General features: G+C 45.1%; 4 protein-coding genes across 4 annotated transcripts; all 4 read right to left on the bottom strand.

Moving 5' to 3' along the window:
• Nucleotides 1-32,816: 32,816 nt before the first annotated feature.
• LOC104576905 (E3 ubiquitin-protein ligase PHF7) lies at nt 32,817-36,196 on the bottom strand. Its single transcript, XM_088522133.1, has 9 exons — nt 36,163-36,196; nt 35,602-35,693; nt 35,164-35,265; nt 34,910-35,034; nt 34,178-34,340; nt 33,983-34,089; nt 33,714-33,827; nt 33,187-33,305; nt 32,817-32,992 (listed from the first exon to the last, which is right to left on the bottom strand). Exons 1-9 carry the CDS (start codon nt 36,194-36,196, stop codon nt 32,817-32,819), a joined length of 1,032 nt encoding a protein of 343 aa, XP_088378259.1.
• A 503-nt stretch (nt 36,197-36,699) lies between these two features.
• LOC148595151 (syncytin-A-like) lies at nt 36,700-37,869 on the bottom strand. Its single transcript, XM_088522152.1, has one exon. It carries the CDS (start codon nt 37,867-37,869, stop codon nt 36,700-36,702), a length of 1,170 nt encoding a protein of 389 aa, XP_088378278.1.
• A 3,444-nt stretch (nt 37,870-41,313) lies between these two features.
• On the bottom strand, nt 41,314-43,041 carry LOC148595150 (endogenous retrovirus group K member 24 Gag polyprotein-like). The gene has a single exon (XM_088522151.1). The coding sequence runs from the start codon at nt 43,039-43,041 to the stop codon at nt 41,314-41,316; it is 1,728 nt and encodes a 575-aa protein (XP_088378277.1).
• An 18,716-nt stretch (nt 43,042-61,757) lies between these two features.
• Nucleotides 61,758-64,657, bottom strand: MSANTD4 (Myb/SANT DNA binding domain containing 4 with coiled-coils). The gene is made up of 2 exons (XM_010222240.2): nt 63,786-64,657; nt 61,758-62,629 (listed from the first exon to the last, which is right to left on the bottom strand). Exons 1-2 carry the CDS (start codon nt 64,236-64,238, stop codon nt 62,054-62,056), a joined length of 1,029 nt encoding a protein of 342 aa, XP_010220542.1. The 5' UTR covers nt 64,239-64,657; the 3' UTR covers nt 61,758-62,053.
• Between the last annotated feature and the right edge of the window lie 308 nt (nt 64,658-64,965).

Raw genomic sequence — 64,965 nt, 5'->3', positions numbered from 1 at the left:
CTCAGCCACTAGATGGGAATTGCTCAAAAGTGCTGAGAAGCAGTGGTGCAGCTCCTCATGGCTGTGGGGTCCTCAAACTGGTGTGCTGAAAACTGCCCTCCTGGCACAATGGTATCAGCGTATTGTCGCTCCTTCCTCAGTCATCTCCTTCCATCAGCTTCATGGCTACCATTGGCTCAAAGTGTCAAAAGCAGCTACTGAATCTCAGAATCACAGAATGCTTAAGGTTGGAAGGGACCTGTGGAAGTCATCTATTTCAACCCCCCTGCACACGCAGGGTCACCTAGAGCACGTGGCACAGGACTGCATCCAGGCGGGTTTTGAAGATCTCCAGAGAAGGAGACTCCACCTCTCTCGACAACCTGTTCCAGTGCTCTGTCACCCCCACTGTTAAGAAATTTTTCCTTAAGTTCCTGTGGAACTTTTGATGCTTTAGTTTCTGGCCATTTCCTCTAGTTCTGCCAGTGGCCACCAGTGAAAAGAGGCCAGCACCATTCTCCTCACTGCCTCCCTTGAGGTACTTATAGACACTGATTAGATCCCCTCTCAGCCTTCTCTTCTCCAGGCTGAACAGGCCCAGCTCCCTCAGCCTCTCCTCATAGGGCAGATGTTCCAGGCCTCTGATCATCCTTGTGGCCCTGCGCTGGACTCTCTCCAGCAGCTCCACATCCCTCTTGTACTGTGGAGCCCAGAACTGGACACAATACTCCAGATGTGGCCTCAGCAGGGCTGAGTAGAGGGGCAGGATCACCTCCCTCCACCTGATAGCAACGCTCTTCGTAACGCACCCCAGGATCCCATTGGCCTTGTTGGCCACGAGGGCACACTGCTGCCTCATGGTCAACTTGTCGTCCATCATGACACCCAGGTCCTTCTCTGCAGAGCTGCTCTTTAGAAGGTCAGTCCCCAGCCCGTACTGGTGTCTAGGGTTATTCGTCCCCAGGTGCAGGACCTTGCACCTGGCCTTGTTGAATTGCATGAGGTTTTTCACCGCCCAGTTGTCCAGTCTGTCCAGGTCCCTCTGGATGGCAGCACAGCCCTCTGGGGTATCAGCTACTCCTCCCAGTTTCGTGTCATCAGCAAACTTGCTGAGGGAGCACTCTGTGCCTTCATCCAGGTCATTGATGAATAAATTGAACAGGACTGGACCGAGGACTGACCCCTGGGGGACCCCGCTAGCTACAGGCCTCCAACTAAACTCTGCACTGCTGATCACCACCCTCTGAGCTCTGCCATCCAGACAATTCCTAATCCACCTCACTGTCCACTCATCTATCCCACACTTCCAGAGCTTGCCTAGGGGAGTGTTGTGAGGGACGGTGTCAAAAGCCTTGGTGAAGTCGAGATAGATGAAATCCACTGCTCTCCCCTTATCTATCCAGCTGGTCATTCCATCATAGAAGGCTATCAGGTTAGTCAAGCAGCATTTCCCCTTGGTCCATCCATGCTGACTACTCTTGAGCACCTTCTTGTCCTCCATGTGCCTGGAGACAACGGCCAGTATGAGCTGTTCCATCACTTTACTTTTACGGGGACGGAGGTGAGGCTCACTGGCCTGTAGTTGCCTGGGTCCTCCTTCTTGCCTTTTTTGAAGACTGGCGTGACATTGGCCTTCTTCCAGTCTTCCAGCACCTCCCCTGTTCTCCAGGATCTTTCAAAGATAATGGAGAGTGGCTTAGCTATGACCTCTGCCAGCTCCCGCAGCACTCTGGGGTGCATCCCATCAGGGCCCATGGATTTGTGGGTATTGAGTTTCCTTAGGTGCTCTCTGACCCAATCTTCCTCTACCCAGGGCAACTCTTCCTCTCTCCAGGCTTCTTCTCTTGTCCCTGGGGCATGGGACTCTAAAGGGCTGCCCTTGGTAAACACCGAAGCAAAGAAGGCATTCAGCAGCTCTACTTTTAATGTGTTATTCGTAACCAGGGTACCCACCCCATTGACCAGTGGACCCACATTTTCCCTGATCTTCCTTTTGCTGTTAATATATTCAAATAAGTTTTTCTTGGTATTTTTAACATCCCTTGCCAGATTGCATTCCAAACGTGCCTTAGCTCTCCTTGCTGTATCTCTGCATTCCCTGACTACTTTCCTGTATCTCTCCCAGGGGCACTGTCCTTTTTTCCACATTCTGTACACCGCCTTCTTCTGCTTGAGCATTGCCACAAGCTCATTTCTCATCCACGCAGGTCTCCTGCCCCCTCTGCCTGACTTCTTACACACAGGGATGCACTGTTGCTGGACGTGGAGGAAGGGCTGCTTGAAAACTAACCAGCTCTCTTGGGTCCTCCTTCCTTCCTTCTAGAGCTCTAGCCCATGGGATTCTTCTGAGGAGGTCTCTGAAGAGGTAAAAGTTGGCCCTCCTAAAGTCCATGGTTGCAAGGCTACTTACAGCCCTGCCTCCTCCTCATTGGATCCTGAACTCCACCAACTCATGGTCACTGCAGCCGAGGCTACCCCCCACCTTCACATCTCCTACAAGTCCCTCTCTATTTGTTAGCACGAAGTCCAGTAGCCCACCTCTCCTCATTGGCTCCTCTACGGCTCCTGTGTCAAAAAGTTATCGTTGACGCTCTGCAGGAACCTCCTGGACTGTTTGTGCCTGGCTGTGTCGTCCTTCCAGTTGATGTCAGGGTAGTTGAAGTCCCCCATGAGAACCAGGGCCTGTGACTGTCAGGTAACATCCAGCTGACTATAGAAGGCCTCATCAACTTCCTCATCCTGATCAGGTGGCCTGTAGCAGACACCCACCACAGCGTGTGCCACATTAGCCTGCCCTTTAACCCTTACCCACAAGCTCTCAATTCTCTCCTCATCCACCCCCAGACTTAGCTCCATGCATTCCAGTTGCTTTCTCACATAAAGAGCAACTCCACCACCTCGTCTTCCCAGCCTGTCCTTCCTAAAGAGCATATAGCCTTCCATGACAGCTGTATTGGAGATGAAAATTTCTGTGTTCTGTAGAGTCATAACAATCTCCTATGGGAAGCAGAGGGCAGACCTTGAGAAAAAAAGGATGTTTGCCTGCCTAGGCTGAGCAATAAGGCAGCTGCTCAGCCTGGTCCACAGGCAGCCCCCCCAGAAACCTGTTGAAGCCATCCGCTTGGCTGGGCTTGTAGCCAGCTTAACCGCAGACGTCCTCCAAACTAGCTTTGGAGACCAAAACACCCGGAAATGAGGAAGAAGAGGAGGAAGGCAGGACCCTCGAATTGAGGGCTGGGACCCCTGACTGGTGTGCGCGTCTGCGCTCCTCAGCAGGGAGGGGGGGGGGTGTTGCGCAACTCAAGGTGGAGTTTGTCGGCCCCCGCTAGCCTGCCTCCTGGGTTGTACTGACCCTACGTGCCAGGATGCACCAGGCATAGAGAGGACAGTGAGGAGAGAGCTGTTGGGGGGGGAGAAGAAACTCCTGACTTTAAGGGCTACGCTGTCTCCATGGGAACCGGTCAGCAACTCTCTCTCTCTCTGATCTGCCAGCTCGAGAGGATGTTCGGGCCCAGATCGGCAGGTATCACCTCGTGAGTGAGGTGATACCATACTTTGCTTCTTTTATGTGCTTTCACCTGAATAAATGCTCGATGTAGTCACCTCGTTCTGCATGATTATTGCCGAATCCCGAGCCCATCTGGAACAGCAGTGCTCCAGTCATATGAGCTATCCCATCATGTCTCTGTGATTCCAATAAGATCATGACGCTGGGACCGCACCCAGAGCTCCAGTTCCTTCTACTTATTCACACATTGGTGTACAGGCATTTCAGGGAAGTAATTGAGCCTGCAGGTTTCCCAGGAGGGGTGAAAGAGGACCCTCTATAATCATATCCTATCCTCACTTCCCCACTGCCATACTCCCGCTAGAGGCCATCTGACTTTGGCTGTGTGGTACTGATTGCCCTGTCTGTGTGACACTCCCCTTCCCCTTCTTGCTTAGTTTAAAGCCCTCCTAACCAGGTTGGCCAGCGTTTTGGCAAAGAGATATGTGTCCATCTTGCTGAGGTGGTTCCCATCATTCCCCAGTAGCTGGTGGTCATCAAAAAGAGTCCCATGGTCATAGAAGCCAAAACCCTGTTGCCAAGCCCAGCGGCACAGCCAGTTGTTAATCTGCGGTATCTGCCTTCTCCTCCTTGAATCCATTCCCTTCATTGGTAGGATAGAGGAGAACACTACCTGGGCTTCCATATCTTTGATGGCCATCCCTAGGGCTCTGCAATCTCGCTTGATATCCCTCAGTTTCCCCATGACATCATTTGTGCCCATGTGAAACCCGGTGGGTAATAGTCAGACTCTCAGACAAGCCTTGGGAGCCTTTCTGTAACATCCTTTATTCGAGCCCCTGGCAAGCAGCAGACCTCTCTGGATAAGGGGTCTGGTCTACATATTGGTGCCTCCGTGCCCTTCAGCAGGGAGTCACCCATGATGATCACCCACCAATTCTTCCGGGTGCTCCTTTTCTCCTTAGGGGGAGCAGCCTAGTTGTGGACCTACAGAGACTGCCTCTCTGTAGACAGCCTCCTAGATGGGCCTTGGTTCATGACCTCATCTATCCGATCCCCAAGCTCCAGGGCCTCGTACCTCTTGGACGCGGTCACAGGTGGAGGTGAGGTGGGCGGTGGAAGGGTTCTCCTGCCACCTTGAATAGGGACCTGTTTCCATTGTTATTCATCTCTTGATACTGTTAATTCTGCCCCCTCTACCCTACGGAAAGAGGGTACTGGATTTACAGACTGAACTGGGGGGTTCTCTGAGTGGCTCAATGCAGCTCCACCAGTCTATTTCTCTTTCACATTCCATGATGGCCCTCAGCCTTCCTACCTCCTCCTTCAGCTCCACCACCAGGCTGAGCAGGTCATCCACTTGCTCACACCTAAGGCAGGCAATGTTTACGCTACTCCCTGGCAACATGGAGAGGCTCAGACATTCCCCTCAGCTAGAAACCTGGACCGCTACATGTTTCTGTGATGGTACAATCTGTGTCGCCACAGTCTTCCTGCTGGAAGCTCTCTGCCGAGTAGAGGCCGTGGCTTCACCTGATCTCCGGATGCTGGAAGAGTCTGTGGAGAGGATTCTTTTCCACACCTGGGAGGAGACTCCCTGCCCCTTGCCTGCGCTAACTGCCATGCCGCGCCCTGTCTGATGCGCTGCGCTCCTGGTTGCTCGCGCTCCCTGCGGGCAGCTTTTGAATTCCCGCCTGCCCGGCCGGCTCCAACCCCGCTGAATCAGAGCCACCTCCCTCCGGCCCGGAGCTCAGCGCTGCCCACACAGGGGTCAGCACTGGGGCTGCCTCTCGCTGTGTACGCTCTCTCGTTCGGTGGCTTTTGCCTCAGTTGCTCGCCTCTAGACAAGGTGCTCCGGCATGAGCGTCTGCTCCAGAGCCCTTCCCTTCAAGAATAAAAGACACTCTTAATACTAAGGCATTTGCTCAAATAGTATCCTATTTTTTTCCAAGATTTTGCCGTTATAAAGAAGACCAATATAAGTCTTTAACCCGTTTCCCCTCAGATAGGCATCTAGTGCCACTTGGGATGCCCTAGGGTGTGCTGTGTGACCGCCAGCTAAAGGTCCAGAAAATGAGATGTCTCCTATCATACCCTTAGAAATATATCCTATTAGTTATCAGAGTCACTACAGATCATCAGAAATAGCACCTATATGTTCTCAAATTTCATATGAAAAATCCAGTGTTTTACTGCTATCTCAATCTGCAAGTAAACCTTTACCCAGGACCAGATAATTACCACGGAAAGAAGGTCCTGAAGATCTCACCTGGAAAAATGTACCCACAGGACTAATTCAAAAAAGCAAAACCAAAAAAGAACCATAGCCTGAAAGGAGCTGCAGATTCTTGTGATAGGCATGGGCTAACTGTCACCTGTTACAAAAACTCTCAACAGCATGTAAGAGCCTGACAAGCTTGAACTGAAAATGTCTTAAAGGTAAGAAGTCATCGGTGGAATCATAAATAGAAACTTAGGGTCACTTCCTCTTTTTAAGTGTGATGAGTGTCACAGATTCCAAGTATGCTATTGATTTCATAATGATTGCATTGAATGCAAGGTCAGGAAAGTTGAAACTTGTAAATAAGAATCACAGATTAATTGAGATTGGAAGGGGCCTCTGGAGATCATCTGATTCAAACTACTGCTTAAAGTAGGTCCAATTTTGAAGTTAGATCCAGCTTCAAAATTAGATGAGGTTGTTCAAGGCCATGTCTGGTCAAGTGTTTCAATATCTCTAATGTGGAAGTTATGTAACCTCTCTGGGTCAAAGAAACCAGAAACTCTTCCAGGTTTTCAACACTCCCTATATGAAAACGTTTTTGTAAGTTCAATATTTTTCTAATACATACTTTTCGCTCTGCACTATGAGAGTGGGTTCAAATGCAGCAATATATATTCCAAATTGTTTACATGAATATAGATGTGTAACATTCTTTGTGTAGCTGAGCTCAGAATATGGACTGACCTGTTAGATTAGAGTGAAGGTACATTGCCATCACGCTTCAGAGGACTGTGCACTGCTGTCAGCCTCTTTTATGACTAAAAAGACAATTCACGCTCCATCATCTCTCATTAGCACCAAACATTAAAAAGTTATGAAGACCATACCCTGAATGTCTTTTTAAAGTGATTTATATCTTAATAAGTTTAAAGACCTTTGACAAGGCCAAACTGTTAAAGTAGACTTTAAAGTGCTTTAAAGATGATCAATCTCTTCCTAAGACTGTGAAATACATATGAAAAAATACATATGATCTTTTCATTTATTGTAAATGTTATCTATACACATAAGTATTTGAGTACTAAGAACATTGATTCTACCCATCATTATACCTCACATTAATTGTTTCAGTCTATGCAAAAGGTTGTAAAATGCAATCCCTGATGCAGAGGGGAAGTTCTGATCTAGTGAGATATTTACACCAGCTTTGGTTTAATTGTTTTGATCTGTGACATTGGAACTTTTCCAGGGGTTACACCCAAGATAGATAGTAACAAAATGGTTGAAAGTATTTGAGTACTTGAAAATACTAAAATACTTGAAAGTTAGACTCGAGATTAGGTACAGGAGTTCAGTTTATTTCTTAAATAAAGAGGCCACATATCCCAAAAAGTATTTTATTAAACATTGAATTACATCCTTCCCAAATAAAATGGGTAAAAAAAATCATTTAAAAATAAGCAATTAGCACTCTGAAGAATCCTAATAAAGAATGTCTGCTGTTTCTATAGAAACCTTGCTAAGTACGGGGGAGCTGTCTTGCAGCTATAACAACTGGTAGAATGAAGGGTGTTTTTCTGTCACACAGGTTGAGTTATACTGATAACTGTGTCAAGCCAAATTACTTTTGATATTTTCCAAGTGTGAGATCAGTTGCTGAAGGCTCTGAAATGACAAATATGATGCAATAAGCTCTGAAATTTTCCCAGAACTTTCCTTAAATTTATGGGCACAATTTTTAGTTTGTCTCCTTTTAATCTAATCATATGCAATCAGGCTCAGGAAAATAACCTTTTTCGGCATGAAAAGTATATTAGGGTGACTGCTTTCAGACAGGTTTGTCAATGCTCAGAAGACTAGAGCTGATGTTCAAATGCTGATGCTTCCTTCTCCTATTGTTTTATTTGGCCATAGTGGAAATAATGATGCAAAGATTGAAACAAAGCTGTAAGACTTCTGATGTTAGCAGCTAGAACTGGTACAATTTTTTTTTCCATCATGTTCACCTACTTTCCCCTCTATTCAGGCTTATTACCCGATCATCACTTTTCCTGCTAAGAACTGAGAAACATGAGACACTATGACAGTAAATTAAACTAGAAAAAAGAATATATTAGTATAGATGAGCACTAACCTTTCTCTTCTTTTTTTTTTTTCTTTTTTCTTTCTTTGAGAGGAGCGGGGCACAAATTCTATTGCATGTTTCCACCGCTAAAGCATCCAAGTCCTAGCCCAAAGAGGAAACAGACTGACATTTTCACTTGGCATAATTATTATGAGGCATTTTTCTGAAGGTCTGTATTGGAGATGGAAATTTCTATGATCTGTAGAGACATAAATAAGCATTGTGTGAAACAAAATCCAGACCTTGGAGGGAAAACACTGAACCTTGATAATGCTCAGCAGAGGCCACTAACAAAGGAAGGTTGTAATACCCGGATCCCTGAAGAACGAAAAGCAACATGTTATCTAAACCAACAAAGAACTAGTTAGTTCAGAAGAAGGAAGAATTGCTGTTCAGGCTGGTTTGCAGCCAGCCTGACTACAAACTGCTGTCCAAGGAAGTTTGAAGGTCAAAGTCACTGTGAGAACAAGAAGGATAAGGGAAGCGAGACCACCAATTTGAAGGATGAGACCCCCTTCTGGAATTTGCGCAGGTGCAGTCCTAGAAGGATGATATAATGGAAAGGCGGAGATTTACCTGCCCCTGGGTGGCCTCCTGGCACGTACTGGCCCTACGTGACCGGACGCACCAGGGGATAAAATATGAAGGGCAGATTTGGGGGACGGAGACTCCCAATACCGAGGCCAATGTCATCTCCTGCGGGGACGTCCTCTATGATTGAGAGCCTGCTGGCCCCCCAGCCTGCTACTTTGGAGAGATGCGTGGTCTCGTAAGTCTGCTGGCAAGTATTATTCAGTAAGTAATCTTTTCATATTCACATGTACTAACCAATTTGTATCCATATGTACTTGTATTATGGCGTGTTAATTAAAGGCATCATTGTTATTAAGTCTATTTTGTGCCCTTGGATTGCTGAATCCCGAGCCCATCTGGCACAAGGTCGCAGAAGTTCTTCTGTGTGAGGTAGTCCATTTTCAGCAATTTGTGGTACACATGAAAAAGTTGTTTAACATTCACACAAGCTTTTGACAGTAAGTCAGAATGGTGAAAGCAAAGTGCAGCCAACCTGAGCAATATTACCTCCTCGTCTTACAAGTCTCAGTAATGGTCACAGAATTCATATACAAGTCTCTCTGTGTGGTTTCGCTTGACTATACATAGATCAGTAAGTCACAGGAGCAAAAAGCCCCTTTTCTCATGCATTGTTCTGGCTCCCCTTCTCAGGTTCATCCTTTGTCTTCTCTCTCTCCCATTGGCCTAGACTTAGCTTTTTCTGTGGCTTTTAACATAAGTGTAGAGGCCTGCCCTATAGAACAATAGTAGGCTACACATAGAGATGGAATGAGTTGAAAAGAAATATTAGAAAGGGCCTTTTGTGTATCAAACTAGAGATTTAATCCTATATTCCCCAAAATAGTTTCAAAAGGGAAACTCACAGGAGGAGAAGGAAAAAGCTTTTGCTTTGCAAATCTCTCCTAGGCTTTGCTACTCAAAGCTTTCCTGTTATCCCTCACACCTTTTCAGATCTCTTTTCTTACCTTAAGTCCCAGACATTCTGGTCCTTTGGATATTCCTGTCAGAACTCCTCCACCAAAGCCCAGCTGTCCCCTCTATCCTAAATCTCATTCTCTGCTCTGAGTTCTTGAAAAACTTGTTTTTCCTTCCTAGTCCTTCACTTGTGCTCACCTACTTGCACCCCAAAAATCTTCTCCCTGCCTTTCTCCTATTCAGCTGAATTTCTTCCATTGTTGCTGCAACCTAAATTTTTTATCTGTTTTAAGAAGCTGTAATTTATCTCTGCTGAAGATTGTTCATCTGTCACCACAGAGCCTGCTCTTTCTAGTCTTAAAATATCTTCAGTCTTCCATGATGGGAAACTTAAAACTAACTTCTAAACCTCAGACTTTTACATGGTCGCTCTCAAGACTCTTTCCAGCTGAACCACATCCTTCATGAATTCTCATGCCCAAAGACCGGTTCTGTCTCAGACCTAATGAGTAAGGACAAGTAAGGCATAATGAATGCTTTTATTATTCAAGACAATATTCTTAAATTTGATATTTACCTTATTTGCAGAAGTATGATGCTGTTGATTCATTTCTTGCTATTTACTACAACTTTTAAGTCTTTTATTGTATCAACGCTGCAAGGACAATCCATTCTGTATTTATGTAGCAGATTACTCCTATTTAGATATACATTTTTTATATTTGTCCCTGTTAACTTGCATTCATTTTTTTTCTATTCTATTTCTCTAATATGTTAAGATTATTTAAATTCTAATTTCTTCCTTTGTAATACTTGAAAACTTCCCAACATAAGGAAAATTCACATAATAGTAAGCTCATTAGGCATGACTTCATACACCCATTACTGAAAATGTGATAGGTCAGATCTCTGGGGAACTACACTTGCTCCATCTTTCCAGCTTAACTGTGCATGATTAATTATTATTGACTTTCTGAATGATTATGTACTACCTAGCAGTGGATAATTCTTTGTTTTGATTATAGGAAGACTGTATCAGACTCATAATTATAAAACTAAAAATTATGATGTCATTTGACCTCTCCAATACTCATAATATTTATTACCCTGTCTTAGAAGGAAACTTAACTGGTTCAAAATTACTTTCTCTTGATAAATTCTTGTTGACTATTGTTTATTTCCTCCCCTCCCCCCCCCCCGCTTTTTTTTCTGGAAAGAAATCACAGTGCTCTCTGAATAATTACAGTTTGATATTTCCAGAAAAATAAGTCATTCAGAGTGCTGTTTCAGCATTAATTCCTTTCTCAGATCTTTTACAAAATTGTCCTTTCTCACCTTTCCTTTCTCAAAGACAACAGCAAATAGTTGTCAGATTTCTTAAGCAGTTGTCTCTCATCTTCCAGTAACAATTTTATGAAGATGAGAAAAATGAAAATATTAAATTGCCCAGGAATGCTCTATGCTCTTTCCCCCTTTCGGAACTAGCATTCTTAACCTTTTCATTAACTTCTCAAACTGAACATGAATGTAAAAAAAGGATTAAGCACCTTCAGCCTTGCTGGAGTTAGTGGTACCAGCTGTCCTACTCCTTGACCAGTAGACTCACTCTTTCCTGTTTCATGTCACTTTCTTAAGAGTTGTATCTCTACTTGTAACCTGTACTTTCTTTAATACTAGTTTATGGCAATCCCCAATAGCTTCCATTTTCTAAGCTTTTCCTTCTTGTATTTGAGACCATTGAAAAGTTCAGGATCTAGACCAGATTATATTCTGTCCTAGTTCAAAAAGTACTCACAATCCTCAGATACTTTTTTTCTTAAACTTGTTTTCCATGTTATTTTTTTCCAACCTGTTTGCTAAATTTCCTGAAGTTAACTTCAGTAAAATCTCTGGCCTTCATTTTGCTGCTTACCTTCCTCCCCTTCCTGGAAATTAGAAGCTGTAGCATTTGTAGAAAAGGACAGTACTTTTGCAGGTACTCACAGGCAGCATGAATATACCTGTCCTATTTCTATGAGCTGATGCTCAGAGAAACCTCCTTTCCGCTGGGAGGGAGGGAAGGAGGGAACAAGGGAGGGAAGGAAGGAACAAGGGAGGGAGGGAAGGAGGGAACAAGGGAGGGAAGGAGGGAGGGAAGGAGGGAAGGAAGGAAGGAAGGAAGGAAGGAAGGAAGGAAGGAAGGAAGGAAGGAAGGAAGGAAGGAAGGAAGGAAGGAAGGAAGGAAGGAAGGAAGGAAGGAAGGAAGGAAGGAAGGAAGGAAGGAAGGAAGGAAGGAAGGAAGGAAGGAAGGAAGGAAGGAAGGAAGGAAGGAAGGAAGGAAGGAAGGAAGGAAGGAAGGAAGGAAGGAAGGAAGGAAGGAAGGAAGGAAGGAAGGAAGGAAGGAAGGAAGGAAGGAAGGAAGGAAGGAAGGAAGGAAGGAAGGAAGGAAGGAAGGAAGGAAGGAAGGAAGGAAGGAAGGAAGGAAGGAAGGAAGGAAGGAAGGAAGGAAGGAAGGAAGGAAGGAAGGAAGGAAGGAAGGAAGGAAGGAAGGAAGGAAGGAAGGAAGGAAGGAAGGAAGGAAGGAAGGAAGGAAGGAAGGAAGGAAGGAAGGAAGGAAGGAAGGAAGGAAGGAAGGAAGGAAGGAAGGAAGGAAGGAAGGAAGGAAGGAAGGAAGGAAGGAAGGAAGGAAGGAAGGAAATAAGCTTAGGACATTAAAACACCTGCTCTCCCACACATTCCTCCTATTACGTTTTTAAGAGTAATTTTGTTTTCAAGCTTTTGGTCTCTTGCATGGTTCTTAGTATTAGAAATACCACCTGAGGCAGCTTTGCTTCTGTTTCCCTCAGAATTTTTTTAAAAAAGGCATGGGGGGAAATGTACTAATTGTAGCATTATCTTCATATTAAACTTCCCAACAGTTAATATAAAATGGAAAAGAATAAGGGAATAAGGAAGAAATGCTCATGCTTTAATAGTGAGAATTATTATTTCCTTATAATTAGTTACCAGCTGCAGTGTAATTAATATTTAATACAATTAATTCATCTTCAAAGGTTTTCTTTCTAAAAGGATAATTTTCTGAAAAATGTATTGCAGTAGGGCTGCATTTAGGATGATCACTTCAAAGTTATTTTCAAAATGATGTTAATTTGATGTTTTTGTGACATTAGCAACAGACCTTGTTAGATTGTTATAGCAACAGAAGTGATGTGGTGACTTCATGGAACTGAGTGACATTAGAGTGACAGTTTGGGAACATTTGCTTCAGTTATAAGTTTGATATTGAAGAAAAAAATGGCAGATGAAGATTTGTAAATTTAAAACTTCTCTGTGTATGGTGTGTCAAAAAGCTTAGTATTCTTTTAATTATATCTGCAGCTGAAAGAGGTTAAAATACTTTAACCGTAGTTCCTCAGACCCTATATTATTAATATCCATTAGGAAAATAAGGTTTATACCCCTACCTTAGGTTTATAATATGGGATACATACTTCAGCCCTGTAATGGTGATACTGCTGAAGGATTTCGCCATAGGTAGAAATTAAGGGAAATAATTCTGAGGCAGAACAATACACTTTTTTGTTTAGGTATGAAGTCCTCAATTACAAAACATTCTCTTCTTGAATCAAAGCTCTTGGCAAAATTCTAAAAATATTTTATTTAGGAAATGATGCTAAGACAAAAAATACGTCCTCTTCTAGAACATCCTTTCATATGGTCTTTTGTCAGAAGAAAGAAGAAGAAAGAAAAAACTGTGTACTTTTTCTAGCTGTGGCATTGAAAATTTACAAAGGGCATCAGTGCATGAATAAGTACTACTGAACAACATTTCAGTCAATGATGTGAAGACTGGTGTCAGCCTACAATAAAAATAATGAAAAAATGCCAAATTCCACAGTTCTAACTACCAATAATGTCAACCAGAAAAATGCCTGCATGAAATGGCAACAAAGAAACAACTATAGCAGTACTCACAAAAATGAACAGTACTTGGAATAAGTCCTTAGAATGAGGTCTGAAATAGCCAGACCTTTTGTACCAAGCTGTTATTAGTAGTCAATCAAAAATCCAAACATCTTATTAGAATTACTTCAACAGAATATTGTTCCAGTATAGAGCATCTCCGGAAACATCAAGTCAAGAACTGTGCACAAAGATCTGAAGAGGACATACCGACAGTGAAAGGACAAGAAGAAATGGGCAGATAAAATAATAGAAATTCCAGTTAGACATTTGTAAACAGTTTTTTTACAAAGAGATTGGTCAAACATTGAAACAGGCTCCCCAGAGGACTTTTGGAGCCTCCATCCTTGGAGATATTTAGAACTTGGCTCAGGGTTAGTACAGCAGTACCCCCCAACCTAAATTATTCTATAATGCTATGTCACAAAGCAACTTTCTTACATTCATACTTTTCACTACACAGCTAAATTAAAGATTCAGCATCTGAGTCCCCTGCCATTTCTGCTGCACCAGTCATATACCAACACCAGGGTCTGAGGAGTGAGCAAACTTGCATTTGGTGTCGGGCAAGGGTTATGCAGTATTTCTTCTCCACATATAATGCAAAAGACATGCAGTAGTACCTACATTTCTCAGTTCTTCCTGTGAAGACCCAGAATTTCTGAAAAGGGGGAAAAATACTTTGGCTATGTGATAGCATGTCACCAACAAAGTCCATATGTGGGCCTGTGCAACTGCGGAGGTTATGTAAAGGTTGTTGGCAAAGCACGGAATACTCAGTAACTGGATTCAGGCATGCCCTAAATCTTCAACTGAAATGCAAAATACATTTTGCCTTTGAATATTCCTTTTCTTCAGGATCACTAGCCTTGCTTTTTTTTTTCTTTATTTTTTCTTTATTTTTTTTTCTTTTTAACTCCCTTCTGTTTTAAAAATGCCAATCTGCTCATTTCCCAATAAGCATGAAAATACAAACAGTAGCTGGGGGAGTTTATACTAGTCCCTAAAAGTTCCTGACACCTCATCCAAGGCAATAGCACTTTCTTCTGGCTGATGTGCTCAGTGCTAAAAAAAAAATGCATTTTCCTTTCCTAATCTGCACAGCAAAATTGTTTTTATGCTTTCTTCTTTTGTACTTGCTGTCATATGTATGCGGAAAGGCTGATCTCCCACCTTCTGTTCTGGTAAATTTATCAAATAAGTAAGATCTATATGGTTAGTAACTTTTCACATTTTCATTTGTTTGTTCATTTAATTGCTTGCTTTTATTTTAACTTTCATATATGTGCTGTGGCTCAAACAGTATTTTTCAGAACCTCATTCAAATTATGGTCCCTTTTCATATCACACAGCTCCACTTCTATCTAATAGTATTCATAATTGGAGGTACAAAATTTAAACTCTTGAAATGTGAAAAAGCAGCAAGGTCTCTACTGAATTTACTAGCCATGCAGAATCTGGCATAGTGTCCAATATTTAAATTCCCTTCATATGAGATTAGGCATGTTGATTATATGTAATCAATTACGGATAATCAATGACAATAGTTTTAGTGCCTTCAACTACTACTTCAATTTTTGGCCTTATAATCTACTAGGCTGATCCTCAAGATGTTTACCATGAGCAAACACATTACTGTTGAGGCCATTTCTCATGCAAAAATCTTAAGTGGTGACAATATGTTGGGATGTGAAATCAACAATACTTTGTGTAAGTCTGGTTCAGCACATAAGTAACTGAAATCATGATTTGGTGAGGAAACTGCAAACAAGTGAGAACTGATTTAGCGATGGATGATGTCAGACTAAAATGGAGGGAGCATGCACATCATCAGTCCTCACTGATCAAACTAGGCTCAGTGGTCTCCATCTTCTTACAAACTCAGCTATTCCATCAACAGACATAAATGCAGTCCTAACCTCCTTGTCTGTCTGTGAACCCCTGGATTTATTAAGAGAAGGGATAATTGCACTAGGACTATTTGAACTACCCCTATTGTAATCATTTAATATGCAGTGTTCACTGGAAGTGCTGATATTGGTAAGAGTGAGTAATGAAGTATCAACATAATGCAGACTCATGCAGACTGCCATAAAATGCTAAGCTAGTAGATAGAGACAGCCTTCAGTAAATTTTTGTCACTGTAAAGAGTTGCTCATCCTAAATGAGGTACCTTAAAAATTGACCACTTATTTTCCTAGCAATTAAAGTTCCTACAGAGCCATCTTCCTGAAGTCAAATTCAAGTATTAAATAAATCAACATTTCCTGAAATATCCATACTTTAATGAGTAACTTGGATGTCAACTGTTACATATAATGGGTATCAGTGTTTGCTAGAAGCCCAGCTACAAATCTAGCACAGTTTCACCACCTAAAAATCTGTTAACTAATGGAAAATTCAATGAACAAATGAGGAAAATAGTGATGGTCTTAAGCTTCTTGCAAGAAGCTTAAATATTATTACTTGTTTATATTAAATATTATTACTCTTATTACTTGCTTAAATATTATCTAGTGGAAGAGTGTTCCCTTCCTGATACTTTCTTTGCAATATGAAAATGTGTCAATTGGACAACCTAGAAAAAGATAGACAGAAGCAGCTGTTTGATGGTCAAAGAGCTTCCATGAAGCAAACTAAGAGAAGAAAGCGAAAGCATAAATGCCCAATATAAAATGTTGAGGCCGCACTAAAAGCACACTTGATTAGAGAAATTTTCCATCTTTTGAAAGTTTGGCCATCATGATGGCAGCAATGAATCAGAAAAATAAGGGAAAAAATAAGTTTCCTAATAGAGAAAGAAAAGTCCCTGAGCAAGAGATTTGTGCTGCGAGGTGCTATGAAGAGGGTGATTTAAGGTGTTGATTATGTACAGAACTTAACAGCCACTTGCACACATACTGATCCTGACTCACTCATCTCAGTGGAAAACTGGCCTCCTCACCAAGGATTCATATCTGGTAAAAGACTAGTATTAAAAAAAAAAAAAAAAAAGAAATCTCTATATTAACTATTGCATCCCATGACCCCCTGCTCCCTCAAAACCTCCTTGCTCCCTTCTGCTTCTTTCATTATGAGGCATCACACTTTTCCCAAGTTCCTACTATTTGGAAACTCCTAATTTTGTAAGATTCCTGCATAGTTGCCTGACTTTCCATTGTTTATCAGCACATAGTTCCATAGATAGAGGAAAGAGGAATACTTGTACCACTAAGAAAGAGATTTTAGGAAAAAGGTAGAACTAGAAGGATGAAGAGAGCAGCTATAGCAAAGCTCCTGCAGAGAAAAGGAGATATGGACAGAGGCAGTGCTGGGAGAGTTGTTCCTGCTGGTGAGAGTAAATAATTGTAGTAGATTAAATGCTAACTGCTGCAATTGGACCCCAAGGGGACTGTTGATTTATGAGATATAAAAGAGACATAAAATGGAAAGATTGCAAGGATACAAGGAGCAGCTCTCAGTATATGATATTTTTATATAACAATGACAGGGAAAACATGGTAATGGGTACTCCCACACTGGAATGTGCGTTGGTCATTCATAATCTAATCTTTGCCCAGTGTATGTTGATTCCCATTTCATGATGTCCACCTACCACCTGTGGTGTACATCTCACTGGAGGGCTCAAATTGTGATCATTTATTAGCACAGACAATTCTGACAATCCATCGCTCTTTTCAGACATTCACATATATCTGCAGTCCAGAAGGGGACATAACAAACATCTAATCTGACCACATGCACAACACAGACCACAGAATTTTGCATGCTGGTGTCTGGCTTTCAAATGTCATTCAGAATTGACTTACAAACTTTGAGCAAAAGAAAATCTACATCTTTAGATGTTTTGTTGCAAGCCCTCAGAAGTAGGAAGCACATACCTTCAAATTTAAATGTGTTTAGTTTTTGCATCAAGGAATTTAATTCTATTGTTTTGCCTTTTTCTTTTCTTTCTACCATCAGAAATCTCCCCATTAAGATATTCCTAGACTTTAATCAAGCTACCTCTTAGCCAGCTCGCTCAGATAAATTAGATTCCTTTACTTAATATCATAGCACAGCAGATTTTCCCAATTAAGAGTCATTCTTGAGCATGTATCCTTGGGCTCTGTCAAAACAAAGTTTTAGTCAATCATATATCATATTCCCAAAAGTTTTCTCAAACAAACAACACTTTGATGTGAAGGAGAGAAACTTCTCTATAGCTGTGTGAGGTCCATTCAGATGTGTGCAGGTGAAGACAGATTTGCTTGTTTTCTCTTCTGAGCCAGGTTACACATGCAGTGCCTGCTGTAATGGAAATGCAGAGAGGCTCCTGCCTGCCACTACCTTTCCTCTAGTTACCAGCTGAGAGAACACAAGTCCGTGGTCCTGCTACAGCCAGCAGCCCTAGCTGGACGTCAGGGGAAGAAGAGGATGATGATAAGTTCACACCCGGAATGTCTAGAAGTTTTTCTCCCCAGAGCTGACTTTAGAACAGCTCAGCTCTGCAGCAGCTCAAATCCATGGCAGCTGCAGACTGTTGGAGGGAGGATAAGGTGGGATGAGAGCCTGACTACACTCTGCTGTGAGTTATTATCACATGCTGCAGATAATATATGGTGTTTTTTTTCCCCTGCCTACTCCTAGTGGGCCTAAGACCTTATTCTGTTAATTCAGGTGGGAAATGTGATGAGTAGGTGAATATGGCCTTTGAATTGGCATTTCAGGCAGAAAAGATTAATATCTCTATATTGTTGATACATTTCTTGATTTGATTTCTTTTGGATAATTTCCTACATACCCACACACACACAAAAAGGCCAAAAAACATCTTTTTGATTCTGTACTTATATTTATCATTATTATGGTACAAGGGTTTTTTATTACTGTTTTTTGGTTTGTTTTCTTTTTTGAGAACTGTTAAAAGCTATCTGAAGGTTCCTTGTAAGTCTGGGAAAGTAAGGCACAGGCAATAGCAGTACTAGGTATTCCCGGTTCACACCATTAAGTTGTGGCATCGGCCTTTATTTATAGAGAAAATAACATTTCAGTTATCATTGTCCTTTAGTATTCCTCTCCTCAGTTCTCACTTTGAAAAGATGAAAGCCCTGGAATTTTTGGTATTTTTGTGATGAGGTTGTCTGTCCATTTGTAACTCTGTTGAATCATCTTGCAATTTTGTAAAATTTCATTGTAGATATGTAAGAAGTCACTGAAAGGTAGTACACTGAGAACTGACTCGAGCTCTTCTTTCTGTTTTTGAACTAAATATACTCAGCTCTTGCAAAGGTACTTCCTGAAAATTCCCACCAGTAATGGTATTGGTATTCCCACTAGGAATGGTATTTCAAATGACTGCAGAGGTTCACATTAGAGTCACAGGAGGTCGGATTTAGATAATCAATAAGCCATAAAATATAAATTTAGGTATCTAGACTTTGGGAGGATTTCAGGATTTCGCTGTAATCACTTAGTTTAATCCTTGTCTCAAATTAGCTCCTTTCGATTTTCTTCCTTCTGCTCGGTCACTATTATTTGGCAGGAGTTCCAGACATTGTATATGATGTTTGGTAAATGGGTAAATGTGCAAAGGGCAATTTTTTACCTCCTGTCTCGCTACACTAATAAAAGGAAAAAAAAAAAAAAAGAAAAAAGAAAGAAAGAAAAAAAGACCTAGATCTTCAGTTTGAACTCCAAGTTGATTTTTTTTTATGGCAATGACAAAAGAATAGCTATAAGACAAATATTTCCAAAGCAGATCGGAAGGACAGAGCAAATATTTTCAAAGATCAGCAAGGAATTTGAATTACCAAAAAACAAAGGCAATATTAGAAAACAAGCTTAATGGCAAGATTTCAATTGTCCTGAAAATATAGTCAAAACTCCATATTTATATATGTTGTACTAAATCAACTTTCTGGTATCTACTGTTAACTATCAAATTAAAATTAAAAAGATAATAGTTGTGCCCTACAAACTCACTGCATTCTGCTAAAATTCAGGACCTGCTCATTTGCCCCAAGGCACTCAACCAGGACTGATCTCAAGCTTTTGACATTAAATATACTGATAGGAGAATGTGCTACACAACTAAACCGCAGTGCTCCATCACACACTTCGTATTGTATGATTTCGTTCTCCTTGGGTACATTCCTAATTTTCAGAGTCTCACTAGACAAGTCTATCATTAAGTTTGGAGACGTGACTTCAATCTGTTTAGTTCAGTCTTATCCAGTCACTAGAATGAACGCTTTCTACAATTATCACATATATAATTAGTTACTTTTGGAGAATGTTAATAAAATGTGTTCCAAATAGCCTCTTACCTAGTGCAAGTACACATTCTAGTGGTGAGCTTCTGTTTGTGCCACCAGTAAGCACTGCATCTTAGAAATGGCCTTGTAATTCTTTCTTTTTTCTGCCTCTGAAAGGCTTCTTTTCTCTTGGGTCCTTTTTTTTGGCTTTTTTTCCTTTCTCTCTGTCCTTTCACAATATTATGAAATGACAGTAATGACAGGAAGATTATGAAACAGATGGGAGACCCCACCATATGACTCTGACCACCTGTGCCCCACTGGGCAAAGCTAACAAAGTTAAATGACAGCCTCCACTCTCATAAGTGAATTTCATCTCCCCCCACCCCCCCCCAAAAAAAAAGTCATGTTTGCCAAATTTGTGTCATGCACCTAGATAAGGGGTCCACACACTTGAGAAATGCTCATCTGTATCGTCTATGATCTCATAGGCAAATCTCACCTTGGGAATTCTGGATTAATCTCTATCAGAATTAATGTTGTTCTCTTAAACATCTGTTGTGTTGTATGTGTACAATGTACAACCCTTTCTATTCAGACCCCCATCATCTAAAAAGCAGTAAAGACATAGATGACTACTCTGAGCTTTCTTTGGTGCAAGGAAAGGTGAAAGATGTCAGCACAGTTTTGGCCAGGACCAAGAATCACTTTCTGATCAGTGAGAGCAATATCATTGCCACTGTATGTGCCATGTAAAGGTTCCTGCATCTAATCCCAAGGGACAGTAACAGATAAAATCTGTTCAGAGGCTATTCCCTCTCATTTGGCAGTAATAGAGTGGGTTTGGAAGGAGGTGTTTAAAATTCTACTCTGTTTTCACTGCTTTTGCATTTCTCTCACCCTCTTTCTGAACTCCTAGATAAAAAGCTGTGAAGTGAGGCACACAGAGCTCAATTTCTGTCTTTCTCACAAAGATTTTTACTCTACAGGAAGTAACTTTTCTACAAAGAGAATAAACATATGAACTACTCAGACCTAACAATGGTCATATATCAAAAGGGACAGTGTGAAGAGGGCAAAAGGGACTTATTATCTGAATGGGCTTGTTCATCCTGAATAAAAGCTGGCATCTTCTAATAGACCAAATTTTCCAGAACACAATCCAACTAAACTGACAAGCTTTTGAGCACAACCTCCTAAACAAACAGCTTTGCTTCTTCCTTCCAGAAAAGTTGCAATTATTGTAACTACTGTAGATGGGAAAATTACTTGAAGGAAAGGAAGCTGGCAAGTGCCAGGAAGCAGCAGAAGCTAGGTGTGTGTACTTTGATTCATAGGAAGGTTGCCTTTATGATAAAAATGAAGTAGGTAAGTCCTTATGTTCACTTCTGCCTCTGAAAGAACTGCTATAAAATACATCTTATATTTTGTTCTCAAGATTATCTAGGGCTAAATGTTTAGATAATATAGATTTTATACAAATCGGTTTTTAGGAAAGTATGCAATAATGCATATTTGACTCATCAAACATAATGTTTTTTCAGACTCAGATAATTCAAAAGAATATAATAATTATACAGTCTATAAAGAGCAAGAGCTTTCCTGGATGCCATGCTGCATTAGTCCACAGTTTGTCCTCCATATTTCTGTGGCAAGACCTTTTGAGTCCTACCAAGTAAAAGAAAGTGTGCTAGTTCCTTGAGGCATAATTTTGTCTTAGTGACTTAAGAAGCCATCAGTACAACAGCAAGCTAGTCTTAGAATGGAGACTTCTTCTCTGCTAAATTCAATGTTTGTACTGTTTTGTTAGAATAATACTTCTTATTTTCTCTCTCTGCCGTTTGTGCATATCTTTAAAGCTTCACAAACTTGGAAAAGTCGCAAAAGTGGGAAAGACTGTGCTAGAGACTATTTTGTCTAATTTTGTATGACTCAGTTTAGCCAGAGGCAGCTCCTCTCTCTCCTTCCCATTGCTCAAATTCATGGGCTGCTGTCTTGTGATCCCTGTGAGGGAAAACAAGTCTCGTTCTTCTCAGATCTCTCTGCTTCCACTTCCCAGTGGCCTGTCCCATGCTTTCAGGCCCTCTCCATAAATCCATTGGCATGTTCCTTGGGCAGCATGGAGGGAGAACTCACCATCCTCAACTTTAAGATAGAAGACCTCTGTGTTAATGAAATCTATATTAATGAAATACTAGTAATGTATAATTTCAAAGTTAACTGAAAACATGAACAAATAAGCAGGTGGTGCTGCATAAGAGGTAATCCTGAATAAGAGGATGTCATGGGGCAGGGCAGCAAGTCGACTTGAGATTCTCTTGCTTGTTGTGCAGTTTCCGTATTTTCATCACACTCTACTTTTTAGGTATCATAGCTACTGCTTTCAGCTTTTTATTATGACTGTTGTCAAGGTAGAGCACTATAGCCTTCATTCACTGGTATTCTCTTAGTATGATTGTCCAGGATACCCATGTGATTACTTGGACACTCTTTGAACCCTACATTCATAATTTCCCCTATTATGAAAAGGCACTGCCTATATCCTTTCTTGAAAAGTATTTTCTTTCAAGAAAGAAATCCTTTTCTTGAAAGAAAAGGATTTCTTGAAAAGTAGTTATTTCTGAAAACTGCTTGATTCACGAAGTCTCCTGTAACAGCGTATATATATATACATATATATAAAAGGCCTATATATAAAAGGCCTACATATATTTAAAAGGCCTATTACAGTAGGAAGATTGCCAGCTTGTTTCACATAACCCTTTAAACAGCTATGAGAAGCAAGTAATAGTTTGTCTTTCTGAGTGGAGACCTGATCAGTGTATATAAGTACCTCAAGGGAGGCAGTGAGGAGGATGCTGCTGGCCTCTTTTCAGTGGTGGCCACCGACAGAACTAGAGGAATCATAGAATCATAGAATGCTTAAGGTTGGAAGGGATCTCTAGAGGTCTTCTAGTCCAACCCCCCTGTACACACAGGGTCACCTAAAGCACGTGGCACAGGACTGCATCCAAGCGGGTTTTGAAGATCTCCAGAGAAGGAGACTCCACAATCTCTCCCGACAACCTGTTCCAGTGCTCTGTCACCCTTACTGTTAAGAAATTTTTCCTTAAGTTCCTGTGGAACTTTTGATGCTTTAGTTTCCAGCCGTTTCCTCTAGTTCTGTCGGTGACCACCACTGAAAAGAGGCCAGGACCATTCTCCTCACTGCCTCCCTTGAGGTATTTATAGACACTGATTAGATCCCCTCTCAGCCTTCTCTTCTCCAGGCTGAACAGGCCCAGCTCCCTCAGTCTTTCCTCATAGGGCAGATGTTCCAGGCCTCTGATCATCCTTGTAGCCCTGCACTGGAATCTCTCCAGCAGCTCCACATCCCTCTTGTACTGTGGAGCCCAGAACTGGACACAATACTCCAGATGTGGCCTCACCAGGGCTGAGTAGAGGGGCAGGATCACCTCCCTCCACCTGATAGAAACGCTCTTCGTAACGCACCCCAGGATCCCATTGGCCTCTTGGCCATGAGGTCACACTGCTGCCTCATGGTCAACTTGTCGTCCACCATGATGCTCAGGTTTTTCTCTGAAATAGATGCACAGTAGTCTGGTAATCTCAAAATGCTCTGGTAATCTCAAAATGCTCTTTTGAGATATCAATATATCAGAAATGGCCAGAAACTAAAGCATCATAAGTTCCACAGGAACTTAAGGAAAAATTTCTTAACAGTGAGGATGACAGAGCACTCAAACAGGTTGCCAAGAGAGATTGTGGAGTCTCCTTCTCTGGAGATCTTCCAAACCCGCTTGGACCCTGTGCCACGTGCTCTAGGTGACCCTGCGTGTGCAGGGGGGTTGGACTAGGTGACCTCTAGAGGTCCCTTCCAACCTTAAGCATTTTATGATTCTATGATTCATGCATTAAATTGATGACTTAAACTATCTGCATTCCATTAACACAGCAAGAAACAATTGGCTTCCATGGAACAATATCTAATTTACATCCTTGCTGTTTTATAAGCCAAAACTTTAGAAAATACTTTTCAATCTTCAGATTTTATCTTTTTAAATCTTTAAATCCTATCTCATTGAGATAGGAAGATGTTATAGAAATAGAGATAAATATCAAGTCTTCTGGGAAGCAGTGTTCGGGTAGCTAAATAGAGGAGCCAAATTAAAAAGTTGCTTCTTCCTTTAATTCATACACTCCATGATGAGGCCATCCATCAAGAGTGAACTGTCTCAGGATTGATCACTACTCTTGTACAATGTAATTACTGAAACAAAAGCATTATAGAGCATAAAATGAAACAGCAATTCTGCTTTCCATATTATGAACCAGTTGACTAATGAGTGCGACAATTAGAAAATATGGACATAACAAGTCAGGGTGTTATACCTGTAGTAGTTTGTAGAATAAAACTACTGATCGTGTGAAACAGGGAAATTAAAAGCATTAAAGCCATAAACAGAAAATAACAATGGTATTCTTAAAAAAACTGTGAAAGGAGGTGCCAGGAGTGTCCTCTAGAGTAGGACACGTTTATGGGTAGTGCATGAAAAGGGCTTCTTCTAGTCTTGTATCAGTATCTGTATTTTTTTCTAATGTGTTTTATGATATCTGAGAATTGATGCATTAATAGGCTTAGTAACTGTGACCTAGAATCAGGACATTTTCCTTTAAGGGTCCAGAACTGAGAACTGCTACAGGCACAGGGACAGGATCTCTGTTACCTTTTATTTATTTATTTATTTATTTTTGGCTCAGGGTTCTAAGGATTCTAACAATCTAAGGGTTCTTGGTCAAGTATGCAGGCTGACCACACATGGGTGTTATAGGCCATGTAAACATGCAGATATGTACACTTGACCCTACGATTTGTGTACATAACACCAACAGTGGTAAAAAGAGTGATTTCTACATAAACAACATTGTCTCAAAATGTCACGGAGAGGAGGATAGATGCACAGTAGTCTGGTAATCTCAAAATGCTCTTTTCTTTAAGGGTGGGTGTACATTTTACACATGATTTTCTACAATTAAATGCCCACATAAGGGGCACCTTGTGATGTCAGAAGTACAAACGAGAGAATACTGGTCTCCCAGGTAGGAAGATAGTTTTTAAGAGTAAGGTGTGTTCTAACGAGTGATCATCCCTAGGGAGAGGGAGAGAGGGAGCTCCTGCTCTGTTTTCTCGGCATTATTTAAGTGTCCCAGATGAGTGCTTCTCTCACATAGAATGTTTGCACCTTTGTGTAAATATATCAGTTTCATTATAATTACAGGACACTAATGCTTGTCATCATTGTTAAAAGTAGTAATGTGACCCTTATTCCAGAACCTTCTCAGATTGCCAGGTGTATCCAGGGGAATTATGTAAACTGGTATTGAGTGTCCTACCAAATGTGAAGCAGATGGGCATATGCTGTGACCAAAGTGATAATCTAGCAATATCAACCATTAACTTAGCAATTAGATTTTTGTCCAGGAGATGCTCAGGACTGTTAGCTGTCAATGCATCTACCATTGAGATCCAAACGAGGAGGCAGAGGAGCTGTATGTCCTCGGGCCTGCAAGAAAGCACACAATACCCTTCCCTGAGAGCCAGAAAACTTCAGCAGAATTAAAAAGGCAGGAATTACGCACCAGGAACTGATTCAATGAGTTTTCCCCTTTATATCAGGGGTGTCGCAGGTGAATGGACAATATTAATGATATTGTGCCTATCTGTGGAAGTTTCAGAAGTTTCGCCATTATAGGGTGACCTGTTTTTCCTCAAATTGGGTTAATTGGGGAAGGCTTATTGTCTTGATGACCTTCTTCTTTTAGATTAGAACTTGTGCCAAAAGATTGTATTTGGGGGCTACCAAAAGAACCCCAAGGATTCTTTAGGGTGTGCACAGCTTGACTGATTTGAAGAATCCAGTCTGACATTAATTTGCAAGTACTTCTTTAACAACTCATTTGTCCTTTCCACATCTCATTTGCCTGAGGGTAATAGGGAGTGTGGAAAGTTCAAGGAATTCCTTCTGAAATTTACTGCCCTTGCAGTAAAGTGACTGCCATTATCCGAGGGCAATCAAAAAGGAATTCAAGGAATTGGGATGGATGGTCAGGAACTCAGGTGTGCAAGTCATCTTCTCTTCCATTCTCTGGTGCTGACAGCCACATGGAAAAGAACGGGAGGATACAGCCTACTAACATGGAGAGAACGTGGCTCCATGACTGCAGTCATCACGAAAACTTTCAGTTTTTAGCAACAGGAAGTCTTAAATGGCATCAGGCATGCTGGCATCGGATAGGATTAATCTTTTCCAAATGGGAAAGAGTGTCCTTGGTTATGAGCTAGTGGGGCTCATTGACAGTCAATAAACTAGACTTGACAGGGGAAGCGGATATCATCAGGCATGCTGATGATAAGGTATGGGATGACCTGCCATACCATAGACGCCAGCTTAACACCAGAGCCAGCAAAGGATGCCCAGAACCTGGAGAGGGAGCGCAGCTTAACAGGAGAGCTACTGAAAGCCCATATAGAGGAGTAACAGCTGCCCCAGCACATTGGGGGCAAAGAGAGGCACATTGGGAGCCTGGCTCAAATGCCTCTATGCAAGCACATGCAGCATGGGGAATAAAGAAGGGAAAATGGAGATGTGTGTGCAGTTGCAGGGCCATGATCTCACTGCAATTACTGAGACATGGTGGGACAGCTCTCATGACTGGAACGTGGCCATGGATGGCTCTATGCTTTTTAGGAAGGACAGACCAGGAAGGTGAGGTGGTGGAGTTGCCCTTTACATGAGAGAGCAACTGCTGCAACTGAGCAACAGAGCTCAGCATAGGGGAGGATGAAGGGAGAATCAAGAGCCTGTGGGTGAGGATTTAAGGGCAGGCCAACAGGGGTGACACTGTGATGGGTGTTTACTACAGGCCTTCTGGCCAGGGAGAGGAAGTGGATAAGGCCTTCTAAAGACAGCTGCAATAAGCCTCACAACCCCAGGCCCTGGTCCTTACGGGGGACTTCAACCACCCTGATGTCTGCTGGGATAATCACACAACTAGGAACAGACAGTCCAGGAGGTTCCTGTAGAACACTGCAGATGATAGCTTCTTGATGCAGGTGGTAAATGAGCCGATGAGGACAGGGGCACCACTGGTCCTCATACTAACAAATAGAGATGTTCTGCTTGGAAATGTGAGGGTTGGGGGCAATCTTTGTTGTAGTGACCATGAAATGTTGGAGTTCACGATCCTGCCAGGAGGAAGCTGGGCAAGAAATAGGATTGCAACCCTTGGCTTCAAGGGAACTAACTTTGACTTCTTCAGGAACCTACTTGGAGGAATCCCCTGAGCCAGGGCCCTAGAAGAAAAGGGGGTCCAGGAGAGCTGGCTAATGTTCAAGCACCACCTCCTGAAAGCTCAGGATCAGTGCATTCCTTCAAGAGAGAAGCCAAGCAAGGAGGGCAGGCGACCTCTGTGGATGGGCAAGGAGCTCCTGGTAACACTGAAAAAGAGAGCATCCATAGCATGGAAGAAGGGTCAGACCATGTGAGAAGAATACAGGAATGTTTTCTGAGAATGCAGAGATGAGTCAGTAATGTGCCCTCGTAGCCAAGAAGCCAATGGGATCCTGGCCTGTATCAGAAGTGTTACCACTAGGTTGAGGGAGGGGATCCCCCCACCCTACTCAGCTGTGGTGAGGCCCCACCTGGAGCACTGGGTGCAGGTCTGGCCTCCCCAGTACAAGAGGGATGTGGAGCTGCTAGACAGGGTCCAGCATAGAGCAACAAAGATGATTAAGGGACTGATGCATCTATCGTATAGGAAAGACTAAGCGAGCTGCGCCTGTTTAGCCTAGAGAAGATTGAGAGGAGATCTGGTCAACATGTACAAGTACCTTAGGGGAGAATGCAGGGGAGGATGGGGCCAAACTCCTCTCCGTGGTGGCCAGTGACAGGACAAGGAGTAGTTGGTACAAATTGAAACATGAGAAGTTCCATCTGCATGTGAGGAAGAACTTCTTTCCTGTGACGGTGACAGAGCCTTGGAACAGGCTGCCCAGAGAGGTTGTAGAGTCTCCTTCCCCGGAGATCTTCCAAACCCGCCTGGATGTGACCCTGTGCCACATACAGATGTCCCTGCTTCAGCAGGGGGTTGGACTAGATAATCTTTAGAGGTCTCTTCCAAACTTAACAATTCTGTGATTCCGTGATTCTGTGATGCAATGAGGAAGACCAAGACCCTTTTGGAATTAAAGTTAGCAAGAGATGTCAGGGAGCTTCCCACCAAATTTAGATATCTCCTGCCCTTGAGAACTACTCCCAACCCAGACAAGACAGGGCTTAATCCCTTATGTTAAAGACAAGGACCCCTTATGTTAAAGAGGACTAGAAAAACCATTTCGTTTAATTGTTTTGTATTCATATTTCAACTGTAATTATTCATTTCATTGACTCGTATTAAAGAACGTTCTATACATTTTATATCTACACTTTTGAATAGGATGTGGATAAAGGGGCTAGATACATTTAGGTCTTATATATATTTCTTTCTGCAAATATTTGCTATATATACACCTGTATTTGTCTATGCATGAAGAAAAAAAAACAAAATATCCCTTGCATCTGCCAGCAGAAGGGGCCTAGACAAGTTTCACCCGTAACATAAAATGGTGGCTGAAGCAAAATGGTGTCCCAGTGTTTGCTGGGGATGAGACACCTGTCCTGACAGGCTCAGGGGTTGCGAGAAGAGGTGGCTGCTGATGCCCAGTGTAGCCTGTGAGTACTTGGGGGTGGTAACTGTCGTCCTTGTACCACCAACATCCCGTGCTGAAGCCACTGGCCAGGCTGCCTCCAGCTCCTCCGATCCAAGCAGAAATGGAGACAGGCTTGCCTGGGCCTAGTTTCAAAGCACTTTGCTGGTGAGAGCAACAGGAGGATGCTGAATAGTGCCTAGGGATGGGAGGCATCCTGAGTATTACTCATTCCTCTAGAGGAAAGATGTAGGATCTTTGTCCTAAGTTGGGAAAAGAGAAATGGTAACCTGAGAAATGAGAACCTGTTCCAGGCCTTAAGCAGTCACTTGTGTTAAAAGTCTATATTTGGCCTTTTATCCCAAGTTTGAAGGTTATTACCTTCAGTGTGGGCACTGGGGACAAGCAGTGAAAGACATTGCATTTGCTGGCCATTGTCTGACACTCTCTGCCTTAAACTCGCCATTTGATTTTATCAGAAATAGAGAAGAATCATAGTATTTCCTCCTCCCTCTTCTCCCACCCTTAACGCTGTCAAGCACCTGACTGACATCAAGTAGTATTCTCAAGGGTATTTTATGTTTGTAAAATATCAACCCTGGATCTGGTAACATCTCCTTGGAGTGCTCTGCCTTTCTGAGAGGGACTTCTCAGGGGGTGTGAGTTGGAAAGGCAGGTCACATTGATAATGCTCATTTGAGGCAAACGAGCCTGAAAAGTTATATGAAATGGCAAAGAAATGTGAGTTGTCAGCCTGTGTTCCTACCTGCAGAGAGAGATTTTGTCTGATAGATTTTAAAATCCCTCCTTTGGGAGGGCAGCCTCTGGGCAGCCTGTTCCAGGGCTCTGTCACCCTCACAGACAATAAGCTCTTCCTTACATGGAGATGGAACTTCCCATCTTTCAACTTGTCCGATCACTAGCCACCGCGGAGAAGAGTTTGGCCCCATCCTCCCTTCATTCTCCCCTCAGGTACTTGTACATATTGATCAGATCTCTTCCAAGCCTTCTCTGGGCTTCTATAGGCACGTTTAGTCTATTCTCATAAGGTAGATACTCCAGTCATTTAATCACCTTTAGAGCTCTATGCTGGACCCTCTCTAGAAGCTGCATGCCCCTCTTGTATTGGGGAGCCCAGAAATGCAGCATATAAAAGAAACCCTGATTCCGGTGTAGCAAAACCAAAAACGTTGGTTTAAGAGTTAAACACAATTTATATAGCTTCTGACTCTGGAGACAGCCCCCACCCTGCCCAGCAGCATGCAAAGCCCAGCAACCCAATCAACCAATCAACTAGATGATCACATGTTGATCACGCATGAAGTTGCCCAATGAGCTTCTCGGTCATGCTCTGGCCATCTGGCTGCAGCTCCCTGCCTCTCCGGCTCAGCAACACCCTCCCCCCCCCCCCCATCTGCTGAGAGAAATTCTTTGTTACTGACCTTAGAACACACAGAACTGCACACAATACCCAGTGGTGGCCTCACCAGAACTGAGTAGGGGGGCAAGACCCCCTCCCTCAACCTGCCGGCAACATTCCTCCTGGTGCAGGCCAGGATCCCACTGGCCTTCTTGGCCACGAGGGCACATTACTGACTCATGGTTAACCTGTTGTTGATCAGGACTCCCAGATCGCTCTCCAAGGAGCTGCTTTCTAGCAGGTCAACCCCCAATCTGTTCTGGTGTCTGGGGTTATTCCTCCCCAGGTGCAGGACCCTGCAGTTGTCCCTGTTGAATCTGATGAGGTTCCTCTCTGCCCAAGTCTCCAACCTGTCTAGGTCTCTCTGAATGACCACTCCTCCCAATTTGGTGTCATCTGCAAACCTGCTGAGGGTGCACTCTGTGCCCTCGTCCAAGGCATTGATGAACAATTTGAACAGCACTGGGACCAGTACTGATACCCGGGGCACGCCACGGGCCTCCAGCTAGCCTCGGCCCCATTTATCACCACCCTCTGAGTTCTGCTATTCAGCCAGTTCTCAGTCCACCTCACTGTCCACTCGTCCAATCCATACTTCCAGAGTTTTCCTATGAGGATGTTATCAGAGACTGTCAAAAGCCTTGCTGAAATCAACGTAGACAACATCCACAGCTTTCCCATCATCCAGCCAGCCAGTAAAGCTGGAGTAGCCTTTCCTTAACTCATTATTCAATCCCCTGGCCTTAGAATTACAAGCTAGAAAACCCTTTAAAGAGTATCCTCCATAATGATATTTATTAAGCTTTGAATAGATGTTCTCCCTGCAGTGACAGGGAGATCTGCACACATGAATATACAGGCTCGTCACAGGGGATCTTCCTACTGAAGCTCAGGCTGTACTTTGCCCCCTCACCTTTTTCATGTATTTATACCCATGAGGCTTCATGGAGCCATCACTCTGGACATCAACAGATGTCAGTGTAGCAGAATTGCATCAGAAATAAGCTTGATAAGAAAGCTCCCAGTAACCACTGGGATGTTTACAGGACGTTTTCATCACTGTCTTGGCAAAACATCACTGGTCTGTGTCTCAACTGCTGTGACTGGATTCACCTACCTTCCCTCTTACTGAATGTTTCATCCTTCGTCTTTCTCTTCCTTGTCCCTTCCTCCGTGTGTATGCGGTTTCCTCCTTGACTTACCGTCCTTCTCAGTCTGGCAATGTCAGATAGCTTGCATATAATCACAGGCCCTTCTTTTACACAGGAATCCAAAATCTCTCTCCCACCTTGACAAAGGAATAGAGCATGTGTATGTCCTGACTTTGGTGACATTTAGACAGTCAAAATCTTGTCCTTAGACTTTGCTATCAGGATTCCAAATTGGTAAATCAAGCAATTAAGGTTTAAGAGATTGCAGATTAGTATTTGAAAGAATGACATTTAAATTACCATAAAGTGACTGCAATTCCATTATGAAAAAAAAAGCAGCTGTAAAATTGTTCTATTAAACTCTATACTCTAAATTTTATGTTGGAACTGTATTTTCAATTATTTATGTCCTTACTTAATTTCACTCTTTAATTTTTTCCAAGACGTTTAACATTTTCCAAGACGTGTAAGCAAAGCATCTCTCACTTTCCTAGAAGGTTGAACACATAGTTGTTAAACGAAATAATTGCTTGCTTCTTGCTCTGTTCACATTAGGAAAAGTGTTCAAATTTCTAAAAAGAAAAAAAAACCTCTCTGAACAGGAGCCAGGCTCCACACCTGTTCCTCCCCAGACAAGTATTTTGGATGCAAAAGACTACAGAAGCAGTCTCTGACCTGACTTGGCCCTTCTGGCACTGCCTCCTGTCTCCCACGTTATACTGACACTGTCATTCCTGCTTACCCATCATTTGGCACTCAGAAATTTTCCAGAAGGAGGGTCACTTCAGGATCAGGAAATCTATGTTCAGATCTGGGCAAATTCCAGTACCGCTATGCAATAGGCAGTCACAGCAAACATTCTGAATTCTCTTCAGTAGTTTAAAACAAAGATTTTGAATCCTGTTTTGAGGTGCCTTGTCTCTCCAGTTTAGTACATGTGGAGCATAGGCACTATGCTGACAGAACAGCTGCACTGCTGTCCTTGAGGTTGGTTATCTACTAACAAGGCATTCCATACTCCTGTCTTTGAAGCAGGCCGCCACAGTCCCCTGCGTGAGGCAGTGTGTGCTGGCACTGGTGGCTGCAAAGATGCAGGGCTCCACTTGCCCTGCGTGGTTGGTTTGGAACAGTTCTGGCCCTTCACGGACGCCTGTAAGGGTGTTGTGAGAGGCGTTGTAACCGCGAGTGGCCTGGCCTTCGTTCTGGCCCTGTCTGGTCTGCCCGGCTGCTGCTCTCACTTCGGACTGTTGCAGTGTGGAATATCTAGGTTTCTCAACAAATGTAGTCCTTTGATTTTCTCTGAAAAAAATCTCAGGAGCAATTTTGGGTTGTAGTAGTCAAATTTATTTGCACTATAGAAGCACACTTGCTTAAGTAATAAAATATAACATTTTATTTGCAGAATAAAAGTAATCCTGTAGTGGTAAAAATATAATTACTTGCACAAGAATCCATATAAATCACTCAGCATATACTCAGATTCAGTATTCCGATAGTCTTAAATTTCAAGTGGAGTTAAAAGGTAGCTGTTCATAGAAAGATGAGAAACCTAAAGTGTGGCTCAGCTGAGACTTGAACAGATATGCATATGAAGATTCCTGGTTATTATTTTAAATATGTCACAAAAAATAACTGACAACCTCCAACAAAGGTAATTTCTGTCTGTAGGGTGTCAAACATTCAAGCACACGACGCACAGTAACTAAATAAACCAATAATCTAAAGGATTACATCAAGACTATCCAATCAGCTTCCTGGTTAAGCAGCAGCCATCCAGTTCCTTTGCTCCTCGGTTGCTGATAGAACAGCTGCACTGCCATCCTTGAGGCTGGTTATCTACTAACAAGGCATTCCATACTGCTGTCCTTGAAGCAGGTCTCCACAGTCCCCTGCATGAGGCAGTGTGTGCTGGCACTGGTGGCTGCAAAGACACAGGGCTCCACTTGCTTGCAGAGCTGCTGAGAGGCACGTGGTTGGTCTGGAGTAGCACTGGCCCTTCAGGGCCGCCTGTAAGGGTGTTGTGAGCGGCGTTGTAACTGCGAGCGGCCTGGCCTTCGTTCTGGCCCTGCCTGGCGTGCCCGGCTGCTGCTCTCAGGAGCTGCAGTGGAGCTTGGGGATGATGCTGCCTGGCTGGTGCTGCTGGAGCTGGCTGTTTGCAACTGTGCGCTGGAGGCTGTCAAGAAAGGCAGGAAGGTCAGGAGCAGGATGCCATGCCCCCAGAGCAGGAAAGGCCAGAACGGGGCCCGCAGGAGGTGCAGAGTCTCCACCAAGCCCACCCTCATCACCCACAGGCAGACTAGGCCTGTCCCCTGCCTCTGGCATGGGGGGAAGCTGCAAGGTAGACAGGAGTCCTGTTTCTCCTCTTACCAGTGCCCAGGCCTGCACAGTCATCACACTCCCATGTGTTTCTTGTGGCCCTCAAGGCAGAGCAGCGTCGGTGGGTTCCCCTGGCAGCACAGGAGGAGCAGAGGAGCAGGTGCCAGGGCCTGGGAAAACAAATGCATTGGTGTCCGCAGCAGCCAAGGCTGGCAGTTACACAAGTGAGGCAGCGCGGGAAGAGTGATCCCAGTAAGAGGGTGCCCATCACAGGCCCCTAAGCGGGTCCTGAGAGCGAGTGCGAAGAGTCCTTGCTCCCAGAGGGAGGTGAAGAGCTTGGGCACAGCCCCAGAGAAGTCCTCAGTTGCTTGGAAGACTGCATGGTGCATGCCAGCGGTGGCATCCTTCCTGCCCTGGCAGTGCAGTGTCCCCAGGTCAAAGGGCCATTCCTTTCTCTTCCTCTCCTCTACCAGAGGCAGGCTCTGCACCTCACTAAGGCCTTTCACATCTACCCAGACCACGGCTAAGGCACCTGCCTCCACACGGGCAGCAAGAAAATTGCTGCTTTGGTGTCTTACCCTGCCTCCTCTGCCTGTTCTCTGCCTCCTGGACAAAGGCACTGGCTTGCATTGCACTGGTTGTGCCTCTCGTACAGTTCATCAAAGGCACTGTTTGCCTCCCATGCTGGTTCCCTACAGGTGGAGGAAAGGAATGTCTTCAGCCTCCCCTATCCGGAGGACCAGAAGCTGCCAGACCTTCCCGGCTTTCTGGCCTCCCCTGCTACAGCCTTAGTCTCGTGCTCTGCTTATGTCTTGAGAGCAGTGGGCAAGGGCAGCGGTGAACCAACCTGATGGGGATTCGGATCCCCATGGTAGACATTTCTGTCAGAAATTTCTTAGTGTCTTTGCACTGGGGACACTGGAAGGTGAACAACCCAGAGCGCAGAGCCTGTTTCTGCAAGAGAGGCACAAGCAGCATGAGCGGGACATTGCTTCTTCCTGGGTACCTGCTATGTCAAAGGAGCACAGCAGGGGCCTGGTACCTGGATGCAGCTTCGATGGAACCATGCGTGCAAGCACGCGGGGCACACCATCGTGTGGTAGGAGAGCTTCTCCTCCACCGGCTCCAGACATACAAGACAGGAAGTCTCCTCATCCTGCCGTGCCTCTACTGTTTGTTCTGGACGATGATCCCGGCAGAAGGACCTGGGCAGAAGATTTGGGAAGAGGGAGATTTAGTCAGGATATGAGGAGTTCATCCATGTGTCTAGACCAGACAGTCCCAAAGGGTGTAGAGGCAGGCTGCTCCCCAGGCAGCATGTGCATGTCTCTCTTCCCTTTTCCATCTTCCCCCCAGACAATCTCCCACCCACGGACCCCAGTATCAGGTTCATGCTGAGGCCCAGGTGGCATGCGTAAGAGATGGGCACGTTCATTCTCATGGCGACCGGGAGGGAAACTCTGACCGCAGAGAGGAGGCTGGCAAAGAGAGTGATTTTCCAGGTCTGGGTCAAGAAGGCATCCTGTGCTCTTAGAGCCCGAGATCAAGGGATTGACGGCGCTGTGCAGAGGGCAGACCTTTCCGCCATGCTCCAGCACCCGCAGCAGGGGCCAAAGGACATCAAGGAGACTTGGACGCTCTGCCTGTGTGTGTGGCAGAGTCCTGGCAGAGTCACCGTGGGACACAGCAAACTGCTTCCTCACCTACTAGACCAGTGCTAGTGTGAGGCTGTAGAAGGCAGAGGTGGCAGTGCATGAGGCTCGTCAGCTCTTACTTGTACTTGCCAGTGAACTGGCAGACGCAGCCGTCCTGAGATCCACAGGGGAAGTGGAAGCTGTGCTTGCAGCCCTTCTGCCGGCACAGAATTGTGGCGCCCCGCTCACCACAGACATAGCAGGCCTGGAACAAGCACAGGAGCCCCCCATCAGAGGCACGCTTGGCACCCCGCATTTCCTCCCTGTGACACAGGCTGAGCTCGCACAAACCCATCCTGCCATACTTGGCCCCACATCCCTGCCAGCTCCTCACCTTCCGAGTGGCCTGCTTCACAACCCGCCTGATATCTGCCGGTAGGAACTGATCTTCTCCCGTGTGCCTATTGTGTCTCACGGGCAGTCTGCTGGCAAGATACTGAACGAGAAAAATCCCACAGCTTGTTAGATCAGGCAGGTGCATTGCTGGCAAATGGTGCCAAGAGCCTGGTGAGAGGGCTGGGGAAGGTCATGCTCATTTCCTTGGTGCAGGGAGAGCTGCAGTGTTGCTGGGCTTTCAGCTTCCCAGCAAGCTGCAGTGCAGAGGCCTCCAAAAGGTGTTGAGGAGTCAACAGCCACATAGCTCTTGGGATGGGATTTCCCACAAACCCAGGCACATCCCCACATGCCAAGCCTGCCTGTCTGGCCGTGGAGATCACAGGCTGTTGGGCTGGGACATCATCAGGGATCTGGAGGCAGCCCTAGGGACACTCACCAGGCAGTTCTCATGGGCACAGAGACCGTCCTTGCTCCATTTCTCCCCATACAATTCTGAGTCTGAGTCGGCCCGGTGACACAGCACGCAGGCTGCGGAGAGAACAGCAAAGGGCACAGCCACTGAGCGCCCCACTGGGGGCTGCAAAAGGCTGCTGCAGGGCTTCCCCCCCAAAGGCCCTTGTGGGACTGACAGCTGCTCAACAGCCCCATGCTGACCCACAGGAGCCTCCTGCTCTGGCCTCCATTCAGGGCTCCCACATGTAACCCGCCCTCGCCTTCCCCTTGCCTCTCCCAGCGCCCTCTTGCCCTTTCCTGGGGCCCCCTGTCCCCAGATAGCCCTGATCAGCCCTGAAATGGCCTTTCCTTCTCACACAGCCCTCCCTGCCTGCACGGTCCTGCCCGTGCCCCAGCCCTCGTGTACAGCACAGGATGAGCCCTGCCACGGGGATGCTGCACAGCTCCTGCCTCCCTGCCACCGCTCGCAGCCGCCCACCAACAGCCCCATGAGGCCTTCACCCCGCCAAGGGCTGCAGGGTGCTCGAGGTGCTTCTGCTCTCACCCTCCTCCCTCGAGTCGGGGGCCTTGCGCTTCATGGCAAGCGCACACAATATGGGTCACCACGGAGTGCTCTGGAAAAGCCCTGACTCAGCAGTGCTGAGGTCTTCACTCCAGACACTTGTTTGCTGACCCTGGGGGAACAGTGAATGCACGGTGATTTTCCCACCCAGGCCCAGCACCACAGACTTCAGTCCCCCTTGCTGCTGCTGCTCCAGCCCCACGCAAGCCCCTTCTCCCCTGCCCTGGGGCTCCTTCTCCTCCGGCTCTGGCGTCTTGTCTTTGTCGGAGAGAGGGAGACTGCAGACACCCGTTGGTCATCAACAGAACTCGTTTATTGTCTTACAAGCAAGTATTTTTATACAGGAAATAATTAGCCTCATACATATTGCAAAGCCTGAGCTCACGATTGGCTGTCGGGCTGGAAAGTTCTGGAATCCCTAGATGGCGAACCCCCACTATCAGGCCGGTCCTAACCGGTTCTTGCAATCCTCGTGGTTAGGACAATGTCAGGGTAACCTTGGTGTGCACTATAACCTACTTACACTAACTCCAGCTGGCTGCCAAGGCCCTTCTCCTTGAGCCAGAGCTGAACCACGTCCTCCACACTTCCCCCGTTTTCTTTTTGGGCTAAGAGGCTCATACGACCTTCGACGGCTCGCATTAGCATCTGCTGCAGACAGCGAAACATGCAAGGCATAATAAGCAGGAGTAACACTATCATAAGAACCATAGTAACCAGGCCTCTTAGTGCTGAAGTGACCCAAGGGCCTAAACCAAAACTTTTAAGCCAATCCTCAAAACCAAAACCAGAGGACACTTGTAGTTGATTAGTGAGATCCCTTAGGTTTTGGAGACTACGGTGGATCGATTCAGAATGGTCGGAGAGATTCATGCAGCACATTCCCTTAAAGTCCTCACACCCATGCCCGTGGGCCAAGAGCAGAAAATCAATGGCAGCACGATTTTGCAAGGTGGCATGTCGGACAGAATCTACATCCATTAAGAGATCAGAAATTGCCCGGGACGTGTCGTTCGTTTGCTTTGCAAGCCAACACCCCATTTTTCTGAGAGTGGTGAGGGCCTGTGCTGTTGCGACCCCGGGCGCCAGGATGGATGCTGCAATTACCTCTCCCGGAGACCAGAACTTTGCGTTAGAATCACATTCCTTTTGAAATTGGTGAGAGTGAACCCCTCTTTTAACTCTTCCAAATTTACGATGCAGGTCGAGGATCATGGATGTATTGGGGGTGAGTAGCGTTAATCGCCCTAGGGTGCAGGGACCCCCTATCATCCTGGAAGGTATGCCCTGCCAGGCCCTATCACCGCAAATCAGAAAGATTCCCGATGGCAATTGCAGTGGGGCATTATTTGACCTTGATATATTGCTAGAGGTGTAATTACACCATAAGGTTTCATTCCCCCAGGAGGCAGAAACATTCACGGGTAATAATTGGTTCATGCCCGTCCCTCGTAACACACTAGTCCAATTGAACTTAACGCAAACGTCTGCATGCAAGGAGCCCAAGATTTCCAACTCTTGGGATTCTAGGGGAGCCCGGGGCAGGTGCGGGATCCAAGCATCCCAATCATCCATCACCTTCTTCCCTTCGCTACTCGCATTTAAGGAGCCAACCTCCCTCGGGATTGGCCATTGATCTAAGGGGACTCCCACTAAGCACGTCGAGAAAGGGTTACCGGGTGTGGACATGCTTAGGCATATTGAATCCTGTCCAGTCCGATTAGCCAATGTTACCCATACATTCGCTTTAGGTTGGGGGCGCACATAAATCGCGAAATTACTACAATAGCAATGGTAAAACATTAGTAGCAGAAGCATTACTAATCGTCGACCTGTCCCCCTCCTTCTTCACTGTCGACCGCTTCTTCCTCAGACGAGGTGCTCGTCTTTCCCAAGTGTCGATTCAGAGCGGGCTTGGTCCACCGGGCTGGTACCCAGACGGTTCCTGTTGGTGTGGAAACGCAGAGGTAACCCCTTCCCCAATAAAGCACCTTAGCGGCTTCCTGCCAAATGCCTGTACGTGGGTCCCTATACCTGACCCATACTGCCTGATCTTTCTCTTTGTCTTCCTGGGGGGGCCGGTGTAAAACAGCGGCAGGGGCCCCACCTTCACCAAATACACACAGATGGTTGACCACATACATTGCCTTGCTGAGTCGGGTTTGGGGGTCTAATTCCTCATTTTGCTTGAGAAGGTACCGTTTTAAGGTTTGATTTGCTCTTTCTACTATAGCTTGGCCTGTTGGGGAGTGGGGGATTCCAGTGGCATGTTTCACCCCCCAGTTCTCCAGCCAAGTTCTTAGCTTTTGGCTGACGTAAGCAGGTCCATTATCTGTTTTAATCATTTTTGGAACCCCCATGACAGCGAAACAGCTAGAGAGGTGTCTTATGACATGAAGCGCCCTCTCTCCCGCTTGTGCTGTAGCCCAGATATACCTGCTGTACGTGTCAATTGTTACATGCAAATATTTTAGCCTTCCAAAAGTGGCAAAGTGAGTGACGTCCATTTGCCACACCTCATTAAATTGGGTACCTCTTGGGTTAACACCACACCCCAATCCTACACCCCCATTGTGTTGACTGCAGACCGGACAGGCTCTGACTATGGCTCTAGCACTGGCTATGCTGATGGAGAATTGCCGTGCCAGACCCTTCGCATTTTGATGATACCTATCGTGGGCCTCCCTGGCCAAAACCATTCTTTGTTGCCCCACGTCGAGGGCCGACATTACTAGTCTATCTGCTAATGCATTGCCCTCTCCCAGTCCAAGGTCCCATTTATGGCTTCGTATGTGCAGAACCGCGTATGGCGAGGTTCTGGAGCGCAGGGCCCTTTTCAATTGTAGAAGCAGCTGGTATAGTCTCCGGTTGTTAACTTCCTTAATTGATGCATCTTCAATCCGGGCAACCACTCCCACTACATAAAGAGAGTCCGAGACCACATTCAGTGGTCCCGAAAGGTGGGTTACTGCCCACACGACAGCCAATAGTTCAAGAGTCTGTAAACTGTCTGTTGATTCCGCTTCCAGTATCTGTTGCTCCCAGCGGCCCATCCTTTTCCATACAATAGCAGCCTTTCGAGATTTCTTTCCGGCATCAGTGAACGCTGTCGTGGCATCGGGGATTGGTCTATCCTCCCGTAAAGGTTTCGTTATCCAGTTCCACTCCCCCAGCCATTGTAATGCTTTTGGCTGCAGAGGGCTTGTTTGCACCTTGGAACTGCTTCCTAGGAGTGCTACTGCCAATTCCTGAGAGTTGAGCAGATACCAGTCAAGGGTGGCCTTCTCCATGGGTATATTTATTGTTGCAGGATCCTGTCCATCTATTTCGTTGACACGCAGGCGACCCCTTTTTATTAATTCTGCTACATCTTCAATTTTTGTTGTTAATGTTTTTCTATGTTGTAAGGGTAGGGCCAGCCATTCCAACACCCCTAGTTCCCCCGCTTTCTTTAATTGAGTCAGTGCACCAAGTAGGTGATCGTGATTAAACCATATAGTGAGATCAATAGGTGCGAGTTGACGACGGCATACAAAGCCTTCCGACACGCGTTGGCTAATGAGGCGCGTTGCCGTCACCTGTTCTTCTGTCAAGTGAACCGGCGTGCAAGGATCTACGCCTTTTAGCAGGGGTTGCAGCTTCCGCAAGAGGTGATTGGGAATGCCAACCACGGGCTTTAGCCATTGCAGGTCACCAAGTAAACGTTGTGCTTCATTAAGTGTGGTGACCTTTGTGTCGATTTGCAGTTTCAGCGGTCGTATACACTGCTCCGTTATGGCCCAGCCCAAGTATTTCCAGGGTGGATCGCGTTGTATTTTTTCTTGTGCGATCACTAGCGATTGCCGGGCAAGCATATCAGTAATGAACTGCAGTTGTTTGTCTGTGAACTGGTGCGCTTGTGCGAACAAAATGTCGTCCATATAATGATAAATTAGAGTTTCAGCCATAGCTCGGCGGATTGGTTTAAGAGCCGCATCCACAAATAACTGGCAGATGGTAGGGGAATTGCGCATACCCTGTGGTAAAACTGTCCATTCATATCGTTTATCTGGCTCGCCCCTGTTTATAGCAGGGAGCGTGAAGGCAAATCGTTTGGAATCCCGAGGATGCAATCGTATGGTATAGAAACAGTCCTTGAGGTCTATTATGAGAATGTCCCACCCCTCAGGAATCATGGCTGGATTGGGAAGTCCAGGCTGCAACGCCCCCATCGGTTCCATTTGAGCGTTAACCGCCCGTAAATCGTGGAGCAAGCGATATTTACCCGATTTCTTCTTGATCACAAATATGGGCGAGTTCCAGGGACTCGTTGAGAGTTGCAAATGTCCTTGTTTGAGCTGTTCCTCTACAAGCAAGTGGGCTTGCTCCAATTTTTCCCGTTTCAACGGCCATTGCTTAACCACTACCGGATCATCCGATTTCCAGGTTAGTGGCAACGGGAATGACCAAGCAATGGCATTCAGATTAAAGGGTGTTCGTTGGTTAGTATAACCCCCAGTTGAGCCAATATATCCCTACCGATTAGACATTGTACGGACTGGGGTAGCGGAACTACAGAGAGCGCCGCCATGACGTGGTTGTTTTCCAACGATATTCCTACCAGGGGGGTTTTTCTGGCTAGTGTAAGGCCGCCTACTCCTGTAATAGTATGACCTGATGCCAAGGTAGGCCAGCGACTGGGCCAGCTTCTAGGAGAGATAAGGCTTGTATCGGCTCCGGTATCCAATAGGGCTGCGATTTTGATCGTTTCCCCCTTAAATGTTATCCGCACCTCCTTTTTGGGCCGTTCCGATAGATCGACAGTAAGGAGCGTGAGCCCTGTAGAGCCAAAAGCTCGGTCACCCCGGGGTTGTGCATCTTTGGGGGAAATTTCCGCCGCTAAATGAGGTATTGGAATCAGTTGCCCGATTCTTTGTCCTTTATCAATTGTAATGGGTGGAAAGGGTGTGTATACCATCAGGCATATTTCTCCGGTATAATCGGCATCAATGACCCCAGGTAACACAAACAACCCCAACATTGAGGCAGACGAGCGTCCTAGGAGCAAGGCACCGGTGGGCCTGCCTGCTACGAGCAACGGTCCTTTTATTCCAGTAGGAACCCTTTCCGGACGATCAGTGTAGAGTGTTGTCTTTACATCTGCTGCCACGTCCAAACCGAGTGATCCTGGGGTTGCGGGCTGCAGACCGTAGGAAGCGCTGTTTGCTGCTTTCTGGCTACTTGTGTCTGGGCGCGGCCAGTCGCGCTGGGTCTCCCGTTTCCCGATATCTTACGACAGGCTCCGCTGGAGTGAGTGCTGGCTTGGCATTGAGGACACCATACTTCAGGAGCTCGGCACTCTCGCCGGATGTGCCCCCGTTTGCCACATCGATAGCATTTCAGGCCAGGAGCAGAACTCTGCTTATTTTTCATGAGCCCCACCGAAGCCTGGAGAGGGGCCAAGGCTGCCAGAACTTGAGTCTGCATACAGGCAGCCTGTTCCTTCAAACCTTCCCCCAGCCCTTTAATTGCATCCACTAAAAATGCCTGATTTCCCGAGGGCATGGTGGCGGCCCGTTCTAAAAGTTCTTCTATGCTCCACCCTCCTGGCAGGGTCCCAATCAATTGTTTAATCTTCTCGTTCCCATTTTGAATGGCACATTGTTTTAACAGTGCTCCCTTCATCCAGGTGGGAACCCCAGCTCTGTCTATGGCCGCCGCCACCTTATCTATAAACGTCCCCAGTGGCTCCTCCCTACCCTGTTTGATCCCCATATACGGTGGCGCTCCCCCCGGCTCTCTAACACGATCTAGCGCGGCTCGGAACAACCTCATGGCTTCTCGTGCCTTATCAGGTCCTATAAGGGCCTGGGCTTCCGTTCGTACGTACGGTCCTATCCCCAAAAGCTCGTCCATTGTTACCCCATGGAGGGGATCCCCGGGTTGTCGATTGACCGCAACTGCATCATGGACCAACGTCTGCCAGTGAGCCCCGTGGAGCATCTGTTGATGTGCTGTCAATATGAGCCGCTGCAGGGCTCGTAAATCGTTCGGTAACAAGATGGTCGTATCAAACATATAGTCCAGCATTTGCTTCACGGGTTCACTTTTTGATCCATATTGTCTAACTGTATCTCGTAATTGAATCAACATTTTCCAGTCCATCGGAGTATACTCCACCCTCATTTGCTGATTTCCCTGCGGGTCTACAAAAGGTGTGTATAACACCGGGCAGGCCAGCATTCTTAACTCCCCTAACTCTGGATCCCCCTCTTCTGCAGCGTGTTTGGCTAATTCCTGCCATGCTTCGCCCCGTTTTCTGGTGAACTCACTCCATGCTCCCTCCAAGGGGCGAGCGCCAAGGGCGGCAGCGGAGGCTGCGCCCTTTGGAGACACATTCGAATTCAAAATGGCGGAATCGAGATCGGGAGGGGCCGACGGTGGCGGCCGCTCCCCGCTCCCTTTTCCTTCCTCACTCTCCTTCGGCTCGCCCTTCTGAGGGATGATAAATGTACGCGTCCCAGGAGCTAAGGGCTCGTCCCCATATTCATACCGGGCATTATTGTGCTGCGCGGCAAGCGCATGGCTAGCCGCTCTTTTCTCCGATTCCCGCCGCAAAAGAGCGTTATGTACGGCTCGCCATAAACGTCCCTGCTTTTTCGCGCTTTTGTCCTCATCTATAGTTGCTGCCCATAAAAGCTCCCCAAGCTTTCGCCACTCCGTGAGCTCATGTACTGTATGTGGGTTTTTAAAGCATCCCTTGTTAAGGCCCCACTCAAGCAAGCCTGGCAATTCCTTTTTCCAATCCTTTGTTTCATACCCCTCCACATTGCAGTGTTGCAACGTGCGCATAAATAATTCATACGCCACTTGCCTATCCATTTTTATCGCTAGCAGTTACTTTTTCTCCAGGCTTCGGTGGCGCGTACGGCCCCTTACTCACCGATGTGGCCAAGGGGGGTGTCGTTCCTCTCCGCTCCAAATGGCGGCTTCGGCACCGTCCCGGCTGCGCTGCGGAACCCGACTCTCTAATACTTCTCTCCTTCGTGGCGATCACGTCGGGGTCACCATTTGTCGGAGAGAGGGAGACTGCAGACACCCGTTGGTCATCAACAGAACTCGTTTATTGTCTTACAAGCAAGTATTTTTATACAGGAAATAATTAGCCTCATACATATTGCGAAGCCTGAGCTCACGATTGGCTGTCGGGCTGGAAAGTTCTGGAATCCCTAGATGGCGAACCCCCACTATCAGGCCGGTCCTAACCGGTTCTTGCAATCCTCGTGGTTAGGACAATGTCAGGGTAACCTTGGTGTGCACTATAACCTACTTACACTAACTCCAGCTGGCTGCCAAGGCCCTTCTCCTTGAGCCAGAGCTGAACCACGTCCTCCACATGTCTTCACCTGTCCTGTGCTCTGAGGCGATGCCTTTAGCCGGGGGCTGCCTAGACAACACAGGCCTTTTTATAAGCCAGGGTCACCCATGTGACTCACCACCACTGTGACCCGTCACCGCTTGCACGGTCACACAGACCTGCACTGTGAGACGCCACCGCTGACAGGCTGGCACAGACCACTGCGATACCCCTCTGCTGGTTTAGGAGACAGATCCTTACCAGAGGCAGATGCATCGTAAGTGAATATAGCATGATGAAACTTTCCAAAACTTTTTAACGTTTACTAAATGGTATCTGGGATTGATTGTGTACATAATCCTTTAGGAATAAACCACTGACCCAGCCTGGGACTAAGATTGGATCCAGATGCACCCAGGCCCCTCTCAGTTTGGAAAGCAGGGGTTCCAGTTTGAACCCCATGACTCAAGAAGAGTCCTTGGTGGCTCGTGGGAATTTTGTAGAGACTTGTCCTCCTGGCAGTAACACTGATCTTGCCATTCAATCTTGTTAGAACCACTGTCCATACCAATAAAACATACTATTATTTCTCTCATATGAACGAAGTGCACTGCATAACTCATCCCACACCACCACTCATTCCATGACGTTTCTTCTCTCTAGTGTTTTTCCAGTTTTCATTTTCCCCCTCAAAGGGCACTAACACACCTATGTCCCATTCTCCTTTCTTTGGCTACTGCACACAGGACAGGAACACAAACAGATCACCATCTTCTCCCTCCTCAGTCACTCATCCAGAGCCTTCTGAATCTTTCCATAAGATCATCAAGTTAAGGCAGAGGAACACATGCAGCACCAGTATGGCCCTGCAATGGTCTGACCGCTAGCTGTAACACCGCCCACAGCTATGAGCAAGGAGAGTACATCTCCATGAGACACTTAGCTCAAGACACAGTTTCTGATTCACAGGCCCATCATCCAGTCCTTGAGGTTCACAGGGTCTTTTTTGAGACTCCCTTTGGGAGATTCCCCCCATCTCCATGCCCACATTCCCCTGACCAGGACATTTTGTTCTGGTTTCCTCTTCCTGTGAGCAGTGTTGCCTGTGCCTGGAAGTACTGCGCTGAGATTGGGGTCACCCCCACAGCCCTGTATGGTCATTCTGCCAAGCTGATCTCCGCCTGGCACTGGGCCTTGGTTGCCCAGGGGCCTGGCCCTTGGTGGCCTCCCAGGACACACCCCATAGCCCTCAGAGACCCTCCTAGTTGTTCCTCCCCACCACATTTAGATACCTCCTGCCTTTGAGAACTACTCCCAACCCAGACAAGACAGAGTTATTCACTTGTGTTAAAGATCAGGCCCTCTTATGTTAAAGAGGACTTTCAAACCACCATTTAATTTAATTTGGACTAGATAATCTTTAGAGGTCTCGTCCAAACTTAACAATTCTGTGATTCCGTGATTCTGTGATGCAATGAGGAAGACCAAGACCCTTTTGGAATTAAAGTTAGCAAGAGATGTCAGGGAGCTCCCCACCAAATTTAGATATCTCCTGCCCTTGAGAACTACTCCCAACCCAGACAAGACAGGGCTTAATCCCTTATGTTAAAGACAAGGACCCCTTATGTTAAAGAGGACTAGAAAAACCATTTCGTTTAATTGTTTTGTATTCATATTTCAACTGTAATTATTCATTTCATTGACTCGTATTAAAGAACGTTCTATACATTTTATATCTACACTTTTGAATAGGATGTGGATAAAGGGGCTAGATACATTTAGGTCTTATATATATTTCTTTCTGCAAATATTTGCTATATATACACCTGTATTTGTCTATGCATGAAGAAAAAAAAACAAACTATCCCTTGCATCTGCCAGCAGAAGGGGCCTAGACAAGTTTCACCCGTAACATAAAATGGTGGCTGAAGCAAAATGGCGTCCCAGTGTTTGCTGGGGACGAGACACCTGTCCTGACAGGCTCAGGGGTTGCGAGAAGAGGTGGCTGCTGATGCCCAGCGTAGCCTGTGAGTACATGGGGGTGGTAACTGTTGACCTTGTGCCACTGTTGTCCTGGTGCCAGGCTGCCTCCAGCTCCTCCAATCCAAGCAGAAAGGGGGACAGGCTTGCCTGGGCCTAGTTTCAAAGCACTTTGCTGGTGAGAGCAAAAGGAGGATGCTGAATAGTGCATCCTCAGAGAAGTCCTCAGTTGCTTGGAGGACCGCGTGGTGCATGCCAGCAGTGGCATCCTTCCTGCCCTGGCAGCACAGCATCCCCAAGGCAAAGACCCATTCCTTTCTCTTCCTCTCCTCTACCAGAGGCAGGCCCCTGTCATGGAACGAGTGGTGGGGAGGGTGAGTGACACAATGCACCTCACTCATGGGAAAGAAATGGGAATAGGTTTTATTGGTAATGACAATGGTTTCACCAGATTCTATGGCAAGGTCAATTATTAGTTACTGCATGGAGGTTCAAGATACACACAGAATAACCAAGGACACCTTCCCGTTGGGTTACAAAGTTCAGATTGGACCTCCTTGCTTTCCAAGCTGCTTCTGAGAGGAGTCTGGGTGCGGCTGGATCCAGTCCTAGTCCCAGACCTGGTCAACGGTTTATGTCTAAGGGATTGTATTGGAGATGGAAATTTCTATGATCTGTAGAGATATAAATAAGGATTGTGTAAAACAAAATCCAGAGCTTGGAGCTGAATCTTCATAATGCTCAGCAGAGGCCACTAACAAAGGAAGGTTGCAATACCCGGATCCCTGAAGAAGAACAATAAGCAACATGTTATCTAAACCAACAAAAAAGTAGTTAGTTCAGAAGAAGCAAGAGCTGCTGTTCAGGCTGGTTTGCAGCCAGCCTGACTACAAACTGCTGTCTAAGGAAGTTTGAAGGCCAAAGTCACTGTGAGAACAAGAAGGATAAGGGAAGAGAGACCACCAATTTGAAGGATGAGACCCCCTTCTGGAATTTGCGCAGGTGCAGTCCTAGAAGGATGATATAATGGAAAGGCGGAGATTTACCTGCCCCTGGGTGGCCTCCTGGCACATACTGGCCCTACGTGACCGGATGCCCCAGGGGATAAAATATGAAGGGCAGATTTGGGGGACGGAGACTCCCAATACCGAGGCCAATGTTGTCTCCTGCGGGGACGCCCGCTATGATTGAGAGCCTGCCAGCCCCTCCAGCCTGCTACCTTGGAGAGATGCGTGGTCTCGTAATTCTGCTGGCAAGTATTATTCAGTAAGTAATCTTTTCGTATTCACATGTACTAAGCAACTTGTGTTCATTTGTACTTGTATCTATGTTGTGTTAATTAAAGGCATCATTGTTATTCTATTTCTTGTCCTTGGATTACCGAATCCCGAGCCCATCTGGCACAAAACATGAAATGGCAACTAGTGATTGGTTATTGTTGGTTGAATGCCAACATAGGATGGTTAACCACTGCTGTGCCTAACATTGCTGAGCTCATCAGTACGATTCACGAGCAAGCTTATCCCAATTTTTGCTACTACTGATGTCGAAGACGTTTTTCATGACCTGCTTTGCCTTCATTTGGGAAGGACAACAGTTTACCCTTACCTGATTACCCCGAGGATTTAAACATTCCCCCACCTTAGCACACCATACCTTAGCCAGAGAATTAGAATAAATTCCTTTAAAAGGAGAGGTTAAAATGTATCAGTACTTAGATGATATATTAGGAGGCAACCAAACAGAGTCAATAAGCAAAGCAGTCCACAATTATTAACCACCTAGAGAGACTAAATTTACAGATTCCACCTGAAAAGGTGCAAGCTCCTGCCCCAGAAGTGAAGTTTTTCAGAATCTGGGGGAAGGGAGGAGCAACATGCATTCCTGACCAGACTTTGTCAGCTCTAGACCAAATACATCTATCTACTTCAAAGCAAGAATTACAAAAAGAGCTAGGAACGTTAATCTTCTAGCAAAAACACATTCCTAATTTTTATTTAATAGCTAGACTTGTATGACTTGTTACGGAAAGGTGTTTCTTGGGATTGGACTTCTATCCATGAAGAAGCTTTGCAGTTATTAATATTTGATGCCTCTAGTTATCAAGCTTTGGGCCCCATTCGCCCCACTGACCCAGTTCAAATTGAATGGGGATTTGCTCAGTCAGGATTGTCAATCCACCTTTGGCAAAAGGAACTAGAAGGGGCCCCAATGCCCACTGGATTTTATTCACGTAGCTTTAAAGATGCAGAAAAATGGTATACAATATGGGAAAATCGGCTGTTTGTAGAAAGCCAAGCATTGCGAGAGGCAGAAACTATCATCCACCAACAGCCAATCATACTTAGAGGCCCTTTTAAAGTAGTAACACCTACCTTAGCTGGAACCCCACCCCCTGACAGGATGGTGTAATGCGCTTCCCTACAGAAATGGTATGCCCAGATCGAACACTATTGTACCATCTTTGAAGTATCAGAGGGTACGCTCAAAAAATAGCTATAAAGAAGAATTTTCCCCAAATCATAAGGATAATCCTACATCTCCAGTTATACAAATTGCCCCTCCATTTTCTGAAACAGTTAGAAAAGGTTTGGTTCACTGATGCCTCGGCCAGATGTGAAGGAAAGGTATGGAAATACCAGGCTGTGGCCCTGCAGACCCAGGCTGAGGAACAGAAGGAGAAGGCAGTGCACAAGCAGGGGAACTGTTTGCAGTTTGGAGTGTATTTCAGCATTAAACTCAATCTTCCTCTCCTTTCTATATCTATACCAACTCTTCTGCTGTCTTTAAGGGGTGCATTGAATGGCTTCCCTTCTAGGAACAAAACGAATGGGAGGTGAATCGAATACCAGTACAGCAAAAGGAGAAACGGCAAGATATCCTAAGAATTGCCAAACAAGGAAACTTTGCCATAGCTTGGGTAGCTTCCCACCAGAATAGAGGTGACCCGACTAGTCAGTGGAACAATAGACAAATTCATAGAATCATAGAATAGAATCATAGAATGCTTAGGGTTGGAAGGGACCTCTAGAGATCATCTAGTCCAACCCCCCTGCACACGCAGGGTCACCTAGAGCACGTGGCACAGGGCAGCATCCAAGCGGGTTTTGAAGATCTCCAGAGAAGGAGACTCCACAACCTCTCTGGGCAGCCTGTTCCAGTGCTCTGTCACCCTCACTGTTAAGAAATTTTTCCTTAAGTTCCTGTGGAACTTTTGGTGCTTCAGTTTCCGGCCATTTCCTCTAGCCCTATCAGTGGCCACCACTGAAAAGAGACCAGCACCATCCTCTGCACTCCCTCCCTTGAGGTACTTATATACACTGATTAGATCCCTTCTCAGCCTTCTCTTCTCCAGGCTGAACAGGCCCAGCTCCCTCAGCCTCTCCTCATAGGGCAGATGTTCCAGGCTCCTGATCATCCTTGTGGCCCTGCGCTGGACTCTCTCCAGCAGCTCCATATCCCTCTTATACTGTGGAGCCCAGAACTGGACACAATACTCCAGATGTGGCCTCACCAGGGCTGAGTAGAGGGGCAGGATCACCTCCCTCCACCTGCTGGAGATGCTCTTCTTAATGCACCCCAGGATCCCATTGGCCTTCTTGGCCACGAGGGCACACTGCTGCCTCATGGTCAGCTTATCATCCACCATGACACCCAGGTCTTTCTCCGCAGAGCTGCTCTCCAGAAGGTCAGTCCCCAGCCTGTACTGGTGTCTAGGATTATTCCTCCCCAGGTGCAGAACCTTGCACTTGGCCTTGTTGAATTGCATGAGGTTTTTCACCGTCTAGTTGTCCAGTCTGTCCAGGTCCCTCTGGATGGCAGCACAGCCCTCTGGGGTATCAGCTACTCCTCCCAGTTTCGTGTCATCAGCAAACTTGCTGAGGGAGCACTCTGTGCCTTCATCCAGGTCATTGATGAATAAATTGAACAGGACTGGACCAAGGACTGACCCCTGGGGGACCCCGCTAGCTACAGGCCTCCAACTAGACTCTGCACCGCTGATCACCACTCTCTGGGTCCTGCCATCCAGCCAGCTCCTAGTCCACCTCACTGTCCACTCATCTATCCCACACTTCCAGAGCTTGCCCAGGAGGATATTGTGAGGGACGGTGTCAAAAGCCTTGGTGAAGTTGAGATAGACGACATCCACCGCTCTCCCCTCGTCTATCCAGCTGGTCATTTCATCATAGAAGGCTATCAGGTTAATCAAGCAAGATTTCCCCTTGGTGAATCCATGCTGACTACTCTTGAGCACCTTCTTGTCCTCCATGTGCCTGGAGACAACGGCCAGTATGAGCTGTTCCATCACTTTTACGGGGACGGAGGTGAGGCTCACTGGCCTGTAGTTGCCTGGGTCCTCCTTCTTGCCTTTTTTGAAGACTGGCGTGACATTGGCCTTCTTCCAGTCTTCCAGCACCTCCCCTGTTCTCCAGGATCTTTCAAAGATGATGGAGAGTGGCTTAGATATGACCTCTGCCAGCTCCCGCAGCACTCTGGGGTGCATCCCATCAGGGCCCATGGATTTGTGGGTATCGAGTTTCCTTAGGTGCTCTCTGACCCAATCTTCCTCTACCCAGGGCAGGTCTTCCTCTCTCCAGGCTTCTTCTCTTGTCCCTGGGGCGTGGGACTCTAAAGGGCTGCCCTTGGTAAACACCGAAGCAAAGAAGGCATTGAGCAACTCTGCTTTTTCTGTGTTATTTGTAACCAGGGTGCCCATCCCGTCCGCCAGCGGACCCACGTTTTCCCTGAAATTATCTCACTTAGCTCCCCTGCAAGATGAACCTATAACGGAAAATTGGGAAAGGCTCTTAAAATGGCTAATATTAAAAGGGGCATGCAGGAAGCAAAGATCTTTATTGTGAAGCACACGCCCCAGGCTGGCCCGTTACCAGAGAAAGCTGTCACACTTTCATTTCTACATGCAGCCTATGTGGTAGCCCACTTGGCATTAGACCATCCCCCCTTACACATTAAAAGCAGGAAAGTATTGTAGGACACTTGGCAAGTAGATTATATTGGTCCTTTCCACAAGTCTGCAGGAAAACAATACATATTAGTAGGAGTCAAGAATCAACTCAAGGATCTCAGATCTGTTCTCTAGAGCACAACACTGAAACTACAGGCAGACTTGAAGTGTGGCTGACTGCATTCCGTTATCTCTGGGTTGCTGCCAAAGGCCAAGGGCCGGGCGCCCACTGAAGCTCTGTGTTAACAAAAACTGAATTGGAACCTGACAGCTCTCCCACAGGTGGTCCAAAGGAAGTGTCAGTCTATGGCACTCCTTGTAGCTTGACACCTGGACAGCTTCATGCTTTACTGGGCGTTCAGTCTGGGTGCCTGTCTCTTTCTTAGTGAGTGACCTCCGACTGGGTATGCCAAGGAGCTCGCTGCTGCACACCAGCCTGCGCTAACTAACTGCCGCGCCACGCCCTGTTGGCCACGCTCCCTGGGGGTGGCTCTTGCAGGCTTAGGTCGTCCACCCTGCTGACACCGCCCTGCTGCGTGAGCGCCGCCTGGGGCTAGGGGTGCCTCGCTCTCCCTGCTCTGGCGCTTGCTCTTCACTAGGTGGCTTCTGGCCGCCGGTTTAGCTCCTCTCAAAAGGGTCTCACTCCAGCACGCAGCCTGGGAGCTGCTCTGCAAGCCTAATTGCCATGTGTTGCTGGTGGAGATATTCCTGAGAAGATTAAGTCACCTGAAACATCTGGTTTTCCATAAGAAATAATGCCAGGCTGCGAATGAAGCCTTAAACTACTGCTGAATGAAGCAAGGACAGGAAGAAAGACAGAAATATAGTTGTAGCTCTAGAAAGTGTAACCCTGCGCTCAGGCTCGAAACTGGCTCTGAGCCACGCTGGCTGCAGTAGAGGCTCGGATGCAAAGCTGCAAGGCTTAAAGTAGAAGGTTCACCCAGCCCTGAGTCAAGCGGGAGCTGTTGGCAGCCTACGAGGGTTGATCAGGCAGTCAGTTTCAAATGCTGCTGAAGTCACTGGACTCCCTACCGTGCCAAGTCAGGGATTGCAAACCCTCTGGATGTTAACCATGAGTGGAATTAGGTGGTAGTGCTGGCTGCCTCCCCAGTCTCTTCGGCTACTTGGACAATAACCAGCATAACAGTCTTGAAGGCTGCGTCCAGCTGGGGATGGACTCAGGGGAGACAGGTAACAAACAGCACAACAGAAAAGGGCTAATTGAGCTTGTGCAGGCCAATTTGGCTGACAGGCAAAAAATACTGTTAGTATTTTTAAAGTTAAAAACTTTTAAAGTTATAAGTTAAACTTATAAAAGTTAATCATCCAGAGACCACTGAGCTCTCCTTGCAAGGCATGCCCGGAACACCGCTTGAGCCTCTCAAGGATACTCCTTGGGTTTGAGAGACAGATTCTTACCAGAGACAAATGCACCGTAAGTGAACATAGCATGCTGAAACTTTCCAATTTTTTTTTTAAGTTTTACTAAATGGCATCTGGGATTGATTGTGTACATAATCCTTTAGGAATAAACCACTGACCCAGCCTGGGACTAAGATTGGATCCAGATGCACTCAGGCCCCTCTCGGTTTGGAAAGCAGGGGTTCCAGTTTGAACCCCATGACTCAAGAAGAGTCCTTAGTGGCTCATGGGAATTTTGTAGAGACTTGTCCTCCTGGCAGTAACACTGATCTTGCCATTCAATCTTGTTAGAACCACTGTCCATACCAATAAAACATACTACTACTTCTCTCATATGAATGAAGTGCATTGCGTAACTCATCCCACACCACCACTCATTCCATGACGTTTCTTCTCTCTAGTGTTTTTCCAGTTTTCATTTTCCCCCTCAAAGGGCACTAACACACCTACATCCCATTCTCCTTTCTTTGGCTACTGCACACAGGGACAGGAACACAAAGAGATCACCGTCTTCTCCCTCCTCAGTCACTCATCCAGAGCTTTCTGAAGCTTTCCATAAGATCATCAAGTTAAGGCGGAGGAACACGTGCAGCACCAGCCTGGCCTTGCAATGGTCTGACCGCTAGCTGTAACACCGCCCACAGCTATGAGCAAGGAGAGTGCGTCTCCATGAGACACTTAGCTCAAGACACAGTTTCTGATTCACAGGCCCATCATCCAGTCCTTGAGGTTCACAGGTGGGAGATTCCCCCCATCTCCATGCTCACATTCCCCTGACCAGGGCAATTTGTTCTGGTTTCCTCTTTCTGAGGGCAGTGTTGCTTGTGCCTGGCAGTGCAATGATGAGATCGGGGTCTCCCCCACAGCCCTGTATGGTCATTCTGCCAAGCTGGTCTCTGTCTGGCACTTGGCCTTGGTTGCCCTGGGCCCTGGTGGCCTCCCAGGACAGACCCCGTAGCCCTCAGCAATGCTCCTAGTTGTTCTTCCCCACCATATTTAGATACCTCCTGCCCTTGAGAACTACTCCCAACCCAGACGAGACAGAGCTTGTGTTAAAGACAAGGCCCTTTTTTTTTGAAGGGGGTTTCAAAGCCACCATTTAGTTTAATTGCTTTCTATTCATATTTCAACTGTAATTGTTCATTTCATTGACTCCTATTAAATAATGTTCTATATATTATATATCTACACTTTTGGACATGATTCTGGATAGTGGATAAAGTGGCTAGATTATATTTAATCTATCTATCTATCTATATATCTTTCTGCAAATATTTGCTATAGATACACCTATATTTGTCTATGCATAAAGAAAAAAAATATCCCTCCCATCCCCCAGCAGAAGGGGCTGGACAGCTTTCACCCGTAACATAAAATGGTGGCTGAAGGAAAATGGCGTCCCAGTGTTTGCTGGGGACGAGACACCTGTCCTGACAGGCTCAGGGGTTGTGAGAAGAGGCGGCTGCTGATGCCCAGCACAACCTGTGAGTACATGGGGGTGGTAACTGTCATCCTTGTGCCACTGGTGTCCTGGTGCCAGGCTGCGTCCAGCTCCTCCAATCCAAGCAGAAAGGGGGACAGGCTTGCCTGGGCCTAGTTTCAAAGCACTTTGCTGGTGAGAGCGACAGGAGGATGCTGAATAGTGCCAGTAGGGATGGGAGGCATCCTGAGTATTACTCATTCCTCTAGAAGAAAGATGTAGGATCCTTGTCCTAAGTTGGGAAAAGAGAAATGGCAACCTGAGAAATGAGAACCTGTTCCAGGCCTTAAGCAGTCACTTGTGTTAAAAGTCTAGATTTGGTCATTTATCCTACGTTTGAAGATTACCTTCAATGTGGGGGCTGAGGAGGGGTAATGAAAGACATTGCATTTAGCGGCAATTGTCTGACACTCTCTGCCTTAAACTCACCATTTGATTTCATCAACAATAGAGAAGAATCATAGTATTTCCTCCTCCTCCTTCTCTCACCCATAACACTGTCAAGCTCCTGATTGACAGCAAGTAGCCATTTCAAGGGTATTTTTGTGTTTGTAAAATATAAACCTTGGATCTAATAACAGCCCAACTACCTATCCTTGGGTTAGAATTACGAGAAAATTCACAAGTTGTGAGAAAAATTTGCAAGTTTGTAAAGAACTAAGAGATAAGAAAGGTAAAACTACAGAGAGAGGTAGGAGATAGGTGTCAGTAACAATTTGAGGACTTAAAAAAAAAAAAAAAAAACATAGGGAAAAAAAATCCAAACGGAGAAAAACAAGGAGTCAGAAGATTGCAATTCAGGAACATCAATGAGGCATTCCGGGTAGCCCTGAAGGCCAGTCTTTCTTCTCCTCACTGATCCCTGCCTGTTTAGCAGAGGCTTTTTGAATGCCCTATCAATCAGACGTGATGCTCTGGATGCTAAGGACAGCTTATCAAATTCTAACTGTCGTTTGCGTGAGATAATAAATATTCTGTACTTTGTGTATATGCTGCTTGCAGAATCACATTGTGCATAATGAAAATTCCTCCAAGTGGTCCAGAGACAAAAATCACTTTACTCTTTATACTCAAGGAAGATCATGGATCCATGTTGAATCATACAGTGCTTTCTCAGGGGGAATCTTATCGGAGTGTGGCTGCTGGTCATCACAAGCTATCCAGGGGTCAGGTTCCGAACCTTACTCCGTGAGTGAGCAAGTCAGTCTCTAAAAACACCTGAATGTATTCTGTTCCTTCCATGATATGTTCATACACAGAATCACAGAATGGTTGAGGTTGCAAGGGACCTCTAGAGATCATCTAATCCAAGCCCCCTGCTCAAACAGAGGTGCCTAGAGTACGTGGCATAGGGTGGCATCTAGGCGGGTTTGGAAGATCTCCGGAGAAGGAGATTCCACAGCCTCTCTGGGCAGCCTGTTCCAGAGCTCTCTTACCCTCACAGAAATGTTCTTCCTCCCATGCAGATGGAACTTCCTGTGTTTCAGCTTGTACCCATTACCCCTTGTCCTATCACTGACCAACACCAAGAAGAGTTTGACACCATCCTCCATACATTCTCCCCTCATGTACTTGTACGTATTGATCAGATCTACTCTCAGTCCTCTTTCCTCCAAGCTAAACAGGCCCAGCTTGCTTAGTCTTTCCTCATACAATCGATGCTCCAGTCCCTTAATCATCTTTTTCGCCCTTTGCTGGACCCTCTCTAGAAACTCCACGTCCCTTTTGTCCTGGGAAGTCCAGAACTGCACCCAGTATTCCAGGTGCGGTCTCACCAGAGCTGAGTAGAGAGGCAGGATCCCCTCCCTCAACCTGCTGGCAATGCTTCTCCTGATGCAGCCAGGATCCCATTGGCCTTCTTTGTCACGAGGGCACATTGCTGCCTCATTATTAACTTGTTGTCAACCAGGATTCCCAGAACCCTCCCCATGGAGCTGCTTTCCAGCAGGTCAACCCATAATCTGTCCTGGTGCCTCGGGTTATTCCTTCCCAGGTTCAGGACCGTGCACTTGCCTTTGTTGAACCTCAGGAGGTTCCTCTCTGCCCAATTCTCCATCCTGTCTAGGTCTCGCTGAATGGCAGCACAGCCCTCTGCAGTGTTGGCCACTCCTCCCATTTTGGTATGGTCCGCAAACTTGCTGAGGGAGCACTCTGTGCCTTCGTCCAAGTCATTGATGAACAAGTTGAACAGCATCGGGACCAGTACTGACCCCTGCGGGACACCACTGGCCACAGGCCTCTAACCAGACTTGGTCCCATTTATCACCACCCTCTGGGCTCTGCCATCCAGCCAGTCCTCAGACCACTTCACTGTCCACTCATCCAATCCATACTTCCAGAGCTTTCCTGCTCTGGATGTTCTCTCTGCTGTGAGGGGAAGCATTTGGGCATACACTGAATATGCCACAGGGGATTTTCCTGCTGAAGCTCAGGCTGTACTTTTCCCCCTCACATTTTTCACGTATTTTATAGCCATGAGGCTTCACAAAGCCATCAGTCTGGACCTCAACAGACATCATTGTATCAGAAGTAAGGACTACAGAAGCAGTCGCTGACCTAACTTGGCCCTTCTGGGAACTGCCTTCTGCATCTCACGTTACACTGACACTGTCATTCCTGCTCAACCATTGTTTGGCACTCAGAAGTTTTCTAGAAAGAGGGTCAGCTCAGGATAAGGAAATCTCTGTTCAGATTTCCTCTGAACAGATTGCCTCTGTTCAGGGCAAATTCCAGTACCGCTAGGTACCGCTAGGTTCAATAGGCAGTCATAGCAAACCTTCTGAATTCCCTTCTAAGGTTTAAAACAGAAAGATTTTGAATCGGCTTTTGAGGTGCCTTGTCTCTCCAGTTTAGTACACATGGAAGACAGGCACCAGCCACTTTGGACTGTTGCAGTGTGGAATATCTAGGTTTCTCAAAAAATGTAGACCTTTGATTTTCTCTTGAAGAAATATTATCTCAGGAGCAATTTTGGGTTGTAGTAGTCAAATTTATTTGCACTATAGAAGCACACTTGTTTCAGTAATAAAAAAATAAAATTTTCTTTGCAGAATAAAAGTAATCCTGTAGTGGTATAAATATACTTACTTGCACACGAATCCATGTAAATCACTCAACATATACTCAGATTCAGTATTCTGATAGTCTTAAATTTCAAGTGGAGTTAAAAGCTAGCTGTTCGTAGAACGATGAGAAACCTAAAGTGTGGCTCAGTTGGGGATTTAAACAGATATGCATATGAAATCATAGAAAGTTTCCTGGTTCTTTATTATTTTAAATACATGACAAAAAAAAAAAAAAAAGACAACCTTCAACAGTGGTCATTTTTGTCTACCTAATGCAACACAGGCAGAACCAACATTAAGAGTAAGCAGCTCAGTGCTCATTAATACGAGCACTGCCTTTGCCTTCACTCCCACTAGCCTCATCATGAGCTGCTGGTGTTTCCAGGAACACATCAGGTCTAGCAGTTTACATGACGAGGGGTGAGGGTCATTACAGATTGATCTGACAGCAGCTCTTCCTGCTGCTAAGTCCCCATGCTATATCTAGACAGACAATCCAGCTGTAAAATACTCTATACAGCATTAGTAGTGACCTGATACATCCAGAAGTCCAGCTTACAATAGGTATTACTGATGTGCAGCTTTGGTGCCTGCTATGAACGCATCATGAAAATAGGAGGAATGCTCTGTCACCTACACTTCCACTCAGTTCAGGTCATGGAACAAGAATAGACACCACTGTACGGAATTTAACCTGCACTTCACTAACTCTTAGATAATTTCGGAACTGCTCTTTCAAATCTCTGCAATGGAAAACTCTGAAAGGGGGTAATTAAGCATAATGAATCAATCTCATAGCTCTGAATTACTATGTTTTGTTAAATTACACATGCTTATTGTGGGGGCTACCTTCAGAACCGTGCCCTCACAACATATGCTGATTTATTTTGGGCTTTGTTTAATTTTTGTGGAGGCTCCTTCAAAGACTATAGTACCTTCTTAGCAGATAGTTAACCACAAGGATGTCAGTCTTCTCAGCAGATGGGGGACAGAGCCAAAAAGGGAGGAGGACTGCAGAACACCTCCCCCTGCCCTGTGTGAGGAGTGTCTTGTCAGAAGAAAAGAAACAAAGCCAGGACAACTGCGCAGGTGGCAAGATGGTGATTGGTTGTAAGCCTTGCAACACTTGTGTTAAGAAAGTATAAGAAGAAGTTGGTTTGGAAATAAAGTTGTCTCACTCTGCACCCCAGACTGAGTCCGTCCAAGGTGCAACAAATGGCGCCCAACGTGGGACTCGAAGACTAGCTGTCTGTCTGGTTGCACCGCCCAGCTGAATTCCCGGGAATCACGCTGAAAGGAAGCGTAAGGATCAAGCTGAAAGGAAGCTTACTTTGTGTGCAGACTAAAAGCCTCTTGAAAGGAAAGAGATAAGTGGCTGGGAACTATGGGTTCATACCTAATGAAGGAACAGAAGGACGATTTAGAAGCTTCTCCTAAAAACTTGAAACCACAAAGAAAAAATTTAGGTGAAGAAGACCTGCAAAAGGTTCTTGCATGGGCTTCTAAACACGATCCTTCGGTGAATAGTAGGAATGTTTTTAATCTGGAAAGGTGGGACCAAATTGGGGTCCGACTGTGGGATAGTGCCACGCGCGGTGATAAGGCTGCTGCTAACCTGTTGCCACAATGGCGAGTTGTATTCGAAACATTGAAATCTCACAGTGGGTCGCAGTCGAACATAAATGACGGGGTCAGGGCCCCTGCCATCCCCTCCGCGCCTCCTTTACCTCAATCATGTCCTGATGAGAATCAGAAAAGAAAACGTGCTGCAAAAGCCTTTGCGGTACTGCCACCTGATGACCAGGACGATGATCTTTTTGACCCGGGTCCTATTGACCCTGTAAAGGAGCCAGACCTATACCCCCCAGATCCTCACGATAAATGGGCCTCAGTAAAACAAGGAGCAAAACAGGCAGGGGATGTGGGCATGCTGAAAGCCTTTCCCGTTATCTGTGCACCAGACCAGAATGCGCATTGGGAAGGTCTGTCGTATAATCTTATTAAGGACGTGCAACACATGGTGACAGATCATGGCCTTGGCGCACCATATACCACCCACCTTATACAATCTCTTTGTGATTCTTCGGTTTTTACTCCCCATAATTTTAAAACTTTGTTTCGCCTCATTATGACTGATATGCAATATATGATGTGGGAATCGAAGATGAGACAGCTTGCTCGAGCACAGGGGGAGGAAAACCAGCGCCAGTCAAAAAGAGGTCCTTTACGGGCTGTTACTGTGGACGTGCTAATGGGGGAGGGTGACCACAGTGCCACAACAGCACAAGCAGGAATTTCCCCTGAGGGCCTGCAACAAGTTAAGGCACTTGCTCTCCGCGCCCTTAAGGCTGTCCGGGAGAGTGGTAAACAAAGACAACCTTTTGTTAGCATAAGACAAGATGCGAATGAGCCATATATGAAGATCTTGGATCGGCTTAATGAGACTCTGGAGAAACAAATTGATAATGAACAAGCACAAAGCTACATTTTTAGGCAACTAGCAGTTGAGAATGCTAACCCCGATTGCCAGAGAGTTTTGCGGCCACTAAAGGATCCTGCTATTGATGACATGCTAAAAGCATGTATTAATGTCGGTAACAAACAGTATGAATATTCACTGATGGCTGAAACATTTGCAACAATGTCTATGAAAAAGCCATGTTTTGCTTGTGGCCAATTTGGGCATATTCGTAAATACTGTCCAAAAACGCAAGCAAACAAAGGAGGAGCGTCTGGAATATGTCCGCGCTGCCACAAAGGACAACACTATGTTAATCAGTGTCGATCAAAATTTGATAAGGAAGGTCGACCGCTAGCCCCTTCGGGAAACTTCAAGCGCAGCGCGGCGAGGGGTCGCGCTGTGACAGCAAATCACCCCTCAGAGCGGCCTCACCGGGAAGCAGCCGCCACCTGTGCGCCAGCACAGGCAGCAGCGCCGGGGTGGGCCTGGCCACCACAATAGAAGTGCTAATTACTGATACATCAGTTGTGCTAATTCCAACTGGTGTCCACAGCCCCCTGGGGCGAGGAAGGGCAGCACTGTTAATAGGGCGATTTTCAACAAGGAGACAAGGGCTGTTTGTGTTACCTGCAGTTATTACCTGCAGTTATCAATGCAGATTTCAAAGGAGAAATTAAGATAATGGTATGGACTCCGATACCACCCTGTACTGTGCCAGTGGGAAGCCGAATAGCACAATTAGTATACTTTTTACCACAGACACTGCAAATACTAAACCTGGCACAGGCTCTTTTGGGTCCACAGGGCATGAGATTTTCTGGACTCAAGAGATAACTATGAATCACCTGCAGATATCCTGTCCGTTACAAGCAGGACCGATAAAGTTTAATGTACAAGGAATTTAAACAGCAGAAGAGGCTCTGCATCAGATTATGCGAGCAGCATCAGCTGCAGGATTAAAAAATGCAGAAGATAAAGTACAGGAAACTCCGCCTTGGCGATATTTAGGATGGAGAATTTCTGATCATCAAATTCGACCACAATCATTGACCCTAAAGACAGACATAAGGACTTTGAATGATCTTCAAAAACTTTTTGGAACTATTAATTGGATCCATCCCTCCTTAGGGATTTCCACAGAAGAATTACATTCTCTATTTAAGCTCTTAGAGGGAGACACGAGTTTGACATCCTCAAGAAAGCTTACTCCTCCCACACGAGCTGCACTTGGCAAAGTTGTGGACAAATTAACCACTCAGACTGTTCACAGATGAAAGCAGAATTATCCTGTCAGTCTTTTTGTTTTTTTTATTCTAGCTTCCAACCTTATGGCCTATTAGTACAATGGATACCACAGGACACATGTCCATTAATAATCTTAGAATGGGTGTTTCTGCCTCATAATTTTGGCAAAACTGTCACCACCGCTATTGATATGATGGCAATGGTTATTCAAAAAGGAAGAGAGCATTTGATGTTTCTACATGGCACGGAGCCTGATATTATTTATTTACCACTTAATACAAAACAATTAACCTTTTTGACTCACCAGTCTTTTGTTTTTCAGCGTGCCTTGGCAGATTATCCAGGACAGATAAGTATTCAGTTTCCAGGACATAAAATCATACAGTCTTTTCAGATTTAAATATGTACATGTTTCTGTTGATACCTTCTCATCCTGTATCTATGCTTCTGTACATACAGGTGAGAAGGCCAAAGATGTATGTCGACACTTTATGATGGCCTTTGCAATGTTGGGAGTGCCAAAAACTATAAAAACTAACAATGGTCCAGCCTATATAGCACAAAAAACACAAACATTCTTTCAACAATGGGGAATCCAACACATCACAGGTATCGCCCATTCACCCACAGGCCAAGCGATTATCAAGCATACACATGGTACCCTTAAGAATATGTTACAAAAACAAAAAAGGGGGAGTGTAGGCATATCCCCACAGGAACGCATAGCAAAAGCTTGCTATGTGTTGAATTTTTTAAATCGCTGGACAGAAGAGGGCCCCCCTATATACCAACATTTTGATTCACAGAGACAACACAAAGTTCAGGATAAAGCCCAGGTTCTTGTCAAAAACGCACAGACAAACCAGTAGGAAGGGCCTTTTTCTTTAATAACCTGGCGTAGAGGATATGCTTGTGTTTCTACAGGCTCAGGGCCAAGATGGGTACCTGCTTGATGGATTAAGCCTTTCTTATCACAGTCATCACCATCATCCACACAGCAGTGGATACCATCCCAAGCTAAAACCTACATATGGGTAATTCTGGCCAATCAAAGGGGAAAGGACATGCTATGTTATCTAGTCCAGTAAATCCGTTTGTAACCTGTCCAGTAGGACAGCCTGTTGACGATTGGCATACTTTATTTAGTGTTAGCATGCCTGCTTTGTTTCTTATTATGTGTTTAAGGATTGATTGATCATTTAATTAAGTCATGGCTGTTCAACCAAAAACAAATAAAGAAGAGTGAGATGTGGAGGCTCCTTCAAAGACTATAGTACCTTCTTAGCAGATAGTTAACCACAAGGATGTCAGTCTTCTCAGCAGATGAGGGACAGAGCCAAAAAGTGAGGAGGACTGCAGAACACCTCCCCCTGCCCCGTGTGAGGAGTGTCTTGTCAGAAGAAAAGAAACAAAGCCAGGACAACCGCGCAGGTGGCAAGATGGTGATTGGTTGTAAGCCTTGCAACACTTGTGTTAAGAAAGTATAAAAAGAAGTTGGTTTTGAAATAAAGTTGTCTCACTCTGCACCCCAGACTGAGTCCGTTTCTTCACAAGGTGCAACAAATTTTAGGAAATTACTGTTATTGCAGTGTTTTTTTTTTTTAAAAAAAAAAGAAAAAAAAAAGAAAGGATTTTCAGTGCATCTGTGGGAAGAGGACACCAAACTACAATACAATACTGAAGACAAGTGAACATGACATTTTGCTCCAATATACTGAAAAGCAACTTCATACATAAGCTCCATTTATGTAGACACACTGACTTATTTGAGCACTATTCTCTTTTTAAAAGTTAATCATCAACATTCAATTCTGGACAAAAGAACATTAAGCCTCTAGGACAGTTTCAGTATTAAGAAAAAAAAAAAAAAACTACCTCTATTTTACAAACATCAAAACACTCACTTTATGCTTAGAGTTCACTGCAAGTGACCCTCCCTCTGAATTCTAAGACGTTCTTTTTCCACTTGCAAGCGTTCCTTCTCAATCTGCAGCTTCTCTGACTCAAACTTTAAGAACTGCAACCTTTCTTTCTCCAGCTGCAATCGTTCTTTCTCCAGCTTTAACTTTTCAGTTTCTAGATCCAGAGGCTGCATGATGGGTTTCTCTGTCTGAGCAAGGTCATTTTCTAGGGCAGGTTTTTCAGCACGCAGAGTTGCTAGCCTCAGTTTCTCTCGCTCAATCTGAAGTCGCTCCTTCTCCAGTTGAAGTCTCTCATGCTCCAAGTCGACGTGCCGTAGCCGTTCTTTTTCTATTTGCAGGCGCTCCTTTTCCACCTGCAGCCTTTCAGCTTCAATGTCTAGTCGCTGTTTCTCCAGCTCTACCTTCTGCTTCTCCAGATTTATAAGCAAGTGAGAATCTTCGTAGACTAGCCTAGCTTGAGCAGAGCTTAGATTTCCAAACTCTTCAATGTGAGTGAAATCTGGGAGGTCATTTTCCTTTTTTGAATCTGGCAAAACTGATGACAAAATTTCTTCTTCTTCCTGAATAGGAAACTGCAGACAAGAATGCAATATGCAATAACTGTCTCTATTCCATAATAAATCTATTAAAACCAACCTCAATGAAAATAGCAGGTATCTGATTTTTAAATCATCCTAAAAATCAACCAGAATTGTTTTCTTACACTTTGTGGACTAACTATGCTAGACCCAAAGACTTGTTTTATGCTATTTTAGAGACAGAGAAATATATCCAATTTACAACTTAATATTCACTAACCAAAAATCTAAAACCAATTATTCAGTGGACATGTAAGGAAAGCATAGGAGAGAAAACAGTTTCCTTTGTCTAATACTTTTATCTTTAAACAAAACGTGGATATTATAGATTATACAGAGCCACTGAAAGAAAAAAGGATTTAAAAAGCATGCATTGTTCTAATTTTTCTATATGGTTCCATGACAGTTCTGTGAACTACCAAGAATTTGTTGTGACCAAGCATTTCTCAAAGCAGCCACATCTGTAAGCTATTTGGTTACGTAAACTGACCTAGCCTTCAGGAAAATGAGAATTCCATTTCTAAAAACATTTAACTTTGTTCTGTATTTGAATTACCTGATTTACTTTGAATGCTCCTGTCAGACTTGCATTAATGGATACATTAACAAGACTTGCTAAACCAATTTTGTATCAACATGTTCTTTTCAAATCCATGTATAACACAGGCAACCTACAGACTAGTACCATTTTTCTTGCCCAACTGTAAAAATTCACACAGTGTGGTACAAAGGAAAAAAAACAGAGGAAGTTGCAGGTTCAGAGAATTTTAAGACAGTGAGAATCCCGTCAGTCCTTCAGTATTACAGGATGGACACATCTTTTGAGCAGTGGTCACACAGCAGTCTCACTATTTATGAGAAAGGTGCATTTCTCTCCTCCATTCATCCATACAGCCTGAGTATTAAAATAACCACTGTCCTTCAGTACATGTGCGTATGTTCATCCTAGTAACTGCACAGAATTGGAAAATATCTGTGCAAATACATATTCAGTGTTGTGTGGTATTAATTTAATAATCAGCATCCAAGACTGCACATAACAGCAAGCTGCTGGACCTGAATGTCATCTGATGTGTATTTTTTCACCGATTCTTTAATTCAGGCAAAGTCAGACAAAACCAGAAACAGGCAATATTTTCTAATCACTTACTTCAAAATTCTGTGGATCCTCTTCTACTTTGACTTCTGTTAAAGGTCCACCTGCTTCTCTCAAGTCAGTGACATTTTGCCATTCAAAACTACTTTCATTTGCAAATCCCATTTTCTCATCCATATCTTCATTGAGAGAATCATCTAAATCAGATGAAGGAAAGTGAAACCCAGCACCTACTACTTTGATGTTTGCGTTCAGACGTTTTCTCCTCATGAGTGCTCTCCAATCAAGGTACCGTCTTTTCACTTCTGTCCCTGTTCTTTGCTCTCCTTCCCCTACAGCATTCACACATTCTGCTATTTCCTCCCAAGCTTTTCGTTTCATCTCATTAATTGTTGTATTAAGTTGCTTGGAAAAGAGTACTTCTTTCCTTTTTCTGATTTCCTTAAGGAGAGTTTGCGTTTCCTGAACACTAAAATTGCTTTTCCTTTTTCTTTTTAATTGTTTCATTTTTTCCAGTTTTAAGCTAGTAATTTTACCACAACAGAATTAAAAAAAGTTTTGACACTAATCAGTTAATTGCTTTTAAAAGTAGTTCACTCAGTTCTTGTGAAGTAAATTTTCTCTTCACTTGGTAGTATTTTCTATTTGTCAGACTTCCTAAGAAAAAAAGAGCAAACAATATAAATCTTAAAGATTAGCAGTGAATATTTTCATTTAATGAACTTGAATCCTAAGTCAATCAGTTAAAGAATGCATATTCTCAATTGATCATTTATCCAATAGACGAAAACAATTTTGTTGAATTTGGAATAAAGAAGTTATAGATGAGCTCCTCTAATCTCGTGTGAATTATAAATATATTAATATATCCATATCACAAACCATTAAGGTTGAGTTGATATTTCCATAATAAAAATATGGTGTTTTCCTTTGTCTCTTACAGTTTTGCTAATTGAGATTTGCTTAAGGCTAAAGTTTGACATACACATCTCAGTTTGAATGTTAAATTATTTTGAAAAGAAGCTGGAGTTATGACATTAGTTCAGAAACAAAACGTTTAAGCAGTTAGAGTCTTAGACACCTTTTAAAGCTATTTCTCTTTAAGTTGATATGAAAGGTCTAAGTTTTAGATGCACTTCTGACTTCCTTTAATCACAAAAGGAAAACTGGAACAATTCTGCTGAATGACAGAAAACAAACAGAAGTGCATATTCAAACAATGTCACACATCAAA

This window comes from Tinamus guttatus, unplaced genomic scaffold, assembly GCF_059628265.1.
Source record: "Tinamus guttatus ecotype Peru unplaced genomic scaffold, ASM5962826v1 Tinamus_guttatus_pri_ptg000150l, whole genome shotgun sequence".
Classification (NCBI taxonomy): domain Eukaryota; kingdom Metazoa; phylum Chordata; class Aves; order Tinamiformes; family Tinamidae; genus Tinamus; species Tinamus guttatus.
This window is presented reverse-complemented; position numbering and strand designations above follow the sequence as displayed.

Excerpts from the sequence above, each read along its gene's own strand:
- LOC148595151 (XM_088522152.1), bottom strand. The coding sequence starts at position 37,869 with ATGTCCACACCCGGTAACCCTTTCTCGACGTGCTTAGTGGGAGTCCCC.
- MSANTD4 (XM_010222240.2), bottom strand. The coding sequence starts at position 64,238 with ATGAAACAATTAAAAAGAAAAAGGAAAAGCAATTTTAGTGTTCAGGAA. Across the intron at positions 62,630-63,785 it reads AGGATCCACAGAATTTTGAA|TTTCCTATTCAGGAAGAAGA; the intron begins GTAAGTGATTAG and ends TCTTGTCTGCAG.
- LOC104576905 (XM_088522133.1), bottom strand. The coding sequence starts at position 36,196 with ATGAAGCGCAAGGCCCCCGACTCGAGGGAGGAGG. Across the intron at positions 35,266-35,601 it reads GTGCCCATGAGAACTGCCTG|TATCTTGCCAGCAGACTGCC; the intron begins GTGAGTGTCCCT and ends TTTCTCGTTCAG. Across the intron at positions 34,341-34,909 it reads CAGTTCACTGGCAAGTACAA|GTCCTTCTGCCGGGATCATC; the intron begins GTAAGAGCTGAC and ends TCTTCTGCCCAG.
- LOC148595150 (XM_088522151.1), bottom strand. The coding sequence starts at position 43,041 with ATGGATAGGCAAGTGGCGTATGAATTATTTATGCGCACGTTGCAACAC.